Source organism: Panicum virgatum, chromosome 4N (assembly GCF_016808335.1).
Source record: "Panicum virgatum strain AP13 chromosome 4N, P.virgatum_v5, whole genome shotgun sequence".
Taxonomy (NCBI): Eukaryota; Viridiplantae; Streptophyta; class Magnoliopsida; order Poales; family Poaceae; genus Panicum; species Panicum virgatum.
Genome location: NC_053148.1, coordinates 49,519,152 through 49,587,521, shown reverse-complemented (window position 1 = coordinate 49,587,521; position 68,370 = coordinate 49,519,152). Strand labels below are relative to the sequence as shown.

Here is a 68,370-nt window from a genome sequence, read left to right as displayed (position 1 = left end):
GCTTCCTCCAGGGTGGACCGTCGAGTGGGCCCCGTCTTCCCCGTGAAGATTGGGCAGGTTGGCGTCACATCGGTGGGCAAGATGTGGAGCTCACCTTTTATCGTCGTCATAGTTATCGTATTGTATTTCGAACTCAGTTTTAAACTTCCGCTGTGTTTTAAACTCTGTCGGTTATATTTAAACCTTTTATGTAAAACCTGTGTTGTAAATTAATTTAAAGACTTCGGTGTGCTGGTATCACCTGTGCTCGTCTTCGTACGGGTCTAAGTGCAATTTGTGATCCTGGAGTACAGTAGTTTAATCGGGATTTTACCCGACAGCCTGTCAGGTTACACCGTTTTAAGTGCACAGTAACTTGATTAAGTATTAAGATGATGGTTAGTGCATTTAAGCCGGTTTAATTTGGACGGTGCCGCTACAGCCGAGGCACAAGCTGCCGAGCTGCAGCGCCTTCGGACGGCGCTCGAGGAGAGGGCTCGCGAGGCGGAGGTGCAGAGCGCTGAGCTGCAGCGCCTCAGCGCGACGCTCGAGCAGCAGAAGGCCGAGCTCCTCCATAAAGAGGTGGCTGTGGTCGCGCTCACCGGGACCCTCCGGGAAAAGGGCGAGGCCCTCGAGGGGAAGGAGGTGGCCCTCCAGAACATGGAGGCCACTCTTAGAGAAAAGGAAGCCTCCTTGTCCTCGCTCGAAGAGGCCGCCCGAACCCAGAGGGAGGAAGCGCAGAAGAACATGGCGGGTGAGTACCTTCGATTTTTCGTCGATTTGCTTTCTTTCGTGGCTAATGTCGATTTCCTTTGCTCAGAGCTGAGGCAAAAGGTGGCGGACGAGACCGCGGCGACGGAAGCGGTCCACACCGCGCTCACGGCGGCACAGATGGAGTTTGCTGAACTGGAGCAGACCGCCGTGAGCGTGTGTCAAGAGCTCGAGGGGGAGGGTGCCGTCTCGGGTAGTTCGGTGATCAGCCGCCTGCGCGCGCTGGGTGGTCGGATTGCCGAACATGCCAAGAGCACCTTCCGCCTCGGTGTCCTGCGGGCTCTCGCCGTGGCCTCGACGCATTACCTCATGGATCTCCAGAGGGTGTCGTCGGGGTACGTCGTTCCCGATGATGCAGATGCGGACGCCGCGTCGGTCATCGTGGATGAAGCTGACGCAGCCGCGGAGGAGTTCGCCACCGTTCTCGCTGAGAAGCTCGAGGCATACATCCCTCCCATCGCCGAATTCGACGCCCCTGAAGATCCGCAAGGGGGGATGGTAGCCTGTAGGAAAGTTGGGCCTCGAAGCCCATTGTAAGTAGATTAGTGTTTATATCATAGTCGTGCTTTGTAATCGCATTCTATGAGTATAAAAGATGTTTCGTAATTTGGATGTGTGGCCCGTCGAGGCCTTGCGTGTTCGAGTCTGTGTTCCTTTACTTTATTCCCGTGTTCTTGTATGCGATTTGGACGACGTCTGCGAGGGGGTTCGCGTTCATAAGCAACGTAGGCGTAGGGTGGTGAGGAGGGTGCCGTATCCCGGAGGCGTAGGTGGCCCCACGACTCGGCCGGCCCCGTACCGTAGTTGCTTATGCCTCGCGTGCGTTTTTTCCATGGATACGAGAAAGTTAGGGTGATGTTTGTGGAATGAGGCAATCGGCAGGGAGAGGCGTCGCAAGCTGGGAAGAGGATTGGGCTTGGGGGATGCGTGATGACAGATTTTGGGCCGTGTGAGAGTAGTTGGGGCGGTAGTGGGGAATTATAGTTCGGCTAAGACCAAGAATTATGGTGGGCTAAAAAATTGACTGAATATTGAGGTGGAGGAGAGAGAAGAGGAGAGAAAAAGAAAATGAGCTATTAGGTTACAGCCAGCTTCGATACAAGAATCAGAAAATTTTGTGAGATAGACAAATGGGCTATGTATTTATGGTGGAGAGATAAACTATTATACAAATAGGATGAGAGATGAGCTGCAAAGATTCTTGCAGCCAGCAATAGGCTAAATCATTTGCCTTGCTCTAATGAAAACTTTTTGGGCTAAAAAAGAGAGGTTGGCACTTTAATAGCACGTTTGGTTGAATACCTTTTAATTCAATGGGCCCCATCACAAATGCCAACGGGATAAGGTACAAGAAGACAACGACAAATCAATGCCTACAAGATAAGGAAATGGAAGATCTGAGCAAATAAAACAGAAAATAGATAAGGCAAATAAAAATACTAAGGTCATTTCTATCTCATGTGAGCTGTTCACGCTATTTTATCAAGAGTAAAATATACCGTGGGCACTTGAACTTGCAGCGCTGTGTCAAATAGATTCATAAACTCAGAAACCAAACATCTAGCCCCTCGAAGTTGTTAAGATGTTGATAAAACAGTATAAAGCCTCAACGTCTTTCGTGTACTTAATATGCTGCTTTATACTTTTTTATCGACATCTTAACAACTTCAAATGTAAAAACTCAAAACTATAAGAATCTATATCGTTAAAAGTGTTAAAATTTTGGTATACAAAGTGTCTTCATTTGACAACAAACAAAAAAATATATTAATTTTCTAATGCGACAAGCAAAAGTACGCGATTATTATGGTGCTGTAATTTTATATAATTTTTTTGATCACCTTAACATCGTCAAATGAAAAAATTCAAAACTAGAAAGTTGTAGATCTCGTCGAGGGCTACAATTTTCATATAAAAATCATCTTCGTCCCATGTCGTATCGAAGAGTTACGATTTTTCGAAGATTCAGCCGAAATAAATTAGAAAAGGGAAAAACAAAACCGTAGTTACTATAGCAAATCCGGGGTCACTGTAGCAAATCCCGGCCGCACAGTGCCGTACAAGCCATACAAAACCGGGCTGGACCTGGGGTGAACGGGTTCGCAAATTCGAGGGGCTAGATATTTGGTTTCTAAGTTTATTGACCTATTTGACACGACGCTGCAAGTTCAGGTGCGCACGGTGCATTTTACTCTTTTATTAACATTTGAGAGTATACACATACCCTCAATAACCAACTTTTAATGCTAATTTTATCTACAAATTGAAAAAATACAATTTAAAAATTAAATGAAAAAAAAATAAAATTTGTACTCAAAGCTTAAAAAACAAATTTACATTATTACAAAATAAAGAACGAAACCTTATAACAAATCTAGTCGCGCAAATGCACGAGTGGCCCACCTAATTAGATACAATAACTACTACAGTACTATGGTTACGGAGATGATTTTATAATTAGATTTTATTTAATATCTTTAATGAGTAGTCAAAGCTGCGAAAAATTTCACCAAATTTTTTTTCACCCCAAATCAAACACGCCCTTGTTTCGGGCCCGTCGCATCATTCAGATCCGAATTTATTGGCTCGGCGCAGCTGCAACGCATATGCAAGCGCGCGTGCGTAGCGTGGTGTCCAGCCAGATTCGGACATAATGATAATATATATGCTATCCTCATGGAGAAGAAGAACGCCATGAATGAATTATCTGACCTAACAGCCTAACCAATCCAGCCCACGGCGCCCTGTGTGTCGGCGCGCCAACCACAGCGCCGATCTGAGGCGAAACGTACAGCGGTACAGGGATCAAATCCTGCTTCCAGCCACGAGCTTTTGAGTGAAATCCGTCAAAGGGATGTCTAAATATCAGAACACTCGAGCCAGTGTTTCTGTTCATCGTCGTTGAATTTGCCAAACCCCGACGAAACGACGATACAATCGTATCACAAGAACCCAAGCACGGCAAAGACGTCTGTAAGTCCAAGAGCGATGATATACAAACTAGAAGTAATATATTACAGCAGATCGAAAAACAAGCCGGCCGGTCCAAGGGTTTTCCGTTTTCAGCAGCAGCAGACGAATATATTACATGATCAGGAGAGAACGTACGAGCGAGAGGAAGATATTATAGATCAAAAAAAGATGCAAGAAAAAAAGGTAGAACACGTACAAGCAGCAGCAGAAGCAAAAAAACAAAAACTCTCTATAAATTAAGGGTTCTATAGATGTCAGTCTCTTCCTCCTCCTCCAGCTCCTCTCCTCATCCTAGGCAGCAGTGTGACATCGACTCGCAGCAAGCAAGCATGCATCCATGATCCATCCATGGCGTCGGTGCGTCTAGAGCTTCCTCCTGCAGAGCGGGCAGGACCCGTGCTTGATCAGCCAGCCGTCGATGCACGGCACGTGGAACACGTGCCAGCAGTCCGGCAGGCTCCGCACCTTCTCCCCGACCTGGAAATCCTGCACAACCAAAACCATCCATGAGGGAAGAAATTTGTCATCAAATTTGCATCGTTCCATGCGTGCAGCAGTTTATTTTTTATTTCTGGATGTGATGATAAGGTAATGTGCTAGAGCATGCAGAGATGTTCAGAGTTCTACGGACCTGAAGACACACTGAGCAGCCGGAGAGGTCGCCGACGGCGTCGCGCTTGTACTCCTCGGTGATCCAGGACTCGGGGAGCTTGTCGATGGACGCCCGCGGCATGCCGTTGGTGGCCTCCACCTCGAACAGGTCCGGCGACTCCCTGAACGGCGACGAGTCCACCGCGTTCATCTGCAATGGCAGAGGCATGGAACGGAAGCATTGCATAACCTCATTGATTCAGCGAAGCACATGATGCATGGCGTGGTGTGGATCAACCGACCTGGCTCCGGACCACCCGCTGCACCGCCGGATCGACCTTCTCCCGGACGAGCCTGCCGGTCAGGAGGCTGTAGATCACGTTCAGCTGCATCACAAAGGCCAGCACATTTCTGTCAGAATCCAGGCATGATACCAATTCAACAGCACAAGAGATGTGCAGTTCAGAGATGATGCCTCAGGACCACGTTCATTTTTTTCATGAGCTATAGATCACACAACAAGGCTATGCTATAAAGAACTCAGAGACTGCTTTGCAACAAATATCTTACATTCCTATACTAGCTGCTAAGGTAGGAAAAGTTCAGCCTGACTCTTGGGCAGCAACACTATAGTAAATCCACAAGAATTTGGTGCAGGCAGGAATTGTTCCCAAACCCTCAAAAAAAATCCAAATGGATCTTGCAGGCTTGAAGACGTCATTAACCACTGGAAGAGGGCAACACCATCAACAAAATCCATGCATCATGTAAACTAACAACTAATCAGCAACACATGCCGACATGCACACAGGAACAAGCAAGCGCACGCAAGCAATCAGGTATGCAGTTACGAGTTGCTGTCCTACTCCCAGCTACTACATGCTTCTTGTGCTCGTGCCTGCCAGTAGTATCTTCAAAAAAAAAATGTCTTCAGATGAGACTGTCGTCAGCTAGCTAATCACCGATCCATACTCAGTGTTCAGTACTTGGGGCTCGGGTGCTTACCACATAGAGGATGCTCCAGATCCCGGAGCGGCGCGCCTGCCACAGCCGGATGGAGGAGTCGACGACCTCGATGGAGACGAGCGCGCCGGTGATGGCGCCGATGCCGGTGCCGCGGAACAGGCCGCTCTCCGTGGCCAGCCCGATCAGGCCGCCGGTCACCGCTCCCAGGAACAGACCAGCTGCATGCATGCATGCATCAAATGAGCTTACTTCTTCTTCAATTCAGTGGTTTCGAATTAATTTGCAGTATCAACATGCAGAAATGAAATTGCTAAGTAGTATAAAGAAGATAGATGATTGGTCTATGGAATTACTGCGCCAAATTAAGCATAATCACAGCCATCAATTCGTATGTTTCAGGCCAAAAATCTGACAGTTTCAGTAAATCAGTGTTCAGTGGTGGGGAAGAACATGGCTCTCAATGTGTTTCAGACAATGCTTATTGTGTACTAACAGTTGCTGTTTCAGGGATGAGAGGCAGTTTGTGGTGGTGTTAGCGAAAAGGAGGGTTTTTTTTAGCGTCGAAAGGGAGGTGGTTGTGAAGTTGGGAGATTGTAACCAATCCATTGATGTAGTGGTACTAACAGTTGAAAGTTGGCAGCGTGTTAAATCGTGAAGAAGGAAATTGGGGGGAAAATGACAGCCACAATCAACTAAAACTTCAGAGGCCGATGAATAAAAAGCCAAAAAAATTTGCACCGAATTAGGCTAGAAGATAAGATGGGACAGAAACCCCAAAAATCAAATAAAATCCAGAACTTTAGACAAGCAAGATGGCACACGCCCAAATCGGAGACCGAACTTGACGAGATCAGAGGAGGGCGGGCCTGGAATCCTGCAAAGTTGCTGGACCGAAGGAGCGAAGAGAAGAAGAGGGTGAGCCGGTAGGAGAGGCGAGGGCGTCGTAGCAGCAGCGTACCGATGGCGAAGATGAAGGTGATGACGCCGCGGCAGACCCTGCGCACCATCCTCCTGCCCCTGGTGGCGCCCCTCCCGCGTCCGGCGCTCCTGGCCAGCGACGACAGCGACACGTTGCTGGAGCTCCGGGGGAAGGAGAAGGAGCCCACCTGCGGCTGCGGCTGCAGGAATGCGCCCGACGGATCCATGGCTCAAGCCTCCTGCTCCTCCAGTCAGTCAGTGAATCCTTCCGGTCAGCAGGAGGCAACGCTGCGGCGGGAGCGGTTGGGAAGGCGAGGCCGGCGGGTGACGCTGACGAGTGACGACGCCGCAGCAGCAGCAGCAGCGGGTGAGGCGAGGCGAGAAGCAAAGGGGATGGGATGGAGAGTAGTAGTCGTCGCAAGCAAGTAGAGGGGGTGGTGGCTTTTATTTATGGCGCCAACTACCCCGTCGCCGCTGTATTTATGGCGCGACGAGACGCGAGAGCGGCAGGCACGCACACGCCGAAAACGCCAGACCAGACCAACGCGGCCTGCCTGCTTGGGTTGCCTTGCCTTGCCCTGCCCTCCTGCTCATCTGATCCCGGCCGACCCGATCGACCAAATCGACTCATCATCTCTGATCGTGTCCCTCCCTCTCGTCGGTCGTATTTGGTTACAACAGTAACCATTTCGCGAAAAGGGAATCTTGTCTGGTCTATTTGCAAAAAATTTCTAGAGATGGGCGTAGTTTTTCGCGACGAGTCTAATTATGGTAATTAATTCATGATTTACTACAGTAATGCTACAGTAATTATACTCTAATCACGCAATCAAAGACCTCATTAAATTCGTCTCGTGATTTACACGGGAGGTTGTGGAGATTATTTTATAATTAGAGTTAATTTAATACTCTAAATTAGTGATCAAATGTGCAAAAAGTTTGCGCGAAATTTTTTACACCCCGAAGCAAACACAGCCGTCGTCTACCTCTCGTCGCCACCGATCGATCGCCTCACCGTGCCCAATATCGCCTCAGGTCGGTGTGAATACTACACCTGCACTGGTGCGCTCGGCGTTCATGGCCGACCAACCTCACCTCACCTGCCGGCGGCCGGCTTTGCTTGCTACTGCCGCGTGCGTCGCCGCCGTAGTTAGGCTGGTTCCAACCGGGTCGGTACCGACCCCCGGCTACCGACTCGCGCCGGACGGTAACCGCGGAAATCGAGAGCGCGGGGCGGTAGCCCTACCGGCCGGGCGGCACCGATTGGTCAGTACCGACCCGGCCGGTCGGTACCGACCCTGCGTCCGGTCGGCTGTCACGCGGCGCTCTGTGATTGGCCAACGGCTGCCACGTCAGCGTCACGTCAGCTAGCCGTTGCAATTAGCCATTTTTGACCGTTTGGACTCTAAAAAATTCGAAAAAAACTCCAAAAAATCACAAATTTCGTCCCCAACTCACCTCGACGACGACGACGAGTAGATTTATGTAATTTTTATATTTTTATGTAATTTTCTTTATTTTAAATTGTCGTGTAATTTTTATTTCGAATTTTTATGTAATTTCTGAATTTTTAAATTTAATAAAGTGGTTTTGCTGTGTCAATTTAAATCATAGAGCAACGCGTTCTGAAATGGTTAAGTCTGGAATGGAGAAGCTGACGTGGCGCTGATGTGGCTGTGGGCTGAGGCTGCAGGCTGACTGATGGAGCGCTGGGGTCGAGTGGTCTGGCGAGAGCTGACGTGGTTGTGACTGTGGGCTGGGGCTGCAGACCCGTTGTTGGAACCAGGCTTAGGGATGGATATTTTTGGGCGGCACGCCGGCCGGGCGCGTGCACATGCGTGCGTGCAGTGCAAGCGCGGGGCCCACGGCACTAGGCCCCGTACTTCCACCGCACCGGAGTTACCTCTTGCCCAGGATGGCAGAGGAAGGAAGAGGACACCGGGTCCGTAAACAATTGGTTTGAACCCGTCAATTACGTCCCGCCGCGCGACACGCACGAATTTATGGCGCCAACCAGCTTGGGCCGTGTTTGGTTTAGAGGTGAAAAAGTTTTGATGAAATTTTTTTTGGTACTTTGACCACCAATTAAGGGTATTAAATAAAGTCTAATTACAAAATTACTTTCACAACTATGGTACTGTAGCAGTTACTCTAACTAATGAGGCATTTGACCGTACGATTAGTGAATAATTGAGCGCGGTCACTGCAGCATCACTGTAGCTAATCAAGACGGAACTTGAGTCATTAGATTCGTCTCGAAAAGTTACACTCATCCTGAAAAGGTTTTGCAAATAGACTTCATTTAGTACTCCATGCAGACATTCATTTTTTTTGTGAAATTGTGATGTGACTTGTAACCAAACATGGCGTTGACCTAAAGCTCACTGTGAAAGAAAGATTGTGTTTAATTCGTGAAAAAGTTGAGATGGAGGTAGGGTACCACATTTCGTTGTTATTTAATAATTAGTATTCAATTTGTGGATGTGGGAAATAGACGACTACAAAACTACTCGATTGTTCGTTTGTTGTGCGTTTGATCGGATATGGTCTAGCACGCAAAGACTCGAGGATTTAGACTGATTTAGGCCGAATGTGCCCTACGTCCAGTATGGAGGGTGGTGTTCTTGCTCTATTGCTCTCAAGTCCGGGTGCTCAAAGTTCAGAGGGGAGCTTACAAGTTGGTCAAGCAGTGTCGAAACTCAAGGAGTCCAACCCTTTCCTACGTGGGGGGTTTTTCTTTTTATAGTCCAAGGTTGGGCCCCCATTTATATATATCTAGGGTTGTGCCCTGACACCGTTGGGGTGTCCTTTGCTCTTGTTAGTCGTCGGGGCCCACTCGGTCGGTCAGGAGTGGGTAGGTTTGATCCTGGCGATCTTCTGGGACAAGGTTTGATCCTGGCGATCTTCTTGGGCAACGCATTCCCCTGGCGCTGTCCCATCCTGGCTCAGTCGGGGCGGCGCAACTACTCGGATGGTCGCTCAGGGGTCTCCTCCGGTCTTGTCCGCCGGAGCCTACGTCCCTTGTCTGCGGGGCCATCTCGCGTAGCTCCTGTCATCGGACGGCGCGCCCGGTAAGGGGTGTCTTACCGAGGTCTGCCCGGGGGTGTCCGGTCACGCTAGCTGGCGTAATGAAATGGTGTGCAGAGGCAACCATCATTACAGTGGGGCGAGGCAGCGTCTGTGGACACCCCCTCCGTTGTGTCGCGGGGCCGCGCTAGCGGCGCTGTCTCCTTGTCAGGGAGTCCAGCTGCCTAAGCCCTTGCTGCAAGACAAGGGTAGCTGGCGTCCCGGAGCCTATACGAGGCCTATCTTGGCCGGCACGCCTGTCAGGAGGCGCGTCGTTCTTGGAGCGCACGTCCCGGGTCATCGGCATGGCTCTGACCCAGGGCGCTAGGTCGGGGGTCCGCCACGTGTCCCGGGAGGTCGAGCTCCCGGACTCGTTGGCTTAGCAGCAAAGGCCGCTCCCCGCGCCGGTTAGCGGGCCATCCCGTTCTTGGCCCAGTAAGTTTACTGGGCCTCCCTTCACGAGTCGGGCCCGCTGGGGATCCCGGGTTTACACCTGTCATAATCTTACTATTACTAATTGGAGGCTCTTTTGAAGGCTTCACATGAAGCCAGCTAGATTCCTAGGTGGACACTCTAAAAAAATAGATAAATCCTAGAAATTATCACAAAAATTAGAAATATCTGGCCATCAATCCAACAACTCTGATAATAATAGTCGTTGGATCTGTTATCTTTCTAATAAATTACCCACCTCTACCATTATGGAAATAGACTAAAGTAACCATCTGAACATGTATCTAAATTACCAACCTCTACCATTTTTAAAAAAAATCTAAAGTGACCGTCTAATCTTCGTGTAAATTACCCACCCATGTCATTATAAAAATAATACAAATAACCCTCTAAATTTGCATATAAATTATCCAATTATGTTATATTAAAAGTTAAAGTAACCCTTAAATTTGAACCTAAATTATATAATTATAACAAAGTATTAAAATGCACCAATATAAATTCTAAATTAATAATTCTATCATTATTAATATATTATACTTATATATTATTTATATAAAAATACTACCCAGGATATGTGTCACCAAGTATTCATGTGTGGTAGAAGAGATAAGAATAACAATTCACAAATAAATAGTTTAATTAAATATATATCAAACACATATGACAGTGTGATATAAAATAAAATATATTGCAACAAGATATATGATTTAATTTTATATTAATTTTGATTAGTCCGTGCGGGAGCACGGGTTGATAGGCTAGTTATGAATTAATTAGGTTTAAAAAATTCTAAATTAATTAGGTTTAAAAAATTTATCTCGTACGAAATAGTTAAATTGTGTAATTAGTTTTTTTACCTGCATTTAATATTTTATGCATGTATCCAAAGATTCGATATAACAAATACTTAGAATTTTTTTGGGAACTAAATATGGTTAATTCGAATTATCTCTAACTGCAAAGCTGACACTGCAGAGAGAACATAACAGTCAAGCGAGGTGAGGTGATGACTGAAAAGTAAGGGGAAGTCCAGGTCAGAGATGGATGGATCGCTTCCCCTAACTGAAAGCTAGCTAATTCAATTGCCAGTGTTGAACAGAGTGTCATCAAAACTAAACTTGCTTCCTCTTGGTCTTCTTGGATAGGAGGGATTCATGCAGGTCCCCCGAGTCGTACTCAGTATCGCCACCCGGCTTCGAAAAGGACCTGACGCGATTCTAAATCAATCCAGGTATTCATCAGCGGCGAATAAATAATAGAATATTATACTAGAAAAACAAAAGATGTTTACACTTGGAAAAACTGAGGAACGTCTCTGAAACTTAAAAAACTGTTTGATAGATACTTTTGTCACTAAAATATGCTCATGTTTGGTATGGTGTTACTTTCACTTGTGGTAATAAGAAAGAAACCGGGACAAGAAACCTTACAGATTGAATAAATGGACCTGAATGAAACCTGCACAAATTAGTGATTTTTTGAAAAAGATGAAATAAGTAATATATCCTGGGTTTCTGGATAAGCACACTAGAAGCATAGTAGTATACGTCAATGAGGTTTAGAATTAGAATCTGTTTGATTTTGAACAAGTGCAGGCGTCGTGGAGGCCCACGGGGTACGTGCAGTGCATGCAAAACGCACACTTGCAGCAGGGGCAGCACACTGGATATCGGATCGGATCTCCAGCCAGCCACAGCTGTGTGGGCCATTTCTAGATTCAGATTCAGGTTAGTTCACTGCTCCAGCGTCAATAATGTAATGGCCTCAAGTCAATACTCCAGTGCATGCTTGATGCTTCACCTTGCATGCTGTTCTTGCTTTTCTAGTTAAGAAAACTCTAGAACCATCTGGCAGCAGCAGCTATCCTGAATTATGATTAGGTTGCAAAGTTAGCTATGGCCGTGTTTGGTTAGGGAGGAAATTTTTCGCGCACGTTTTTCGAGAAAAAAATCTCGTATGCATGGAGTACTAAATGAAGTCTATTTGCAAAACATTTTCAGGGACGGGTGTAACTTTTCGCGATGAATCTAATGATGGTAATTAATTGATGTTTTGCTACAGTGGTGCTACAGTAATCTTACTCTAATCGCGCGGTCAACGGCCTCATTAGATTCGTCTCATGATTTACACGGGGGTTATGGAGGTGATTTTGTAATTATACTTCATTTGATACTCTAAATTAGTGATCAAAAATGAAAAAAAAATTCCATCAAATCCAACCAAACACGGCCTATGATAGTAGCAAACTAGCAATAGTTAGAGAAAGGACGACGTACGTACGGCGCACCAAACTCTCACTTGTTCGTCGTCGTCCTTACTGGAGGATCTTTATAATAATATACTGGTTACTCCTCTAGATCTCTTGCTCCATTTATCATCAGTTAGCTAGCTATTCATCTCTTGTTCAATTTGTTTGGAAGGTGAATCAAAGCTCTACCTTCTCAGTTAAGTCAATGTACATGAGTCTCATGCAAGAGAGTGTACCTGCTAATTGTGTTGTCTGGAAGTTGAGAGTAACACTGAAAATTAAAAAAAAAATTGTGGTATCTCAAGAAAGGAGTAATCCTCACTAAAGATAACTTAATCAAAACAAAATGAAAAGGAGATAGAAAAGTAAAAAATGCTGTTCTGCAACTGTGATGAAATCATTCAACATTTATTTTTTGAATAGCAAAGTTTATGTGGCAAGCTGTTCATTACACTTTTAGTATTACTCCACCTTGTAGCATTACAAATTGGGGCCTTGGCTCAATAGATATCATGCGAAAGTAAAAAATGCTAGTTGGGGTTTCTGCTATATGCTGGGCTCTTTGGCTGTGTCGAAATGATGCTGTTGTTCAGAAATTGTATCCTAACTTGTTTTTACAGGTCACTTCGGAGGGATATATTGGGCGCGGCTCTGGTCGCAATTGTCTAAAGAGCAAGCAATGAAGTCGCTAAAAAATTTGTGCCAACGTTTGGAAGGAGTGATAATGGAGCTTTTCAACAGAGGCGGTTGGAATTTTTAGGAGCATAATTGAGATGTAATCTTTTGGTTTTGCTCTGATTTATTTTGATCCCGATCAGATGTCACGTCATTAGTTTGACCAGATGTCGGGAGGTATTTTTTGACACTAATTAAAAAACTAATTTCAGAACTGACTTGTAAACCACGAGACGAATCTTTTGAGGCCTTTGACCACATCATTAGCACATATGGATTACTGTAGCACTTATGGCTAATTATGCACTAATTAGGCTTAAAAGATTCGTCTCGTCGTGTATATCCAAACTGTGTAATTAGTTTTGTTATTTAATTATATTTATTGCTTCATACATGTGTTTAAATGGGAGGTGAAAATTTTTGGTAACTAAACGGCCCCATAGTATGTTTGGTTTGCTTCGAGATTGGAACTTGCTATGCTTTGATAGCATACGTGCTGTGCTACTGTCTTTTGGCTGTAGCCTATCAAGGTCAGAACTTTCCATATTCTAAATAAAAAAGCTAGCTATTCATTTCTTCAAAAGCTAGCTAGCTAGCTACTTTATTCGATCCGAACTCGATCCATATATATCTGAGGATTTTTTTGGCGGCATCGAAAAAGAAACGTATAATCAAATCACCTAGCTATAATTAATTAACACATGTCTGTCTGTCCTTTGATAACCCACCCTACTTGACTTTACGAATAAATGCTTCTCTTTTGTTGGATCAATGAGAAGCGTGAGCCGAAATAAAGCAGTCGCTTGTACCAGCGACGCGTGAGCTTGATCACTACTACTTATTAGGAAATTAATTAAGGAAATCACATGCTGTCTGCATGCTCGCGCAAAAGATAAAAACGAGAAATAATGTCACGTGCAATCTTTTGTGAATTTTTGGAAAATCAGACTCGATGTGTTCGTTTGGATGTGGCTGATGGTTGGTACTAATTTATTACTCCCTCCTTCCCCGTTTATAAGGCATGGTGGAACATGACACGGTCTTCTAAACAACACTTTGATCATTTATTTATCATATATTATATCACTTTTGATTATAAACTTATAATCATTGTAAAATATATTTGATTATGAATCCAATCATATGAAATTTGCATTATAAAAATAAAAATTTAATAGTCAAATTATTGGTCAAAGATGACAAGGTTTGAATCTTGATATACGTGTATGCCTTATAAACAGGGAAGGAGGGAGTATGAGAGAACAGCACTGCTGACTGGCTGGTGTCTGGTGGCTGGTGGTTGGTGCTGATTTAGTACGAGAGAACAGTATTGCTGGCTGGTTGACTGATAAGCAAGCGAACACGGTGACTATTTTTTTTCTTAACCTACTGTTACGTTATCTCATGGGTCATGAACAGTGGGGAGAAGGTAAAGAACAGAAGGGTTCCGCGTTCACTGTTGTCTCGGAGAAAAAAAAGCTAGGCTGTTTAGTTCCCAAATTTTTTTCAAGATTTTCCGTCACATCAAATTTTTAAACACATACATGGAACACTAAATTTAATTTAAAAAATAATCAATTGTACAATTTAACTGTAAATGATGAGATGAATCTTTTAAACCTAATTAATTCAAGATTGGACACTAATTATCAAATAAAAACAAAAAACAGTGCGGCAGCCGGCAGGAGGGCACAGTGCCAAATCCAAAATTTTCCAAAGTACTCCTACTTGCACTTCAAATTCTTGGATTGCACATAAACTGACGGAGGGAGTAGGAGTACTCCTACTACAACTGCGGCACAGCAGAGTTAATGGTGATGGGCCGTTGTCGGGACGCCGGGGCCCACCGCATTGATTTGGCCCCTTCAAGATTGGCTTCTGCCCCTGCTGAGAGCAAGTTTTATAAATATAGCCCGTGGCCGGCTGCAAGCGCGCGGGGAGGCGCGCACGAGGCTGCAATTAAATGCTGCAGCAGCACCGTCAGCCAATAGAAGGAAGCCACAGCGTGTCTGCGCACGTCTCAGCCGGCCGCAGCGGGCGTTTGCCGAACCGCCCGCTCGCAATCTCTCTCCTACTCCACGTCGGATTCAGCCACCTCCACGCCGACCATAATACCTGCTCTGATGCGTGATGATCATCGCCGTGGAAATCGGTGCCATGTCTTTGAATCGGTTCCATGACGCATGCGTTAGGGTCTGTTTAGATATTTACATGTAAATCCGTTAAACGTAAAAAAAATCACATCAATATTGGGACATATGCATGGAGTACTAAATGAAGTCTATTTACAAGACTTTTTGCTTGAATATGCTGTAAATCACGAGACAAATCTAATGAGCATACTTAATCTATGATTTGCAACAGTGATACTATAGTTTACAAGCTAATTATAGATTAATTAGCATCATTAGATTCGTCTCACGATTTACAACTCATCTATGCAAAAAGTTTTGTAAATAGACTTCATTTAGTACTTCAAATTAGTAAGACTCCAACACAAAAATTTTACATGTAAAAAATTAAACACGGCCTTAGTGTTAACAGTTTCCATTCACTGAGATTTTTGAGATGATAAACTCAGCTGTCAGCTCCGTTTGACAAATCGAGCAGCTGTGAAATGGCTTGTTAGACAAACGAGTGCTCGGGGGCAACAACTTTACAGCAACCAGTTTTAGTCCAGGAAATACTGATGGAGTATGATCTGATGTGATATCATGGAGTTTCTTGAGCTGTTGCTGTTCAGTCCAGGAAATGCAGACAGACATTCACAAGTCCATGTAATTTTGGCCCATTATGTTGTCAACAATATCAGCTCAATTTATAGGCCCAGCTACCCAAACGTTCGTTATCCCCTCCCTCGCTTTTTTTTATTTTTTTATTTTTCAAAATGGTTTTTTACATAAATATATTTTCGGTTTCATAATTTACAGATTTATACCCCTACCACCCGGCCGTGGGGCGGCCGGCCCCTGCCGCCCTCCTGTCGGGCGGTAATGTAAATAAAATTTATTTTTAATCGCATTTTGGCCCTTGGGGGAGGCTGCTGCCGGGCGGCAGGTACCCGCCGCCCGGTGGCGGGGCGGTAGGCCTACCCGCCGCCTGGTAGGGGGGCGGCAGGCCCCTCCCGCAAGTTAAACCTTGACCGTCAGTGCAGCAGTGCGGCATTAGATGTTGTTTTAAATATTTTGGATAGAAATAAAAACCGTTAGTAAAGTAGATGAATATGAAAAGTATAACTTAGCAATTCATACACATACGCAACTGAGAACGAAGTAGGTGATGCATGAGAACGAAATAAGTATAACATGACGACATGTTTATAACAAAAATACAGAAATAACTTTAGAATGGCAAAGTTGAGAAATATTGGTTACCTGCAGTTCGGATCTAAAATCCGACAGGGCTTCGCTGCTGCAACTCCCTCCCTCACCCCACGTCTCTCCTTTTTCTCTCTATGGATGTTGTTTGCTGCAAATGCAGGTGGATGGACCTCAGTTTTTATATTGGGGGGCCTTCCGGCCCCCCCTGTCGGGCGGTCGACCTGCCTGCCGCCCCTCCACCGGCTGGTACGGGCCTCTATGCGATAAAACTTAAATTTTAATTATATATAGGTCCTTACCGCCCGGCAGGAGGGCGGCAGGCCGGGCGGTAGATGTATAAAACTGTAAATTGTGAAACCAAAAATATATTTCGATAAAAAACGTTTTTAAAAAATATAAAAATATAAAAAACGCCCCCTCCCTCTGCCCTCTTCCACCTCCCCGCCAGCCCAATGGCAGCTGCGACGGCGGCGCCCCCGCCGGCGATCGCCGCCACCTTCTCGGCCCTCCTACGCCGCCAGGCCGCCCGTACATGCAGGTTTCGACCTTTCTACGCGAGATGCGTCGCCTCCAACGCGAGAGCCGAGGCGGCGGAGCCGGAGAGCCGGGGTGGAGGCCTCGGCGGGACCCGCCTGGAGGAGGCCGTGCCCGCCGGGGAGGGGCTCTCACGGATCGACGCCTGGATATCGGCGCGGTTGGGCGGCGGGGGCGTCAGCCGCGCGCGCGTGCAGGCCAGCATCCGCGCGGGACTCGTCGCCGTCAATGGCCGCCCGGTCTCCAAGGTGGCTTGCTTCTCTCTCTAACCGTATGCAAGATTTGATCGTTGAGTTAGTACAACAGTGAAGTAGTGATGCTTAAAATTAATAGCGTTGTAGCTTATAGTAGAACTTCTCTCTATTTTTTCCCCCGAGAAAAAGCAGAACTTCTTAATTCTTATTGGAGAGATTGGCATACTGAGTAACTCACAGGTCATATGATTACATGCAGCAGTAGTTGTATTAGCATCTTGGTAGTAGTACGAGCACATAAGCAACGCATTTAATAATTGCAATTACATGTTACTTTGTTATATGTCTATATGTCTATATGTAGTGTTTTAGCTGTGTCTTACTAGTTTGGTATGCTTCTCTTTGGGCATAGTAGGTTTCACATATGGTGAAGGGTGGGGATCTGGTCAGTTGCACGGTGTCGGAGCTACAGCCACTGAGGGCAGAGGCGGAGGACATCCCGCTAGACATTGTTTACGAAGATGACCATGTTCTTGTTGTGAACAAACCAGCTCATATGGTTGTTCACCCTGCGCCAGGAAATGCAAACGGCACCTTGGTCAATGCTATACTTCACCACTGCAGGATTTCCACGTTTACATGTTTAGCACGCAATTCAACTGGTGATGATTACCTAGATTCTTCGGATGACGATGTTGATGTATTTGATGTTGATCAATTTACTACGGAAGTTGTTAGTTCGGAAGTGCGGGATGCTCTTGGGCGCCCTGGCATTGTGCACAGGCTTGATAAGGGGACAAGAGGACTTCTTGTTGTTGCTAAGGTATTGAATTATCAATCCTGACACCAAAATGTTAAAAACAAAACTGATACTTGAAAAGGTTTTGTGGAACTTGGACATGCCCGTAATTTCTGCATGTTACTATGTTAAATTATTATTTTGAAGCTTATACTGAACTCTCCCTTTTTTGGACAGGATGAGCATTCCCATGCTCAATTAGCTGAACAGTTCAAGCTGCACACAATTCGTAGAGTGTACATCAGTCTTACTTGTGGCGTACCTCATCCAAATTCTGGCAGGATTGAGGCATCTATTGCACGTGATCCTAACAATAGGATTCGTATGGTTGCTATTGCTGGATCAGGCCACAGATATGCACGCAATGCTGCTAGTAGGTGATTCATGCGTGTTACTTATGCCCTTTTCTTTTGGTTCCATATATGATGTTGCCTCCCAAATGTTATTTCACTTCTCAATAGAAATAAACCTCCCTCTGGTATAATGATACTTTTGTAGCATAGATTTATTTGCTTTTTTCCCTGTTTGGTTATGCGCAAAATTCACTACATCCACTCTGTTTCAACTTATTCATTATCACCTGGAACTGGAAGTGCCCAGGTCAAAATAGTCTGTTTAGTTGAATCCAATCATAACAAATGAATTTATATTTGCACTGTCAAGTTGTCATGGCTGTGTGAAAGTTAATAGAAATTTAAGATTTTCATCTACAAAAATTAATAAGTTAAGCAAAAAAAACCCACAAATACAAAGTATTTTCCACAATTCAAAACCTGATTTAAGCTTCATGGCTTCATATGTAATTTGGCACACTTGGGAATGTCAAAAAATCCTACAGGTACAAAGTAAGAGAGGTCTTTGCTGGTGGTGGATCCGCACTAGTAGAGTGGAGACTGGAGACAGGACGCACTCACCAGGTAATAATATGTGTATATCATTTGGATTGCATGGAATAGCTTGGGAAATACACTCTTAAACATGGGCGTGTCACTTATTTTGATTGCTGATTTTGCACCTGTCGATTATCAGATCCGTGCGCATGCGAAGTATATAGGGATCCCACTTCTTGGTGATGAAACGTATGGCGGTACCAAAAGCATGGCACTGTCACTTTTGAGACCAAGAACCCCTTCAAAATATCATAGTGCACTTTCAGATCTGATATCTAAAGTAGACAGGCCATGCCTTCATGCTGCATTGCTTGGGTAGGTATTGTACTATATGTATCTTGTGTTTTTTCCGCAGTTTCGAATATGATTGTTGTTGTTTCCCGAGATTCAAGCATCCACATTCAGGAAAGATCCTTGAATTCTCATGCCCCCCACCAGATGATTTTACCGAGGTACTTGATGAATTGCAACGTGTAACATCTGGTGACTAAAATGGTGATGGTGTCGTGCGATAACAATTCTGTGCCAAGTGAGCTGGGGAGCGGTGTTTAGCCTGTAATGTCTTGTCTAAGGTCTGCTTTATCAGAGCTGTGTCGGCGGTGAGGCTGACAGTTAAACTGCAGAAGCCCACGAGCTTTTGAACTCCTCCAGGGCGGAGATGTAAGAAACAGTGGTGATGTTGAACAATAGCATGGAAATCTTGAACGTTTCTTTTTTTTTAAGACCTAGAAATAGAATTTTAGTTCTCTATATGTAATGTTTATTTTAAGTTTCTTATTTTATTTTTTTGCTGTGGCGGATAGTGGTAGCCAAGGATTAGCATATAACTTCTAAAGCCTTTAGCTGTGTGATCCTGTGTAATCTGTAGCTGTTGCTCACCATGATTGATTTCCATTATGTAAATTGTACAAAGTAAATAGTTACAGATTCGCGGCGTGGATTGAGTTTTTGTTTTCTCTCCTTCCAACCATGTGCTTGTTGCATACTTGCCTCGCTGATGTGGCTACAAGTCTGTTTGTCCAAAATAGGTGTTTCAGTGGTCTGTTTTTAAAATGCTTTATGATGCAATCATACTGCAGTTCTGAAATGTACAGGAAGACTACGATGGTGAATCTTCCAGAATATAGCAGGGATGATTTGCAGCGGCCACAATGTATGGACATGTACTCGGCATGGATAGCGAAAACATCTCAAATTTGTTCACAATTTCTTGTGCATAAGTTGCCACGCATCAAGCAAATGAACAGATGGAATGATAATTTGCAGTGTCTAGGTTTACAAAAATAATGTACATGAGCAACATTATCTGCACTTGTATAAGCAGCAATTACAACCCCAGCGGCCCAGCAGGATGTGCCTAACAATAGTCTGATATTTCTGTCTTCAGCAGTCCAACAGCAGGCACAACATGTTCTATCTTCAGCAGTCCAGCTGCAGAGGGACTACTGCTTGCCTGTTCAATTCAGGATGATCACTTCTCAGTTATCTTGGTTATCTACTCTTCTTTTTCTAGTCATGGTCAGCTCATGATTTTTTAACGGTGTGAAAACAACGCTACAAAAGAATTGCCAGTGCTTTCTTTAAACAACGAGCCTCCGTCTGGATGATTGGGACATTCCAGAGTCCAGACTTATACAGACAAGCCAGAAATCGTGCTGCTCCCATACCCTGTTCAGTTAGAATTTAGCAGAGTTCACAATCTGAACTTCTGTAATACAAATTGTACAGGGTATCAATTTTGCATCAATGGTCATACAATACAAGATCAACGCATCAAGGTCAATCCATCTTGCATCGGTTCATATAGAAGTTCATATAGAAGGGGGACCATCAAGATCGATCCATATGCATTATTGATATGTGCCATATTTTCTATGAAAATGCAGATGCCATAGTATGAGTGTGACAGAATTCAGACTTCAGAGTTGAGAATAGTATGGAGTTTCTACTGGCACACATTCTCGTGCTTCAGTTGCTACACATTTATGCAGCGCACGGACAAACGAGAAGGGGTACCGGCGCCATTGTCCAGTGCAAGAAAATATGAAAAGACAACAGAGAGAAGCAGAACTGCTGCTGAGTTGCATGACATGAGCACCAAGTTTTTACACCTGCAAGTTGTGCCTGACAACTATCCAATCTTACAAAAGCAAAATGTGCCAAACAATGATATGGTATTTCTCTGTCAAAAGCGTAGAGAAAGATACATTAGCTGTGCCTAGCAATGAATCAGATGAAGTCAGGATGATCACTTCTGCTTCTTAGATTTCTTTGGGGGGTTCTTGACAAGTGCTTCACCCTCGTCATCAGATTCACCCTCAACGGACTCATCAGGGACATCGTTTGGAGCATTGTGCTTGGTGATGTATTCCTTGAGAATCACCATGCCCTTCTCCTTCATCGTGGCCAGCTGCTCGGACAGACTACCTGACTCGGAGCTGATAGCAAATGATTCTGCTCCAAGAACCAGGTTAGCCTTCACCCTTGGACCAAGACTAGCCTTTGCTTGGCCTTCCATCACTACAGTTCTGCAGGCAAAAAATGGATAGCAAAGAGGTCAAAAACAATATTAGCTAGACAGATCAAAACCAATGGATGATAAATGACACAAGTGATCGAACAAAGCATAAGAGTATCATACTGCGTGAAGTACATGTCCAAACAAGTTAAACGTGAATTATACACTAGGCGGTGAAATGAAATAATCGAAGTTAAATAGTAGTGCTCGGAGACTTCTCCACGTGCTATGCATAGATGAAACTTAACAACTATACATGCTTCTCTTATTGATAACAGAACATTGCTGATGCAAAGAAATAAACTACTACATCCATTGAGTTGCTTAAAATGCGGCAAATCTCCCATCTTGTCAGCTACAGCCAATCTCCCGACTATCCGTTTCGAAAATTATACTGAATCGTGAGCAGCTATTAGTATGATGCCATGTTGACTAACCCCTTGTTTAGTTGCATAATTCAAAATTCCAAAAAAATTTCCGGCACCTACATGGAGACTTAAATCTAGACAAAATAAAAAATACATTGCACAGTTTGCCTGTAAATCGCGAGACGAATCTAATGAACCTAATTAGGCCGTAATTAGGCGCTAAATTGCTACAGTAATGCTACAGTAAACAACCTCTAATGACGGATTAACTAGGCTCATTAGATTCGTCTCGCGATTTACAGACGAGTTCTGTAATTAATTTTGTGATTAGTCTATATTTAGTACTTCAAATGTAAAAAGATCCTCTTTCAAAAACTTTACATCGTACAACTAAACAAGGCCTAAAGTATGATTCCGAATTCCCATCATCGACCACATGGCATCATCCAGCAACTTACATTGCAATTAGCCCTACATCAAGAGCTGAACACAGGGTAAAGCATATTTCGGGAAAATTGCCTCCATCTACCCAAAATCCAAGCAAAAACCACACCAATCCCAATCGATTACTAATGCAGAATCCAACCTGCAGACTGCACGGCACGGAGGAGAGAACTGCTGGGAGCAGGAGTTACAAACCTTAGGCGCAGGCCGCAGGGCGCTGCAGGAGGCGTTCGACGCAGGGGCAAGCCACCGGAGGGTCCGCGACGGAGGCACCGGCCACGCAGGCGGCCGGCGGCCGGCGGTGGGGAGGGTTTGGGGAACGGGGATGAGTGGCTGCGTGCTGGAGAGAGAGAGCAAGGTGGATGGGCCTTCCATTATTTGGGCCGAGTGGTGTTAACAGGCCGACAATTACTTCAGGATTTTTTTCATTTATATATTTAAAAAAAATTAAAATTTCAAAAATATATGGCGGTTTCGAAAAATTTCAAAACTATACCTCTATCGCCCCTTGCTGGGCGACAGGACCTAAATGTAAAAAAAAATTACATTTAGGTCCTGGCACCCGGGACGCATTAAACAGCGAACTTATAAAATCGATGTAAAATCGTAAAAAAATCGGAAAAATACAAACTCAACTGTTCTGGATTCTATGAAACAAGATCTACAACTTTTGTTATATAAAGTTTTTCATTTGATCAATGTATCTTGCTCTATTTTAAATACTAGTTTAATGCACTTTTATTTAAATCTCAAGATCCATCCTTTGGATGCATGTCATCTTTGGCCAGAGTGTTTCATATGGTAAGCATAGGCTTGTACAAAATTGGTAGGCCCAGAAAACATTTCTAGAATAAGTTTTTAAATTAAATCTTGCAATATGTCTAGTTTAAATGAGTTATTTATCTATGCTGCTATACTGAGTTTTAGAAGTCATAACTTTTACAGTACCATTATTTTATTTTCTAAGAGCTACAAAAAAGTTTGGTAAATTTTAGATAAGCGCAACTAGACCAAATGAATTATTTCAATTTTTTCTAGGTACAAGAACTATTTTTCTTGATTTAGTGCATTTACCTTAGTCATAATTCATTTGGTCTAGTTGTGCTTATCTAAAATTTACTAAACTTTTTTTATAGCTCTTAGAAAATAAAATAATGGTACTGTAAAAGTTATGGCTTCTAAAACTCAGTATAGCAGCATGGATAAATAACCCATTTAAACTAGACATATTGCAAGATTTAATTTAAAAACTTATTCTAAAAATGTTTTCTGGATCTACCAATTTTGTGCAAGCCTATGCTCACCATATACAACACTCTAGCCAAAGGTGACCTGCATCCAAAGGATGGATCTTGAGATTTAAATAAAAGTGCATTAAATTAGTATTTAAAATAGAGCAAGATACATTGATCAAATGAAAAACTTTATATGACAAAAGTTGTAGATCTTGTTTCATAGAATTCAGAACAGTTGAGTTTGTATTTTTCTGATTTTTTTACGATTTTATATCTATTTTACAAGTTCGCTGTTTAATGCGTCCCGGGCGCCAGGACTTAAATATAATTTTTTTTACATTTAGGTCCTGTCGCCCAGCCAGAGGGCGACAGGCCCCCTGTCGCCCAGGCAAGGGGCGACAGGGGTATAGTTTTGAAATTTTTCGAAACCGCCATATATTTTTGAAATTTTAATTTTTTTTAAATACAAAAATGAAAAAAATCCATTACTTCATGAGCTACTGGACACGAATGGGCTTTTTCTAGAGAATAATGGGCCGTGAAATATTCTATGGAGTTTGCTTTCGCTCTAGTTAAAATGATTTCCAACCCCTCAAAAAAAAAGTTAAAATGATTCCAACCCCTCAAAAAAATTCAAATGGTTTCCAGAAGATTTGAAAAGAAACTGAGTTAACAATGAGTTTGCTACTTGTTTTCCCCACTCGCCATGACCATGATTCGGTCCTCCGCTTGCTTTGGAACATGTTCGCGGCACTGCACAAACGCACTCTGAGTCCGATACTTGAGCTGAGCTCCCACAATGGATTCAGCCAGGGGCAGCCTAACAAAGCGAAAGTGGTGGCCAGGCAAGTGTGTGCTCACTCATCACTTCACTGAGTTTCAGCTGCATGCTGAATTGCTGATGCATCTATTCCCTCTCCCACCCATGTCCCACGCCGAATCGATCGGCCGGCCGGTCGGCCAGTTCCTCCTATTCCATGCATCCCCTTTCCCCTGCTAATCTGCTAATGCAATGGATGGACACCATTTTCTTGCGATTGTTAAGCAGGCTTTGGAGTCATTAGTGTGATTCGATTCTACCAGAACTGCATTTGTTTAGTGCTTGACTTGTCTGTTACTGGCCGATCCCAGAGACTTGAGGGCAACAAAAGGTGGCGAGCCTTTCATTTTCTGCAGATAAAAGCAGCTTGAGCTTTGCCCCTGCAGGCAGCGGCACATGGATAGCAATGCAATGAGCGTAGCCTTTTTCCTTTTCTCCATGGATGATCGCCGGTTAATCTATCGAGACATGCGCTTAGATGCTACTGAAAGAATATTAAGGCCATGTTTAGTTTCCAAAAAATTTCAAGATTCCCCGTCACATCGAATCTTCGAACACATGCATAGAGCATTAAATGCAGTCAAAAAAATAACCAACTACACAGTTCAACTGGAAATAACGAGATGAATCTTTTAAGTCTAATTAGTCTATAATTGGACATTAATTACTAAATAACAACTAAAGTGCTACAGTAACTAACCCAAAAATTTTCATGAACTAACCACAGCTAAATGGAGTACAAAGACAGGAGAGTGGTGATAATGGAGAGCAGGAAGCAGTGGGAGAGGAATGTTCTTGATGAGGATTTTTTTTAAAAAAAGTACAGTATCTTGGGGAGTAGCATTTCTTGCGTGAAGGTGCTCATTGCCATGATTAGACCTAACGTAACTGTGAAGCTGGTTGCTACATCTACTTTAAAATATTTAAATTTTGTTCGAAATCAAATTATCCAAATTTGACCAATTTTTTAAGAAAATAATCAAAAGTCAAAAGAAGTTTTACTTGGGATAAAATAAAACATTATTACATTTTGGAACCGATGAATCATTTGTGGTAAGGCTACTCTCGCATCCCATGGGTAAGTATGGACGCATTAGGCTTCTTCACCTTTTGAACGTTCAACTGCTAATACGCAGATGACACGCCGCATGGGTGTGGATTCGAATTCAGTCTGTTGGGTCCGACTCATTCCTCCACTGAATCGGACAAGAATCAAGACCATAGCATGCATGCATGGGGGCAAAGCCATTCTATAACTCCAGCAAAATCGCAAGATGAACCTAATAAACTTAATTATATAATAATTAGATAATGTCGTGCTAAAATAAACAACCACTAATAATGGAATGGTAACTAAACTAGCCCAAGACACGGAGTTTGGGATTGAACAAAAGATTCCCATGTTTAATTTCAAAAAAATTTCAAAATTCCCTGTCACATCGAATTTTTGAACACATACATGGAGCATTAAATGTAGTTTAAAAAATAACTAATTTACAGTTTAGCTGTAAATGATGAGATAAATCTTTTAAACCTAGTTAGTTCATAATTGGACACTAATTACCAAATAAAAACGAAAATGCTACATTAGCCGAACCTAAAAATTTTCGCGAATTAAAAACGCCCAGAACAATGACCATGGCTCATGTTTTTGGAAAAGATAGAAACAGTCCTGAGAGTCAACAGTGTGATAGCCACCAGGTGAAGAGGCTGGACTCTGGGCCCTCCACTGCGATGGTGGCAGGTCAACCCGTGCCGAACAGACGCCCCGGCCTTGCTCTGCTTTGCTTTGGCTTTACGCGCGACCGTCCATGATGCAGGCCCTCAGCTCAGAGGGCAGGCAAGTGCTCAACGCAGCTAGTAGGCCATGGGCCATAGCAGCCTGCTCAGCGATGGTGTAGCCGTGTAGGAACAGCGGGGAGTAGAGGTAGAGCCCTGCCGGCCGTAGCACACATGCATCCAAGGCGGCCGGGTACACTAGGCCTGGGCATTCGGTTCTAACCGAACCGATCGGTTCGGTTCTTCGGTTCTTAAAGAAGTTCGGTTCCTCAAAAACAGGAACCGTTCGGTTCTTTTCAAGATTAGGAACCGAAAAATTTCGGGTTCGGTTCTTTCGGTTCGGTTTCGGTTAAAACCGATGGAACCGAACTTAGTTGAGGACCCAGGAACGCGCATCGCCGCTCGCCGTCGGCGGCTTCCCTGCAGGGGACGGGTGCGCCACCACCGCCGCCTGGAGCCCTGGACTGCCGATGGGCGAGGACCACGGCTGCCCCGCCGTCGTGCGCCTGGCCTACCAGGGAGGCGCAACACCGTCGCGACCCGCGCGCCGGCTGGCCGCATGCCCCGCTGGAGGCCGCTGGGGAGGGCGGGGCCGCGGGCCCGCGGGCGGGAACGGGCCGCGGTGGCGGTCAGGGAGGTGCCGCGGCGGCGGGCGGGGAGGGCGAGGCGGGATCCGATTGTCGTCGCTGCCGCTGCGCCTGCCGGGGGGAGCCGCCGCCGCGCGCTGGTCGCACCTGCAGCCTGCACCGCGCAGGGGGATGGGGCTAGGGCCGGCGACCGGCGGCCATGGGGCAGGCAGGGACGGTGGCCAGGGGCGGGAGCCGAAGGGCGGCCGGCGCGTGCTCGGCTGCTCGCCAAGGGGTGGGGCTGAGGGCGGTGGCCGGCGGTGGGCGCGGGCGGGAAGCGAGGGGGCAGGGGGGTAGATGGTGCGCCTCCGTGCCGTGGTCGGGGTCGGGGCCTCGGGCTCGGTCCTCGGGCGGAGTGGAGGCGCCGGTGGCGGACCGGCGGTGGCGGGGCTGGTGGGATGCGGCCTTGCGGGAGTGGAGGCGGCGGGAGCACGGGGCTGGGGGATGAGGGAGTGGAGAGGCTGTCGGTGGAGGGCTGGAGGCTGAGGGGGTCTGCTAGAGCTAGGGTTCAAGATGGGCTGTTCTACATCTTGGGCTGCTATTGGGCTATTGGGCTTTTGGTTGGGCTTCGGTTAACCGAGCCCAAGAACCGAACTAACCGGTCTATTTCGGTTCCGCAGAATTAGGAACCGAACTAGGAACCGAAATTCTCGGTTTCGGTTCTTTCGGTTTCGGTTCTCGGTTCTTTCAGTTTCGGTTCTCGGTTTTTTCGGTTCGGTTTTCGATTTTCGGTTAAATTTGCCCAGCCCGAGGGTACACACCGTGCTGGTGGAGCACAGGGGGTACACACCGTGCTGGTGGAGCACAGGCTGCACCGCAGCAGGGAGCAGCGCCATGGGCCATGGCGCCTGCAGGAAGATCGGAAAAAGAAAACTTTTTTCTACCTTTCCTTTCGTCTATTACCCTGGGCCGGGACGGGCACGGTTATCTAGGCAGATCTGGATGGAATGGAACATGGAAGCAATGGGCGGAAGATGGAGAAGGCAGAGAAAGGGCTGCAGCTCCAGCATCCTCTTCGTGGGCAAGCTATTTAGCTATGCAGACACTCTCATGTGCCTGCTAATGTCCTCGGCAGCTTGGCAACAATGGACCGTGAATTCGTGATTGTGCAGTGATCCGTTTCTTCTTGCGGGCCCTGGTTAGTTTCTAAAAAAAATTGTACAGCACTCGTCACATCGAATCTTCGGACACATGCACAAAACATTAAATGCAGTTGAAAAAATAACTAATTACACCGTCTAACTGATTAGCACAATCTGATCTTTTAAAACTAATTAGTCCATAATTGAATATTATTTGTTAAGTAACAACGAAATGTACTACAGTAGTAAAATCTAATTTTTTTCACCAACTAAACACACCTCTGAATCACACCAGATGCGTGGCTGAACTCAGGAACCTAAACAATGGTTTCGGATTGATGAGAATTGGATGATCCTCCACCGCTGTTGAGGCGGGAGGGACGGACGTTACTTTGACTGCATAATGCAGAGTCCAGGGCCGTGTTTGGTTCATTTTCACGTTTTACTGTAGCACTTTTGACCAAAAATTTAAACTATCAAACGAAGTCTAATTACAAAACCACCTCCACAACCCCCCGTGTAAATCTCGAGATGAATCTAATGAGGCCTTTGACCGCGCGATTAGAGGATGGTTACTATAGCATAACTGTAGCAAATCATCAATTAATTACAACAATTAGATTCGTCTCGAAAAGTTACATCCGTCCCTAAAAAGGTTTTGCAAATAGACTTCATTTAGTACTCCATGCGTACGAGATTCTCTTCTCGAAAAACGTGCGCGAAAATTTTTTCATCTAACCAAACACGGCCCAGGAATAGGAGGCCCAGGGTGCAGCAGGAGCTTGGTCACGTTCAGTTCAGGGCAGGAGGCTTGTGGACGGACCAGAGCAAGCAGAGGAAGGCAGGGAGTGGGGGCAAGAAGGACAGTCCTTGGTGGCACACAAAGCCACACAGCTTTCTTTCTGTTGTGTTGTGATGTGTGTGCCACGCGAGGCAACTGAGAAAAGGCATCGCCAAGCACCCGAATCCGCAAAGGCACCGTTGAAACTTCCCCAGGGCCTGCCTGCCTACAGGAGCTCAGATCCTTTCTGAAGAAACCCCAGAATAAATGTGGTTCCAGTTGTGGGAAGAGCAGCAATGCTACAAAAGCTCTTCTGGGAATGGGAATCCACCTTCTTCCATTTCCAAACGTCAAGTGAACCTCGCTGATCGCGTGGTAAAATCACTTTAGACCTGTAGGAGATCTTGTGAATGCAGCTCCAATTTTACCATGAAGCCATGACTATGAGACGATCAGCAAAACCTGCTAGGTCTGATTAAGATTTCGTTTGGTTTTTCAAGTAGATGTCACAATGTTTGGATATAAATTTAATATAAAACTATTTTGCATAAGTTGCAATTAGAGCTTTAGACGAATCTATTAAATATAATTAATACATAATTAGCAGATGGTACTGTATCAAATTGTGATCAAATTATAAACTAATTAGATTTAACATATTCGTCTCGTGTAAATTATGATTTATAAAATTAGTTTTACAATAAATCTATATTTAACATTTTTTAATTAATATTTAAATATGCGATGCCACAAAACTTATAATTTAAATTAAATTAAGAAAACAAATAAGGTCTAGGCTAGGAGGATCAAAGATCTTAGGAAAGGGCGACAATGGCGCGCGTCCAAGCTCGAAGCTGGCAGTCTGTGCATCTGATGGAGGCTTCCCCCAAGGAGCGAGCCTACCAAGGTATGGTTTATAGATGTATAAAGTTAAAATACAATTTTTTTTAAATCACTTGCATAGTGTATTAAATGTAGTCGAAAAATAAATCGCATTACACAAATAGACTGTAAATCGCGAGACGAATCTAATGAGATTAATCAGGATGCGATTAGACACTAAATTGCTAAAGTAATACTATAGTAAAGATGTTCTAATAATAGATTAATTAGGCTCATTAGATTCGTCTAGTAGTTTACCGACGAGATCTGTAATTAATTTTGTAATTAATCTACATTTAATATTTTAAATATTATAAAATCTAAAAAAATCAAAATACAAAGTGAACTAAAAAAGTCCCAACACTGCGAACCCAGAGAACATAGAGCGGCGCGTCACGTTCCCTCCGGTCCGGCGCCGGATCTCCATATCCCCGTCCCGTCCCGTCCGCGCACAAAAACCAGACGCGCCGTCTCTCATAACGAGAGCACAGGGTCAGCCTGCGCCCTCTGACACCGCACGCGTCAGCCTGCCGTGCGCCGAGAGCACCATCCATCCGGGCCTTTGACCCGGCGTCGTCAAGCTCAAGCCTCAGCCTTTGCCAAGCCAAGCCCATCATCCATAGCACGCCACGCCGGCTGACAAGAGCTCGGCCGCCGGTGGGGTGGACGGCCGGATTCCATATGCTCATTCCCTCCTCCACCACCGCCTCCCACCTTTTATTCCCACGTCCCGCTCGCCGCCACCACGACGCACCCGCACCCGCCGCCACCATGCCTCCCCTCCACCCCGTCCTCCTCCTCCTCCTCTTCCTCCTCCCGCCCGCCGCCTCCGCCTCGCCGGAGCGGGACGCGTACGCGCTGGCCCGCCTCAAGGCGGCGCTAGTCCCCACCGCCTTCCACTCCAACTCCTCCCCCGCGCCGCTCGCCGACTGGGACCCGGCCGCGGTCCCGCCCGCGCACTGCGCTTTCTTGGGCGTCGCCTGCGACCCCGCCACGTCCCGCGTCGTCGCCATCAACCTCACGGCCGTGCCGCTCCACGGGGGCTCGCTCCCGCCCGAGCTCGCGCTGCTCGACGCGCTCGCCAACCTCACCGTCGCCGCCTGCTCGCTCCCCGGCGGCGTCCCGCCGGCGCTCGCGTCCATGCCCGCGCTGCGCCACCTCAACCTCTCCAACAACAACCTCACCGGCCCGTTCCCGCCGCCGCCCGCCGCCGGCGCCAGCGAGCCCTACTTCCCCGTGCTCGAGCTCGTCGACGTGTACAACAACAACCTCTCCGGCCCGCTGCCGCCGTTCGGGGCAAGCCACGCCCGCCTCCGCTTCCTCCACCTCGGCGGGAACTACTTCAACGGCTCCATCCCGGACTCCTTCGGCGACCTCGCCGCGCTCGAGTACCTCGGCCTCAACGGCAACTGGCTCTCCGGCCGCGTGCCGCCCGTGCTCGCGCGCCTCACCCGCCTGCGCGAGATGTACATCGGCTACTTCAACCAGTACACCGGCGGCGTCCCGCCCGAGTTCGGCGACCTCCGCTCGCTCGTCCGCCTCGACATGAGCAGCTGCAACCTCACGGGCCCCGTCCCGCCCGAGCTCGCGCGCCTCACCCAGCTCGACACGCTCTTCCTCTCCATCAACCAGCTCACCGGGGAGATACCGCCGCAGCTCGGCGGCCTCGCCAACCTCCAGTCGCTCGACCTCTCCATCAACGAACTCACCGGCGAGATACCCCCCAGCTTCGCCAACCTCGCCGGCAGCCTCAAGCTCCTCAACCTCTTCCGGAACCACCTCCGCGGCGAGATACCCGAGTTCCTCGGCGACTTCCCGCACCTCGAGGTGCTGCAGGTCTGGGACAACAACCTCACCGGCCACCTCCCGGCCGCGCTCGGGAGGAACGGCCGCCTCAAGAACCTGGACGTCACCGGCAACCACCTCACCGGCACCATACCGCCGGACCTCTGCCTAGGGCGGAAGCTGGAGATGCTCGTGCTCATGGAGAACGGCTTCTTCGGCCACATTCCCGAGGCGCTCGGCGACTGCAAGACGCTCAAGCGCGTTCGCCTTGGAAAGAACTTCCTCACGGGGCCCGTGCCGGCTGGGCTCTTTGACCTCCCCAAGGCGGACATGGTGGAGCTCTCCGACAACCTGCTCACCGGCGAGCTCCCGGACCTGATCGGCGGCGACAAGATAACCATGCTGATGCTGGGGAACAATGGGATCGGTGGCCGCATTCCTCCATCCATCGGCAACCTCCAAGCGCTGCAGACGCTGTCGCTGGAGTCGAACAACTTCTCCGGGCCCTTGCCGCCGGAGATCGGCAAGCTCAGGAACCTCACCAGGCTCAACGTCAGCGGCAACGCGCTCACCGGAGACATCCCGCAGGAGCTCACGGGCTGCGGCTCCCTCGGCGCCATCGACCTCAGCCGGAACGACCTCACCGGCGAGATACCGGACGCCATCACGTCGCTCAAGATCCTGTGCACGCTGAACGTGTCCAGGAACAGGCTGTCCGGCGAGCTCCCGCCGGCTATGCCCAACATGACGAGCCTCACCACGCTGGACGTGTCCTACAACCAGCTGTCCGGCCCCGTGCCGATGCAGGGCCAGTTCCTGGTGTTCAACGAGAGCTCGTTCGTCGGCAACCCCGGCCTGTGCGGCGCGCCTTTCGCCGCCGCCGCCTGCCCTCCTGCCGCCGGCCCGGGCTCGCCGTTCTCCCTGCGGCGGTGGGACCCCAAGAAGATGCTGGTGTGGCTCGTCGTCATGCTCGCCCTCCTGATCATGGCCTTCTTCGGCGCGAGGAAGGGGTGCGCGGCGTGGTGGGAGGCGGCGCGGCGGCGGTCGGGCGCGTGGAAGATGACGGCGTTCCAGAATCTGGACTTCTCGGCGGACGACGCGGTGGAGTGCCTCAAGGAGGACAACATCATCGGCAAGGGCGGCGCGGGGATCGTGTACCACGGCGTGACGCCCGGCGGCACGGAGCTGGCGATCAAGCGGCTCGTCGGGCGGGGCGGCGGCGACCACGACCGCGGGTTCACGGCGGAGGTGACCACGCTGGGGCGCATCCGGCACCGCAACATCGTGCGGCTGCTGGGCTTCGTCTCCAACAGGGAGACCAACCTGCTGCTGTACGAGTACATGCCCAACGGGTCACTCGGCGAGATGCTGCACGGCGGCAAGGGCGGCCACCTCGGGTGGGAGGCGAGGGCGCGCGTGGCGGCGGAGGCGGCGTGCGGCCTCTGCTACCTCCACCACGACTGCGCGCCGAGGATCATCCACCGCGACGTCAAGTCCAACAACATCCTGCTCGACTCCGCCTTCGAGGCGCACGTCGCCGACTTCGGCCTCGCCAAGTTCCTTGGCGGCGGCGGCGGCGGCGCCACCTCCGAGTGCATGTCTGCCATCGCCGGCTCCTACGGCTACATCGCGCCAGGTACAAACTCTTGCTTTGCTACCTGAGCTGTACTGCTTGCGCAGTGTTTGTACTAGCATTCTGTTGCCTTGAGCTGCATGCATAGTCAACTAGAGAGATGACAAAAGCAGCGTGCCTCGGATCAGAGAATCAAACGGTAACTTTTTGGTAGTCACATTTGCAATTGCAATGCATGGTCGTGTACTGTAGCACTGGTGTCTGGTGATAGACAGACAGTGATTAATATAATCGGCGTCAGGTTCTAGCTCTGCTTCTTTGGATTTTAGCTTGGATCCGGCATGTCCCTAGAAGCAGATCTTTGTTGTTATCTGAGAGGTCAATGGGGGACACTAAACTATAGGACAAACCCTGCCTTTGGACTAGAGGAATGGGCATTCTGGTGCAGTGCTTGTGCTGTTCATTTGTTTTGTTGTAGCCTTGTGGGGTCTCTAGGCAAATTGATCCGACAGGGATAAGGAGTCTCCTCTCTCCATTGCAGTGCAGCTCCATGCCTGCCTGGAGCAGATCTGCCCATGTCTTGACTTGTCAGATACCTCATACTCCATCCGTCCCAAAATATAAGTATTTGTTGACTTTTGCTAATTATGTTTGACTATTCGTCTTATTCAAAAAATTTGATAAAATATTATTTATTTTGTTATAACATGTTTTATCATCGTATATATTTGAAGTATACTTTAATTGTTTTTATTTTTTCTCAATTTTTTTGAATAAGACGAATGGTCAAACATGATCAGCAGAAGTCAACAAATGCTTATATTTTGGGACGGATGTAGTAAATCTGTGGCCTTCTGCTATTCCTTTTATGCAGCTACAGTAGATTCAGTCCTGCATACTACAGTAATAACTTTTTTCCCTCTTGCGACTGTAGCTTAAGTGATTCATTAATGTGCATGCATCTTAATGATGGCAGTGCTGATCCTTCCTACCAATCGTGTTTTTGGGTTTGCAGAGTACGCGTACACCCTCCGCGTGGACGAGAAGAGCGACGTGTACAGCTTCGGCGTGGTGCTGCTGGAGCTGATCACGGGGCGGCGCCCCGTGGGCAGCTTCGGCGACGGCGTGGACATCGTGCACTGGGTCCGGAAGGTGACCGCCGAGCTCCCGGCCCCGTCGGACGACGCCGCGGCGGTGCTGGCGGTGGCGGACCGCCGGCTGGCCCCGGAGCCGGTGCCGCTGCTGGTGGACCTGTACAAGGTGGCCATGGCGTGCGTGGAGGAGGCCAGCACGGCCCGGCCCACCATGCGCGAGGTCGTCCACATGCTCTCCAACTCCGCCGCGGCCCAGCCCAACGATCTCCAAGCCTTGTGAATTGTGGCCCATTTTGGCTGGTGCTTGTGATGGATGTGTAGAATAACAACCACCAGCAGATGAATGGCTGCCTACTCGTCCTACTCGTCCTGGAAGAAGGCGAAGGTTAGCGTTCTTGTCAGAATGGCATTGGTCATCGCATGGCTGAATGGATATGTGCATATAGTAAAGTTGAAGTTGAAATATCTCCTCCATGATCAAACATATGCCATGCATCTCTCTCTGTTTTCTTTTTCTTTTTCTTGCAATTTGATTCGTTGTCATCTTTTATCTTTTGCTCGTTTTACGTCAAACAAAACTTGAGGAGGCGGAATCTCGAAAGGTGAACGAATCTATCACCCTAGTTTTATACCAAACAAATCCGTGAGTGGATGGTTGCCAGGCCGTCATCCCTGCCTGCGGAATCGAATCCGGGATAGCAAAGAACCGGACGGGACTCGTCTTCCTTTATTCTCCCTTGTCTATCTCTTGCGTCTCGGTGCGCCGCTGCCCATGCAACTGACCTGGCATATATTCCTCCCTGCCGCTGCTTTGGTTAATTATTCGAGATGGCTTCTTGTAAAAGTTCTTTCATTTCCCTTCTGTTTTTTTTTGGCGGCACAAGGTGTTTGTTTTGCTAGTTTTTCTACGGGAAAAGGTTGCGATGTTGCGAAAGTTGGGAGTGATGGTGGATGCAAGGTGTAAGACTAGGAAGAATCAGAATGTTTTTTTTTCGCCCAAAAAGAAGGAAGAATAGAGGATCCGAGTGGAAATCCATCACCAAAACCAAACCCGCGGATAAATATACACATATTCACATGTATAAACAAGAGGCAATAAATAATATATATTTTCATGAGTCAACTTTCAATAAATTTAATAGTCTAAGTAAAAGAATTATCATTAACATATTATAAAATATGAGTTTTAATTTCAAATGATTTATTTCGGATATCCACGGGTGGAAACCAAAATCCGAAACCGAACCCGAAACCAAACCTAAACCCGAACCTGAAAACCGTAGGCGAAAAACTAACCCGAAACCCGAAAAACCGAAACCCGCGGATACCCGCACCGAACCCGATCCGATGCCATCTCTACTAGCTTGCGGCGCCTTCTCTCCCTGGTACGGGTGGCAAGGGACTATACATTTTTAGCTTAAATTTTTATAGAATTAGAATCCATTCTTTTTAGGGTTCGGTTCTTAAATTATCTGAGCCAAATTTTAAGACCTTTTATCACCTCTACTTCCTGATCCCTCTTCTCCATTCATCAATCCCGTCTTGAATCCCTCCCTAGATCGATCCCACAGCGGTGCTGGCCGCAAGTGCGCGGCAAGCACAATTTATTCCATTCAAAAAATTTTCGTTTTTAAGGGTATGATTGGATTCAACTTAACAAATTTTTATTCTTATTTCAATGATTTTTTTCCAATGCAATAATTTTGTTGCAATCATGAAGGAAGCTGCTGGTCGGCAACCCAAGAAAAATTTACGGCCCATCTTCCCTGCGCCCTTGTGCGACGGATCTACTCCCGTTTTGGACAAAGAAAAGAAAAGAAATATCTTGGGCTTTGGCCTCACCCATGGTGTAAAGAAGATGCTCTTGGGCCTTGCTTCCTGGTGGAGGAAAACCTCCCCATGGCCCACCGCCGACCAGAGCCAGGCGTTAGACTGCAACCATGGCCCACTCGTCAAACAGATGGAAACAGTCTACCCCTATTGGATTGGAGGACGTGATCTCCACGTGGGGCGGTCCTGCGGCGCACGCCTCCCAACTCTTGACGAAACTTACCGGCAACTACTCACCGACAGGTAGGCCCACCGCAACGCCGCAACCGCAGCGACAGCATACGCGACCCCACAAGTCAGACACAGCGGAGCGCTTCCTTCGCCCCAACCGCGGAACCGGGGCCCACCCTCCTCCACCGCGTGGACCCCACCGCTTCCCCCCCCCCCTCCTCCTCTTCCCCGTCGCCACGTACGCGGCCGGGGCGCCCCCTATCCTAGCGCCACGTCGCCGCCGACTCGCCGTCGCCGCGCTCCCCACGGCTCTTCCTCCTCCTCCGACGGCGAGCTACAAAATCCCTCCCGCCGACGCGATCCCATGGCGTCACCGCACGGCTTCCGCTCCCCCTCCTACTCCAACAACAGCAATAGCAATAACAACCCTTGGCCCGCCCCCTCCGCGCCGCCGCTGTACCCGACGCTCACCATGGCCGACCTCGCGCCCGTCGAGATAGGGCCCGTCTCGTCGCCGACCGCCGGCGAGGACGCCTGGCCCCCGCCGTCGGAGGACCTCCTCCTCCGGATCCCAGGCGCGCAGCTCCACCTCATCGACCGCAGCCGCAGCCACCCGCTCGCCGCCGGGAACCTCTCGCTCCTCCGCATCCGCTCCGGCGAGACCAGCCTCGCTGCCATCGCGCTGCTCGACCCCGTCCAGTGGCCGCTCGCTAGGGACGTCGCCGCGGTCAAGCTCGACCCCTGCCACTACTCCTTCTCCCTCACCGTGCCGCCCTCCGCCGACGACCCAAACCCCGACCCGCTCCACTACGGCCTCACGCTCAGCCACCCGGACCCGCGCCTCGACGGCCTCCTCGCGACCTACACCAGGTTCTCCGTCCATTCCGTGATTGGGACCAAGGAATTGGAGAACAGGGTGCGCGACGAGGTCGAGGCAGCCGCGTACTGGACGGCGGTGGCGCCGAATGTGGAGGAGTACGGCGGTAAGGTGGCGAGGGCCATCGCCACGGGCGCCGAGCACCTGGCCAAGGGGATACTGTGGTGCGGGGAGGTCACGGTGGACAGGCTTCATTGGGGAAACGAGGTCCTCAAGAAGAGAATGCAGCCTGGCGACGCCAACGCCGAGATCAGCCCCGAGATGCTCAGGCGGATTAAAAGGTAATGCCTGTCCCTGTTTTTCTTTTTCTTTTTTTCATTCATACTCAACGTCCTTCAGACATAGTTGTATAATATTCATGAAAAGTTTGTGTCAATTCCTAAATATTCCCAATGAAATAGCATGTCAATATGTAGTTTAGCATGGATTTTGCAAATGGACTAAACTGCTGGCCATCAATATATGTTAAAATGGTGCTGTTCATTAAGTGTTGTATCTAAACTTATAATGGCTTGGCAGACTAGTGTAGTGTTGAGACATTATTCAGAGGTGTTAGCATGATAAGTGTATGTGTACAGTATAGTATAGGAGTTAACACTTATTTTGTTTGCTGATTGTGCGGTATTGTCTCATTTCTGGATAACTTTACTACTTTGTTTGATTTACAATCTTTTATGTTATGTTCTGAAAAATTGGACACTAATAATGTGAGAATTATCTACCTGAGCTCTATGATTTCAGGCACATACAAATATTTAAGTTTCTTTCTCCCTAAAAATATTTATGCTTACAATTGCTTGCAGGGCTAAGAAGGTGACCCGAATATCTGAGAAAGTGGCAACTGGAATTTTGTCCGGCGTTGTGAAGGTCACTGGCTATTTCACAAGCTCATTGGCCAACTCAAAAGCTGGCAAGAAATTTTTCAACCTGTTGCCTGGAGAAATTGTTCTTGCTTCGCTTGAAGGATTTGGTATGTGTTGTTTACTATATCGATGGTATCTTTGTTAACATTTATGGTAAGATCATGTGTCTTTGTGGCACTACTGAATGTTATATGTAGATATGTACGTGGTGACATCAATGGGTAGTCCTAGCCTTCTGGATCACTTTCGAAATCCGGTTTGGTTCAATTAAAAATGAGATCTGAGTCAACCAAAAAAGCAAAACTTCCGACGCTAGTTCCATGGCAGTTACCACTAATTTCGTGACAATTTTATACTGATACAAAGACAGACACCTGCCTAGCCTAGCGTAAGTTAACAAACTGTCATTGTTCTGAACCAAACAATTGCCTATTTTACTTACAAAGCGTGTGTCTCATATGGCAATAGAAATTATTTACTACTTTCTTCTCGATAAGTTACAAAATAATTAAAAAAAAACTGTGTGCTCTTTAGCGATCTTCTCCAGGTCACACTGTGTTTTATGGAAAAAAAAGTCTCACTGTTTTGAATTGCACTAGTTGTAAGGAAAACCTGATTGTGGAGTCAGGTGGAGGTGGTGGTTCTTGTTGTCGTTGTTGGCTATTTTACTCTGAGTGCTCTGTATTCTCCTTGTCACCATGCTTCATTATAGGATAATAATAATAGTAACTTAGAATTCATGAAAAAATTGTTGATTCCATCCGATCTTTGTGTCTCATGAAGCTAAAAGATTGTTCGGGTTGTAACACAAAAAGTTGCAGCCATGGCGTCAGCTATGTAGTCCTGACTGAACCCATGGCGTCCTTGGTTTCATGCTCGTTTTGCTCTTCGGTGCTTTCTGTTCGCTGACATTTCTTGTGCTGCTGTCGAACAGGGAAGATCTGTGACGCCGTAGAAGTGTCTGGGAAGAACGTCCTGTCCACATCATCAACTGTGACTACTGGACTCGTATCTCACAAGTACTGTGCTGTTCTGTTACAGCAATGTTCTGCAATCCAGCATCGAACGCACATCTAAGAGTCTGAAACTGTGTTGTGCAGGTACGGGGACAAAGCTGCCGCTGCAACCAACGAAGGGCTGGACGCCGCCGGGCACGCCATCGGGGCGGCGTGGGCCGTGTTCAAGATCCGGCAGGCCTTGAACCCGAAGAGCGTCCTGAAACCCACGACGCTGGCCAAGTCCGCCATCAAGGGCAACGTTGCTGAACTCCGTGCCAAGCACAGCAAGTAGTCCACACATGGCGTTGCCATTGGTAGCTGTCTGATCCTGGGAAGCATGTTCATCGAGAGGAGATGGTGTTCCAGCAATCCAAGTTCCAAGCAAATTTTTCGAAGTGTCACGACTGTCGAACGCACTGCTATCATCAATAGCTGCGTTTGCTTGTAAATTTGTGTGCTGAAAACGGAAACCTGCCTGACAAGGGATGGTGTGCTTCTCTTGGCAATGCACTAAGCTTGCTGACGAACCGACGAACACTGGATTATTGAAGACACGTGCAAACTCGTTTTTGTCTGTCAGTTTGGTTTTGGTTCTGCACTGTGTTTATCATTAATAGGAATGTCATTGTCATGTGAAAACTCGAAGTGGACTGATATGCGGCAAGTCTCATATAATTTACATGATAAAAACACCACGAAATTCCAAAAAGATTTGCTCAATGTATTTTTTTCAACGAGAGAAGTCGACGGAAATCACAAGTTGGCAACTTGGCCATGTAACAATCACGACGTAGACTTGCATACATTACACGGCGAAACGCTCACCGAGCACGGCAAGTATTTAGCTAGGTGCGACGAACGGTGCCTGCTCGCCGTCGCCAAGAGAAGCTGTCGAAATCCCGGCTTGATTTTTCAGATGTTCTTGTTGCTTCGTCGCGACACGCGGATCAACTGCTGCCGGTAGCAGCGTTTTCTTTGTATATTTACGAGCTGAAAACGAGTGGCGGCGAAATTTCTCTCGGCAACCGATGGTGTCGCTTTCGTGACGATGCAAGAGACGGGACACTGGAGACGCTTGTTTCTCGTCTTCCAGACAGACCAGATGTTCATTTTGCTCCAATATTTAGAAATGTGCAGCACCTACCATGAGGCTCACACTGCTATTAAATTATTCTTTATGCAAACTTTTTCCAGCACCGTGAGCTTCTAGCAAGTTCGCATACTGCATAGTAAATAACTTTTTAACATTAGCTCGGAGTGCTTACTTTGGCTACCGGTGCTAGAAATTTCTAGCTTGGTGCCACCGCTCCAACGTTCGGCACTGGTACGGCTGCCTTCTCTCTTCTCGAATCACCTCTTTAGAACAGACGTTAAAACTGATCTTAGAGGTTTCAACACTCACCCCCTTGTTTAGTTGCGAAATTCAAAATTCCAAATCTATCACATCGAAAAAGAATTTTACATGCATGTAGTATTAAATCTAGATGAAATAAAAAAATAAATTGCATAGTTTGCTTGTAAATTGCGAGATGAATCTAATGAGTATAATTAGACTATGATTAGACACTAAATTGCTACAGTACATATGCTCTAATGATGGATTAATTAGACTCATTAGATTTGTCTCGTAGTTTACAGACGAGTTCTGTAATTAGTTTTATGATTAGTCTATGTTTAATACTTAGAATGTGTAAAAATTCCCTTTTTACAACTTTACAACGGCAACTAAACGTGGGCTCAGAATGCGTAAACCAATTTATGTTCATTGTAAGGACTCATCAAAGTCGCCATTATAAAAGAGTCATCAGAGAACCCATGTGGCGGGGGGCATCCAAAAACAAAGCTAAGATTTGACCTTTTCCACGTTGAGTGTCTCCGAGGTGATTATTTAAAGAAAGACGGCAGCGTTTAGTTCCCAAAAAAAAGTTTGCACGGTATTTGTCAAATCAAATTTTCGGACATATACATGGACCATTAAATACAGTTGAAAAATATAACTAATTACACAATTTAACTGATTAGGACAAGACGAATCTTTTAAGCCTAATTAATCCATAAAATAACAACAAAATGTGACACAGTATCCAAATCCAAACTTTTCACCAACTAAACACTCCCACACTATAAATGGTTAAAACACACACAACTTAAATTTCGTTTGGATCCTAATGCTAATGAATGAAAGTGTTAAACTTTAGCACTAACTCATCCAAACAAAAGTGCTAATATGATGAGCTAAACTATAGTATATATACGAGTGATAATTTGTGCTAAAATTTAGCACTCAACTTTAGCTCCTCCAAACAAGATCATAGCTTGAAAAATGTAAAATAGCATGATCTCAAGATTAGAGGCAAAAGCCAATTCTTTCTTGAAAACTTAAATCAACGGAGATGCGGTTGGGGACCATAAAAAACTAAATCGTGAACACAAACATAGCATACGACCACATATTCAACTGTGACTATATATCTGAGAAACAATAGCCTGGTGAATTGTAAGTTGGTAGGAGAATCTTAGATAGGTGAGAGAATTGACGGTTGGATGGAGATGGTGGAAGAAAAGTGAAATGCTAAGATAAACCATATGATCATATGTATAAGAGCAAACATTATAATATTATAAGACAACCTAAACAGGCTATATGAGGTGTCACATCATATTAATGCTGAGGTAAAGGAGAGAAAAGAAAAGAGAAGAAAGAGAGAGAGAGGAGAAGTGGGTTGCAAGTTTGCATACCCTGATTTCAAAGTACCTTGTGAGGGGATGAAATGGATCATATACTAATGATGGACTCTATATCAACAATGAATAATTATACATGTTCGCTGTTATGTGAACCGTAAGTGATGTAGCATAGAAGACCTTCTCCAGAGGCACTAACGAAATCATCAGCTGATGTGGCCGTAGGAAACAATATAAAAGAGAAAAATGTGTTTCTATGCTTCTCGATTTGAACGTTTGCTCACACAGCACATGGAAAGCACGCTAGGAGCTAGTGACGGAATACTCGCTAGCATAAAGTTTTTTATTGTTTTCTCTCATCAGCTTAGACTAAGATGATTTTTACTAGAGAAGATGGTATAAAATATCTACAACAGCTTAAATTATAAACCTTGCTCTAAGTTCATTTAGGAGTCCTAAAATTCAACGAGAGGTTTGAGGGAATCATGACTGCGGCCCTCCTAACCTAGCCGCATGTGCGGCCCACACGGGCACTCACCCACCCACCAACCGCGAAATCCAGGGAGCCACTCATCGTCGTCGGCTCCCGCAGAGGGAAAGGCCACCCCGCACCTCTATTTATTATATTAAATTTGTATTTTAGACCTTAGCGTATATTTTATTGTACTTTTTTTTTGAAGATTACTCTCTCCATCCAAATATGATAGATATATTTCCAAACTTCAAATATTAAAAAATAATAGCTATATTTGCTATTGGCATAAATTGTGGCAATAAATAGCACTAGAAATGAGAAGTTTCTAGTTAAAACATTGGAGGACTAACAAAAAATCTATGTTGCATTTATGAGATTGATAAGCACACTTGGTGCCCTTAATCTGCATTTATGAGATTGATAAGCACACTTGGTACCTTTAATCATTGCGCCATATGAAAATATATGGCTCATATTTGGATAGAGATAGTATTATTGTACTACTATTTCTAATTCCGTGAATTTGGTGCCATTGTGAGGCTCGAGCAGTCGAGCTCGGCTCATTCACAAGCCGCCCTCCCGCTCAGGGCCTCAGCCCTCAGGTTCATATCCTCCCCTCTGTTTCTCTTCTCAAAAAAAAAAACTTTCCTTTCTCTCGTAGAGAAACTTTCTCCTGATCTCCTCCCTTGCTCGAGATCTTCCTTCCCTGGCGTCGACGACTGGGCGAGCGGCGGCCCAGCCCTTTGCCGGCGACGAGCGCGTCCTCCAGGTATGCCGCGCCTGCCCCCCTTCTCTTTCCTTGTGCTGTGCGAAACGGAGCACCCCAAACCCTAACAAAACTATCTGTATTCGGATCTGAATCCTGTTACAATATATCGAGCTACCTACTAACTTGGATTTCGTTTCCAAGAACAAGAATTATCGGGTGTCCATGTCCTATGCTGGGTCCGCCCCTGCTTCAAAGCATACCACTGTTCTGTTTACTGCTGCCAAAGTTGCTTTGTTCCACAGAATCTGTTCGTTTGCTGCGAGTCCTGGAATCCAAATCTTTCTGCTTCAGTTTCCTGTGGAGTTCTGTTCTTTGCTGAGCGGCGGATTATGGAATCACTAAAATTTTCAAGCCCCCATGCCCCACGTTAGAATTCCCCTGCTTAGTTAATACAGATTGCTGGCCCGCCATGCCATGAGTGAATCATGGACGATTAGGACCTTGGTTTGTTTATTGTATACTTACTTTACTTATTGTGGCCATTGTTAGTGCTGAAGCATCTGATCCTTTTCTTACCAGGCTTGAACTCGACTGCTAGTCGCAACGATGGACGACGGGGACCTCGATTTCTCAAACCCAGACACGTTCTTGTGCCCTGCCATCGGCAACGATCCGCCCAGCAGCTGCTCTATGGACAGCTACTTCGATGACATCTTGAAGGATACAGAGCACCATGCTTGCACCCACACCCATACCTGCAACCCGCCAGTCCACGACAATTCACACACCCACACCTGTGTCCATGTCCACACCAAGATTGTCGCGGCTTCACCAGACGCCGCTGAGACTGAAGAATCGCCATCTGAGAACAACTCCAAGAAGCGCCCGTCCGGTAACCGAGCAGCGGTGAGGAAGTACCGGGAGAAGAAGAAGGCTCACACAGCATTGTTGGAGGAAGAGGTGGTCCACTTGAGGGCTTTGAACCAGCAACTCATGAAGAAACTCCAGAATCACGCCGCGCTTGAGGCAGAGGTAGCCAGGCTTCGCTGCCTGCTTGTTGATATCAGAGGGAGGATTGAGGGGGAGATTGGTGCTTTCCCTTATCAGAGGCCAGTCAAGAACATTGGTTTGCTGTCTAGTGTTGACCAGGGAAGCTTCCTTGGTGGTGCCCAGGTTACCAACTCCTGTGATTTCAGATGCAATGATCAGATGTATTGCAATCCTGGAATGCAGGAGGCTATGAGTGCTCAGGTCTTGGGGCAAGGTGCTTGCGATATCGCTAATATCCAGTGCATTGGAAGTGCAAAGTCTGGATCCACAAAGCTACCTGTCTGTGGGGGTGTGGACACAGTACCTACTGGCTGCTTGCCAAATGTTGAAAAGAAGTGAAGGTAATTCCTTGTGCTCAATTCAGTAATTATTTCAAGTGTCAGAACTACTCAAGTAATTAAACCAAATACCAACAACAAATGAAAATATCAAAAATATCACCCCCCCCTTGCACACGTGTGGGCCGGGGGTATTGGGAGGGGGTATTGTGCTATTGTTCCCTATTTTCTTTCGCTTGAGAAATAGCAGATTGACTGTTAAAAATGCGATTAGCAGTGCAATTCCTGTTTGTCTATATGTAGGGTTAACTATCATAAACGGGCGTAAGAATGGTCAAACTTTTTTTTTTGATGGATTTTGTGATAGTTTCATAATATCTGGTGAACCAAATGATACTGAACAACATTGAACAACCAAAGAATTATATTAAGATCTGTACTTGTTTGTGCTTATGAATTTAATACCTGTGGTTGCTTGTTTCAACATACTTCATCTTGCTAGATATTCTTTGTGCTACAATACTAATACCCTCTTTGTAGACATTCCAGCTGCCAACTTTGAACCAGATTATGTGCGGATTATGTTGCCAGCACATAGTAACTTGTGATCCAAGGTCGATGACCACAAAACAGTTGTTTTTGCATTAACATCTCCAAATTAATTTTGCTAATCATGAAGAAGAGCATAAGTTGACAGTTTTTTTTTCATAGTTGACAATTTATTTTGTGTTAGCAGGATGCTCTTTTCATAGTTCTTAATATCAATTTGATAGAAATCCATATATGTTCAGGAACTATTGTTCTAACACTAACGTTTTTGTTGCCTATAGCCCTAATTGAAGAAGAGCATAAGTTGACTTTTGGACCATTGAGCCATTATTTAGTGGTGTGTTCAATTTGCTGCGGTCTGATCAATTTAGTCACGCCTTATCAAGACTGAAGATGAGATTCTCTTCAGTTCTGATATTGCCAATCCATAGCTAGAGTTTTGGTGGTATATTTTCAGATGGATACCTGCTACCTTTGCAAACCTACATTAAGTACTTGTGGCTGGTTAAAAACCAGTTTCCCTTTTTTGTTATCTTATGCGCTTATTTAACTAGATTGAAGCACCAAAACTACTCAGATCTTTGAAACAAGTAGTTACAAGTTGGTCCTGTAGGAGTGCGATACTTTGTAAGGTTGTGCTTGGCCAGCATATCAAACTCTAGCCTTCATACTGGTCATACACTTCCATATATATCTTCTTCAATGCTACTTTTAATTGTTTCATGTTTGGTCAATCGAAACATACTGAGGTACGCTAAATTTTTTCTACACATGCCAGCTGCGACCTGTGGACCTTTCTATTAATGAGTTATGTTACCAGAAAAAGAAATCAGGACACTACATTGTGCATGTTTCAACAAATAAGAACGCAGCATTGTTTACTTTGAAAAAATATTAAAGACATATTGTAGACTTATCACATAGCAGTGTTGTATGCATCAATACCTCTGATGTTTGCTAAATTTGAAGAGTATTTTAGTTCACTGTGATTTAGGATTAGCATAAGTGTAAGCATAACTAGCTGTTGAAGATCATAGTAGTTTGTTTGTTTGGTGGCCTTTTTTATATAGTTGTGGCGCCTCCCTGTAAAATGTGCATTCACAGTTTTGAAGGTTGATGTTTTAAGTACTCCTATTTGTGTATCTTTAAGTGCACCAGACACAGGCTCTCCTGCTTTACTTTGTTTAGGCTGTTTTTGTCATCAATTTGAGTCCATTGCTTTCTGTGGTATGTCCATTTGATTCTTCAATTTCAGGGCTGTAGTGAAGCGTAGGCATATTTGTCATTGCATGTGGGCATGTGGCTACTGCTGTTCTCTCAACATGGAACTTATTCAAGTACAAATAGGAGATGGTATTAGTCTTCAAAGAGTCCTTATTTGTATCCATCTCGAAGTTGATATGTACCTTAGCACTTGATAGCTGTTTTTTTACTAATTTACAGCTAATAACCCGATACTAGGCATTTTATTCTTAGATACCATTCCTGCTGCTAGGAATTTTTCATGTTCTCAACTAAGTTACATGCGCTCTATTGATCTTTTTCAGGACTGCTGGTGGCATGGTCTCTCCTTTCAGAGACTACTGGGTCTCGGCGTTCTGCATCCAAGAAATGCTGTATAAACACTCTGGTGGTGGTGTTTATGGTCTCTCCGTTTTCACTGACTACTGGTTCTCAGCATTCTGCATCCAAGAAAATGCTGTATAAACTGCTAGCTTCTATATTTAGGGCCACATCTTGTTCAAACTGTTATGTGTCTGAGTTGGTTGCCGATGATGCTTCTATGGTGCCTGAGGCGATTCAAGTTTGTTAGCTCTGAAGCTGACAGGACATCTTCGTTCTTTTACTTAGTTGCCAGATGCTCTCTGATGAAGTTCAGAACTGAAGCAGATCTGAAGGAGTTGAACTGGCTAAATTGTGCCATCTGTGCTTGATCTCAAGTTTGATGTGAATCTATCCGAAATCATTTGTCTATTGTAGGTGATATGTCTCTTTGTTGCTGTGCCCGTGATTCCAAGTACATGGATTCGATTATTATTTGAATATTTCACCATTCAATTCATTAGTAAATAATGTATTGCATTGATTGAAACTTGCACAGGAAGTCTGTAGCTCTAGCTCTAGTCATATTGTGATGCACCAGTAATCCCACCATATCGTACCCTTGTGATGCCTGTGGCCACGGACCAGACAGTAACTCGTTCGGTGCAGGGCCTTTTTCAGTTTAAGAACTTGCTCTCGGGGGTTGGAAGATTATCCCGTTATTCCAAATTATAAGTCATTTGATTTTTGAGATATATAGTTTAGCATACATTTAGCTATAATATATATATCTAGGTGCATAATAAAAGCTACAACAAAATGATATATAATTTGAGATGGAGGAAATATTGTTCGTATTCCAGCTTCGACAATCGACACCATTCACCTTCAGCACGGTATTCAGATATTGGACACAGCCATTGTACTCTTCACGATTATTGCGGACAGTCAAATGAGTTCAGAAGAAAATCTCGTATGGAAGAGGGTTTCACGCAGCCTTCGTAGGATTTCGAGATTCCTCGTACTAGAATTTTACCATCAAGGTTCAAATCTTAAACTTTGCGCACATGTTCATAACTTGTCTTCTCGCCAAAGGAATATTGTTACTATTTACAAGTTGATTCCATTACACAAATTTTTATTCAAGCTTAAATATTGCATGTAAATATACTCCATATTTTAGTTGAAATTGTTTATGAAAGTGGTGTGTTTTCACAGGAGCACTATAACTACTGTGATCAGCGGACTGATAAGATAGCATCATGGCTGAATCAACGAAAGGCCCAGCACAAGAGCGTTCTAAGCACGGCCATTGACGGGTCACCCCCGTTGACTGACCTGCGGGCCTGACCAACACTCCACGCTCCTGGCCCACCTTCCTGAACTAATTATCCACAGAGCACGTCCGCTCCGAACTTTCTAGCACATCGACGTGGATGACCCCGCCCCCGACCAATCACGACGCTCCACGTGCCCACCATTAAAGGCACGCACGAGATCTCAGCCCTTCAAACACGCAGATCTGCCCATCGGACGGCAGCGGCCTCCCCTCGCGCGCGCGCTCCACGTCAAGTCCGCCGCACTGCCCAGTGACAGCACGCCACGTGGACCTGCTCCAATCGGCGCCGTCCGTTTGTCCACGTGGTAGGATCCCGCCTTCGTGGACCGGGTGCACGGGTCTCCGGGTGCGGGCCATTTAAAAAGCGCGCCGAACTCATCACTGGTTTTGCTAGTAGTGAGGCGACGATGCGGAAGTGGGCGCTCTCCTCCGCGCTGCTCCTCCTCTTCCTCCTCACGACCCTCCCCGGTCCAGGCATGTGCCCGCCACTTGAAGTTTTCCCAGATTTTTAGTGAATTTTCGTGTGATTTTTGCCTTAGTTCAGCAGACCTAGGTGGCGGTTCATCGACCCCGCGGTTTTGAATGCGATTACTAACGGATTCCATCTCACCCGGTTGCTAATCGGGCCCTCAGATCACTGTTTTGATTTGTTTGTGCGCCGTTTATCTGCTTAAGCACCCTATGTGATGGATCAGCCGGTGATTTCCGCCAGAAAAGGAGTGGCCCGTAGCTGCTAGATTCGTTGAAACAGACGATTGTGCCGCTAGGTGCGATCTATGTCTGACATTTTTATTGCAATTTGCTGCTAGATCTCGCGTTTAGAATTTTTCGCTATGTGGCGGTGCGAGCTCCTGGCCTTTTCGATCTCTAATGTAATGGTGTTTCGAGTTGGAGATTGCTGTCTAGTTCTTAGATCCGTCACGAGGCGCTTCACAATTTTGTGGTTATTGACATTGTTTATTCCATCTTGGGGTTTAATAGGGTTTAAACCTGTAACTTCATCCATTTTTAGTTTTTCGCCTACCCGGTCCTTATTTTGGTTAAATCTACTGCTCACTGTGGCCGATCTAGTGTTCTATCATACTATTCTTAGTAATTTTGAGACTTCTACCTTGTCTCTATTACACTATTGTTGGTCAATTTAAAGGACTGTCTAGTCTATTCTCTGCTCTGGTAACCTTGTGCTGTTGTAGTACCTGCATACGAAGAACCTAAGTCAAATTGGTTTTATCTTGGTCTGACCCTGCCTATCTATATACTGCAGCTAAGAAGCTACAAGTGAATGCCGAGGAGAGCAGTGATGACTTGGCCAACCCACCAAAAGTAGAGGAGAAGATTGGTGCTGTTCCTCATGGCCTGTCAACTGACTCTGAGGTTGCCCAGAGGTGGGCACGACCTTCTGATCAGTGCTAATTGTTACTACCTTGTCATGTTATTGGCATTTTTCACCAACAATTTACATTTTCTGTGTGCAGGGAAGCCGAGTCAATCTCTAGGAAGACTCTCAGGAGCTCGGCAGAGAAGTTTGAGTTCCAAACTGAGGTGTCCAGACTCATGGACATCATCATCAACTCACTCTACAGCAACAAGGACATTCTCCTGAGGGAGCTCATATCCAATGCCTCTGATGTATGTATTGCATTTGACCCCTGCCTATGCTGCATTGTGGATGCTCGAAATTGACTGGTGCTCTGCATGTTTGTAGGCCTTGGATAAGATTAGATTCCTTTCCCTCACTGATAAGGAGGTTCTGGGCGAAGGTGACACTGCTAAGCTTGAAATCCAGGTACAGTGTACTGCAACTTTGAAAGCCATTTGTGTTGTATCATATCTTGCTGTAGAATTCGTTATTAAGGCATCTGGTCTGTACGCGTGCAGATTAAGTTGGACAAAGAAAAGAAGATCCTCTCCATTCGGGATAGGGGTATTGGTATGATCAAGGAAGATCTGATTAAGAACCTTGGAACCATAGCTAAATCTGGGACTTCAGGTACTACTCTTTCGTCTATTCTACTGATTACTGCACTCCAAGTCTTGATAAATATACTTGGATTGTGCTCTCAAATAATGTTAATTTCTTTCCCATAGAGAAAAACAATGTTAATTGCTTGCAACTTTTGCAGCTTTTGTGGAAAAGATGCAGTCTGGAGGTGACCTCAATCTGATTGGACAGTTTGGTGTCGGTTTCTATTCTGTGTACTTGGTTGCTGACTATGTCGAAGTGGTCAGCAAGCACAATGATGATAAACAATATGTCGTGTTGTATATTGTTCTTGGTACATCTCCTTGTTTCTTTCTGCAATTTTCTTACTTCTGTTATTGTGTTGTATTCCTAGGTATGTGTGGGAGTCGAAGGCTGATGGATCATTTGCTATATCTGAGGATACATGGAATGAACCTCTTGGCCGTGGAACTGAGATAAGACTCCATCTGCGAGATGAGGCCAAGGAGTACTTGGAAGAGGATAAGCTAAAGGTATTACCATATTATTACTGTGTCTATTAGTGAGGTTAATTGGCTTCTGCTGCAAATATATTATGTGCATCAAGTTTGCTGTAGCTGTAGCTGTATCTGTATTTCAACTTATAAGTCCAACAGTCTATGAATCAGTATCCTTTAATAGACTTAGACATGAATGATGTGGTATACATTTAATGGGTTAGTATTTTTATTTATCAGAAACCGACAATACTAACTAGGAATTTCAGAAACACATTTTGCAAATTCATGGTTTCACAGTGGTCAGTTCGTTTCGTCTTTATAGCAAACTGAAGTGCATTCATCAATCAGAGGATACTTTTCATGTTACTGTGTGAGGGCATGAAACATAGTTCGTCCTGTCAACTAATTGGGCTGGATGCACATCTGTTATAAACCTTATAAGGCAAATGTATCATTTTTTTTGCATCTTTTGTCATAAGTGTTTAACTTAAATACTCTGTTTTGCAGGATTTGGTGAAGAAGTACTCTGAGTTCATCAACTTCCCCATTTATTTGTGGTCGACCAAGGAGGTTGATGTTGAAGTGCCAGCTGACGAGGAGGAAACAAGTGAGGAAGAGGATTCGAGTAAGTCTTTAATCAGTGATATTTTTTTTTCTTAGATGGTAGCCATGATGTGGGTAAGTGCTAACACTTCTTGTGTTACTTAACAGACCCAGAAACCACCAAGGAGGAAGAAACAGAAGAAAGTGAAGAGAAAAAGGCCAAGACAAAGATAATAAAGGAGACTACTTCTGAGTGGGAGCTTCTGAATGATGTGAAGGCTGTATGGCTTCGTAGCCCAAAGGAGGTTACTGATGAAGAGTACTCAAAGTTTTACCACTCGCTAGCTAAGGTAAAGACAGTGACGATGAGTTTATATGTTCACACAAAATTCCAAAGAAAGCTCTGTGTTTGTGCCTTGCTGAGGAAACCTTGTCTAAATTCCACTTTTTTTTTCAGGACTTCGGTGATGACAAGCCAATGGCTTGGAGCCACTTCACTGCTGAGGGAGATGTTGAGTTCAAAGCTTTGCTCTTTGTTCCCCCGAAGGCTCCACATGATCTTTATGAGAGTTACTACAACAATAACAAGTCAAATCTCAAGTTGTATGTCAGAAGAGTTTTTATCTCTGATGAATTCGATGACCTTCTTCCAAAGTATCTCAGCTTTTTGAAGGTACTGGATTACTGGCCTTGTTTGGTTTGGCAACAAAACTAGTGCGCACGTTTCCCGAGAAGAGAATCTCGCATGCATGAAGTACTAAATGAAGTTTATTTGCAAAACCTTTTTAGGGATAGGTGTAACTTTTCGCGACGAATCTAATAACAGTAAGTAATCGATGATTAGCTACAGTGATGCTACAATAACATCCTCTAATCGCGCGGTCAAAGACCTCATTAGATTCTTCAGGGTCACTAGCGCGGGGGTTCTGAAGTTGGTTTTGTAAACTGACTTTGTTTGACACCGTAATTAGTGGTCAAAGTTGTTACTATTCCTAGCGCGCTACAATTGTAGCGCGAACCAAACAAGGCCACTATATCAAGAATGCCTATATCATTCAATTTACTAACATATATGTCGCAGACTAAATCTTATTCCGCTTTTCTCTCCAGGGTATTGTTGACTCGGACACACTACCCCTGAATGTTTCACGAGAAATGCTTCAACAACATAGCAGTCTGAAGACCATCAAGAAGAAGCTGATCCGCAAAGCTCTTGACATGATTAGGAAAATTGCTGAAAAAGATCCTGAAGAGTACATCAACAAAGATAAGACAGGTAATGGTTTGTGTTGTAATAAATAAATGGCCATGCCACATACTCTATATTTACAATTGTAGGAGTAGTAGTACTTACAAAATGTTCTGTAATCAGATGAAGAGAAAAGTGAAATGGCGGAGAAGAAGGGTCAGTATGCCAAGTTCTGGAATGAGTTTGGCAAATCAATCAAGCTGGGCATCATTGAAGATGCAACTAACAGGAACCGCCTTGCTAAGCTTTGAAAGGTTCATCCTTCACTACTGTTATCCATTCATTGTGAGTTTAATTATATGTTAGTAGACAAAACAAAGCTGATCTTGTATTTGTTTATTTGTTTCAGTACCAAGTCAGATGGCAAACTTGCCTCTCTTGACGAGTACATTTCAAGGATGAAGCCTGGGCAGAAAGACATCTTCCACATCACAGGAAGTAGCAAAGAACAGCTGGAGAAATCTCCGTTCCTTGAGAGGCTTACCAAGAAAAACTATGAGGTATGTTGCTGATCTGTATGTAAAATAATCACCCATTCAGGAATCAGGGCCAGGGCCCTGGCCCCTGGGTCATATGCTTTATTCGTTTTAGCTTGCTTTTCAAATCGACTTTAGTCTGGGATCTGGATACAGTTTGTGAATTAACATTACACTTGCTTCTGTTTCACAGGTTATCTTCTTCACTGACCCAGTGGACGAGTACCTGATGCAATACTTGATGGACTACGAGGACAAGAAGTTCCAGAACGTGTCTAAGGAGGGCCTGAAGCTGGGCAAGGACTCGAAGCTCAAGGACCTCAAGGAGTCATTCAAGGAGCTGACTGACTGGTGGAAGAAGGCCCTGGAGAGCGAGAACGTGGACTCGGTGAAGATCAGCAACCGGCTGCACAACACCCCCTGCGTTGTTGTGACCTCCATGTACGGGTGTAGCGCCAACATGGAGAAGATCATGCAGGCGCAGACCCTGTCGGACTCAAGCAAGCAGGCGTACATGCGTTGCAAGAGGGTGCTGGAGATCAACCCCAGGCACCCCCATCATCAAGGAGCTCTGCGACAAGGTCGCCCAGGACAGCGAGGTAATAAAAACTCCTTCCAAATGCTTTGCAGATCCACAAACTATGTCAGGAAACCATGGGGACTGACGTGTTTACATTGATGCAACAGAGCGAGGGCTTGAAGCAGACGGCGAGGCTGGTGTACCAGACTGCCCTGATGGAGAGTGGGTTCAACCTCCCTGACCCCAAGGAGTTCGCATCCAGCATCTACAAGTCGGTGCAGAAGAGCCTGGACCTTAGCCCCGATGCGACGGTTGAGGAGGAAGACGAGGCGGAGGAGCAGCCCGAGGTGGAAGAGAAGGAATCGGCCAAGGAGGAGTCGGAGCCGTCCTACGACAAGGACGAGCTGTAGGGGGTGTTCGGAAATGTTGTTTAGCCCTCCGTTTAGGTGAAGGGGATCTCCACTCGCTGCCTGCCTGGTGTTAGGAATGTGTTGGTTCTTGGAGACGTCCATTTTTCCCATGCGAACGTGATACGGGATTTTTGCCTGTCTGTCTGTCTTTGTACCTATACAAACTTTAGTTCAATCTAATTAGTGGGGTTGCACACGTCTTTACTAGCGTGGCTTGAGAGACCACGACTGAACTGAATCATCATGTTCAGAGTCCACGGTTGAACTACTGGATCATCATGTTCATGTGTACTGGTAACTTGATAGCTATTTGACGGCAGTAAGGTAAAAATGTGCCAAATTTAATTCTCTTAAGGAATCAGTTATCTGATAAATAATACTGTAGTAAATACAGTAAAAGACAACAGGGTAAACCTACCATAGATGTCGTTCAGTACAGCTCTGACTAGTGTTGAAAGCTCTGAAACTACAATTGCGAACTCTTGGAAGGAAATCATGTCTATTTCATTTCTCCTGCCGGTGGGGAAAATTAAAAGGAAAACAAAATGAAGTTATCTAGCTCTTCAGTTCTTGCTAAGGTTTAAGTATCACGTTTTGCATGAGAATGAGATCAGCAGCGCCGCGTCGATGTCAGCGAGAAGATGGCCAGGAGGAGGGCAACCACGGCGATCCTGCTCGTCCCAAGGCTGCTGCCTCCCGCATCTCCGGAGAACTCCATCGTTGGGTTGGAGGGTGGCAGGCCTGCCGCCTCGGGATTCCCGCCAGATTTTAGGCTGCATCAATCAGGTCGCAAGCATTACACATAATAAGCTAACTAATAATTGATGAGTATCTTGCTACACTAGTACCCCCCCCCCCCCCCCCCCCCCCCCCCCAAAAAAAAACTCAACATGTCAACAATTGTTGCAGCTAAACCAGTGCGAACAATTTTTTTCCCCCTAACATCAGGATCATGCTGCCAATGGCGTGTAAACGCATGCTGGCCTGGTGATGATGTCCAGATGGTGCGCCCTTTCCTTATCGATTGAAATTGAAACAGAAGCTTCCAAATGGTTCAACCGTGAAAACTATCAACAACTTGCGATGCCACCCGCAAATCAGATGAGCACGGTAAACATCACGCATTGTTCAGAACCAGACTGCATCTCAATCTGTCGTTCCAAACAATGGAAAAAAAGTTGCAGATTTGAGCCACTTGGTTGACTTTGCTTCATCATCTTGCGATTTGGCTCCTGATGAATCATGCCATCCCATAAACTAATGAACCATGTCATCCCATAAACTAATGATGACAAGGCCAGCTTGTCCACATGCACGTCCGGAAAATTAAACGGAGCAAGTAAGATGCCAAATGGACGCAGCAACGACGTGCGGGTCGCACAACCCGAGCCGAGCAAGAAACGGACCTGGACGTGCCGGGGCAGAACACGACGTCGTAGCCGCCGCCGGCCGCCGCGCAGGTGAACGTCGACGTCGCGTCGTCGTACGCGTAGCTGTAGGCGGCCGGGCACGCGCCCTTGAAGAACCGCGAGTACGCCGTGGGCGCGCACGCCGCGGGGGACCCGTACGCGCCGCTGCAGCAGTACTCGGCCTCCGCGAACGCCTCGCACGCGCTCCGGCACGCCACCGCCGCCGTCCCAGGCGGCGGCGCAGCCACGCGCAGCTCCGCGGGGCACGCCCTGTTCACGTCCGCGGGGCACCCCGTGGCCTGGCAGCTCCCGTTGCCCGACGCCGGCGCCGGCGCCTGCGGCGCGACGACCATGGGCACGTTGAAGCCGTCCACGAGGCTGACGTCGTAGAAGTCGTCCCCGCCGGTGCCGCCGGCGAGCGTGAACTCCGCCAGGGTGGCCGGCGGCGCGGCCCCGCGGCCGGAGCACTCGACGGCGCCCGTGCCGCAGTCGGCGGTGGCGCATGAGAAGGTGCCGGAGGAGTCCGTGGAGCAGAGCGTCCGGCCCCAGATGCGGCCGGACCACGCGGACGCGACGGTGACCGCGACGGTCTGGCCCGGGGGCAGCGCGAAGCCGGTCGTCGACGGCGGCGGGGCGCCGGCGTTGGAGAGGATGCCCGGCCACACCGTGTAGTCGCAGCTGTTGGTTATGGTGAACGTCGCCGGCGCTGCTGCTGGTGATTGCAATGCACCGTGCTTCGGTTAACAGTAAGAAGACAATCTGAAGTCTCGACAACTCCGAATAAAAGCATTCGATTTGGCATGAGAGGAAGAAACAAATTGGATGTTATGCACATATATGAACTCTACTGTATATGCTACTGCAGCACTGCTATGCAAATTAACGCATCATCAATTTGGCAGCAATATGAAGTTTATTGGTCACCTTGGAGAAGAAAGGTGAGGCAGCAGAGCAGGAAGAGGAGAGGGAGAAGTCCTCCCATGGAGGACAACCAAGGGGTGAAGCAGACAGATGCAGAACTTTGGGTTGTTGATGCATGACGAGGTATTAAACTAAGAGGAGGTTCACAAGAATCATTCAAGGAAGGTTCATACTCCAGTTTGCTGCACATGGAAATTAATTTTTATTGCCAATACGGCTGCTTGCATTGCAGGAGCTGATCGAGAAGGACAAGCAAACATGGCACTTCTGGCTGGCCTCTGCGAACAGGGTTTAATTAACCGACCGGTCCGGTCAAACCGGCGGGGTCCGATACCGGTATACCGGACCGGTTTGGCCGAAAACCGATAGAAACCGGTCAAATTCAAATTTGAATTCAAAAAACTCAGTTCAACCGGTTCGTACCGGTATGACCGGTTTGAATTCAAATTCAAATTTAAAATCGCATGTGTAACCGGTTTGGAACGGTATACCGGCCGGTTTGACCGGTTTACCAAGTGGGCCTTAATGGGCCGTCTCATTTTTTTCCTTTTCTTTTTTGGTTTAACTTTAAATGCCCGAAAAGTATGTTAAACGAATGAATTTTTGAGAAAATTTGACACCATTAGATTCGTCGCACCTTGAAGTATTTTTAGGAATTTTTTTGGGAATTTTTCATTTTTTTGAATTCAAATTTGAATTTTGAATTTGGGCCGGTTAGCGTACCGGACCGGTTCCCACCGGTTTTGTAAACTCTGTCTGGGAAACTGGGGAGTTGCAAGTAGGTGAGCAAATCACCAGGCCTGTTCTTTTTTTTTCTTAAGCATGGTGGATCTAGGTGACAGAGCTAATTGTATTCAGGTGAGGTCAGCTGTTTGCGGAGGACCGTTCATCGGACTTCCCCTAGCTCGCTACCTGCTGGGCAAGCTTATATACGGTTCAGCCAACTGCCAGGAACCAAATTGTAAGGTCCCTGGCTGCAACGTGGGAACTCGACCGTATGTTGCGTGTTCCAAACAGTTTGGGCTCAATTTTTGTGGTGGTTATCAGCTGACTGCAGGCAGTCAGGCAGGCACTATGTGGTTGACACTCGAAACCTTGAAAGGATCTGTCGCTGAACAAGATCAGCGCCAGTCTTTCAGCAGCCGAACCAGCAGGCTGTTATGCTTCATAGTTCAGATAAACAAACAGGGGCGGAGCTAGGTGTAACCATCTGTGTCAGCTGACATCGTCGACTTGATGCAAAATCAATAGAAAATCATTGTGTTATACTGATCATCTAAGGAGCTGACACTGATGTTCAATAGAGCTGACACCGGTGGTTCCATCGGCTGGCTCCGCTTCTTTTTCTATGAAACAGGAGGGGAAGCCCCCTATTGATTATATTATATTAAGAAAATAACCAATAAAAGGGTATTACATAGTACAGTTTCATGAAACAAAGGAGATGAAAAAAATCTGAAAGATTACACAAAGGCTCCTAGCCATTTGGACATAGCAATTTTGTACTTTGATTTTGCTTGTAGGATAACTAGAGCAAACTCCTTAAAGTTTTGGAGACAGTTCAAAGCGGATGGCATAATTCCCGTGAAAATGAAGTCGTTCCGTTGCATCCAAATACAAAGCTATGCTTTAAAAAAAAATGAATTCCAAGCATCCTTGTATCTTCCTGCAGCCGCGGGGTTCGGCGTCAGCTCCGGCGCCCTCATGCTCTGTGACACTGCTGGCCTCTTAGACGGGTTGGACAGCAGCAGTCGCTGTAGCTCATGGCGACGAACCGCGCCGACGACGTGCGCGCGATAATGGCGACGCCGACGAACCGCGCGAGTGCGCAGGAGCCATCACCTGATCGCCGGGGCGCCTGGACCGCGACGTCGAGCTCTTCTTCCTGGTGATGTGACGAGGAACAAAGGCCGCCGCCCGGGGCAGAGCACCTGAGCACGACGTCCTCAGCGAGTCCGCTGCCACCCGGGCGGCGCCTGGGAACGGCGGTCTCGCGCGGCGCACCAGCTGCCAGCAAGGCAGCAACTAGTCGGTCAGGGTGATCTTAGCCGCACGAGGCCGATCCAATGACCAGGAGGGGCTAAAGGGTGGACGGTATTTCATTTACCGTCCACCCCGGACGGTGAATGAAACACCGTCCACCCCCGCGTCCGGGGCAATCCTCGCCGCGTGTGGCTCCGCCCGGGAGCGCCTGTTCCCGTTGTGCGCGCCCGCCGACCGGACCTGCACGTTCCCGAAGCCGCTCGAGCGCTGCGTGCCGGTGGCGCCGCTGATGGGATCCCCTGCCCGCCTAACGGGTCCATGCCGCCCGGCATGGCCGCATGGCACGGGAAGCTCGAGCTCTGCGACGGGAGGGAGGCGCTCTTCGGTGAGGCCGCCGCAAGAGCAGCGGTCGTGGCCGTCCGGCGCAGGGTGTCGCGCGCGCGAGGATGGGTGCCGAGGTGATGACCCCCCCCCCCCCCACCCCCCTGCGGTAATGCCAGGATGGGCTCGCAGGACGATCGGCGGCTGACCGACGAGGACACACGACTGTCCACCTCTCCGATTTCTGCTGCTTTTATTTAAAAAAAATGCACATCTTGTGGTTCAGATTGTTCTTGGTCTTGAAAGGGGCATCCTGGAGGGATGGAGAGAGACATCCCTCTGACGAGGAATGAGAGAGGTATCCCGAGGGGATGGATAGTGGCACATGGAGGGATGATTGCTATTAATAGGAATTTCTCCCTTATGGTTGGTTAATAGCCGTTATCCCCGGGGACGATTGCGGATAGGTTCTTATAAGTTTGCACGGTTTGCACAACCCTTGATGAATAGCAGCAGCAATTTGTTTTATTCATCTTCAGTTGGAACGTCCGGGGACTGAATTCCGTTACTCGCCGAGAGGAAGTTTGCAGGCTCATCCATTCATGTGGTGGGGCAGCAAATCAGAAGTTCACAAGAGACAAAACCCCATCTGATTGATCAACCATTAGCAACTGAATTTTTTGGGGCAGCGACTCCTGCCTTGTGAGAGAACTTGTGGTGGTGTTCTGCTAGCTTGGGACCCTTGTCATGTCACAGCTACTGAACTCTCGAGTGAGCGCGAGCGAGCAACAAGTGTGCAGAGCCACGAGAGCAAGAACATGACTGCTAAACAGGCAGGATTAGCATTGGTTGACTTGCCTGTCTTTAACCAAAATCCTCACAATCACTTTTGAAACCCTTGGAAATATTACCGTTTCTTGCCTACTTGGATAGTTTACCGTCCAAGACGAGAATTTATATTCACACAGATTATCCATATTTACAAGGTGATCAAGTAAGTACACAAGAGATGTTATAAAAATGCCTCTCTTCGTGTAACAGGGGGGGACAAGCTACGAAGAGAGAGGAGCTCCCCTGCTCCCTGGGCCCATCCTCCGCCCTGGTCAGGTCAGTGCAGTGACCTCCGCCGCCGCGCCGCCGCGTCGTCCCCGATCCAACTCGTGGGCCGGGGGCTGATCGCGGATCGGCCCAGTGGGTCGCGGAGAATAGTCGCGACCCGCTGTCGAAGTGGGCCACGTGGGCCCTTCCCCTTTCCTCCACCAACATGATGGGATGGGCCGGCCGGCCGGCGACTTCACCGCCGGCCACGGATGGAGCGGCGGAGGTGGGTGGCAGCGTAGGTCGCGGCGCAACGGGCAGGCGCAGCTGTGTCCCTACCAGCACTGGTCGGTCTCCCACCTCCGCGGCCGGAACCCCGCCGGCGCCGCCCCGCGGGCCGCGGGCCGCGCCACCGAGCGGTCGTACCGCGCGCGCTCGTCGGGGTCCGCGAGCGTGGCGTAGGCGGCGTGCAGCTGGATGAAGCCCTCGTCGCCGCCGCAGCCGCCGGCGTCCGGGTGCACCTCCCTGGCCAGGCGCCGGTACGCCGCCTTGATCTCGCCCCTGCTCGCCCCGGCCCCGACCCCGAGCACCTCGTAGTGCGTCCTCGCCGTCCCCGGCGCCATCGCCACCGCGGACGCGCGGGCCCCGCACCGGCCGCCGCGCCGGGCCCCGGCGCCGCAGCTCGGAACGGCTGCCGTCGATGCGAACCAAGCCATTGCGTTGCTGCCTGCTGCTTTCTTCTTCAAGTGTTTCGTGATTCGTCGTCGCCGAGGGTGGAGTGCCGGAGCTGCGTGGCGGGGTCGTCGGATTTTATAGGTGGCTGCGGGCGGGGGGAGCTTGTGGTGGCACTTGCGCGTCCAGCTCTTGATCTTATCCTCGGGAGGATGGAGATGGAGATTCTATCGGAGGATGACGAGGAGTCCGTGCTGACTCACCATCCACCGCTCTGTCTGTCCTCCGTCCTCCTCCCCCGCCTCTGTTGTTCCGGCTGCTGTTGCTTTCACAGTTGGGAGCAGCAGGCAAGAGGATATCCGTTTTTTTTAGAAGATGGTACTTCTTGCATCAATCTGCTCTTCAATGCTGTGTCCACTCATAATTCTAGTTTTCACACATTGGTAGGCACGGTTCAGAACATTTCTTTCCAGCTTGCAGAATTTTTGTGTATGCAAAAGCAAAAGCGCACATGTTCTGAACCAGCAAATGCAATTAACTTTGCTCGGCTGGTTGTGGCTGGTGATTAGTGTTAATTTATTGTAAGAGGAAAATACTATTAGCTAGCTGATGTTGATTTAATGTGAGAAAAAAATAACATCAGTGTGAGAGAAAAATACTGGTTAGCTGACGATCCAGCCGACAAGATTCTCACGGCACTGAGCAGACCAGGTAGGGTAGACGTTGCCGTCTACTAGCTCCGTTTCACACGCCATTACAACTTGATCCGGCAGCGTCAGTGACGCTTAGCTTACGGCTTCTCTTTTTCCCGCTGTATGATCCACAGGGAAGCCAAGCTGCGGGCGAATTAATGCGCCGACCACTCGCACGGCGACGGCGACGGGAAGCCGGTGCGGTGCACCGCGCGCATGCGGGTCCCTTTTGCGGCGGACAGTTGGGTGGTGGAGGGGGCAGCGCCGGACTTGGACGCCGCCGGCAATCTAATTATCTAACAGTGCTCGATTGGATTAGCATAGGATTACAGAGATTTTTCAAGATACTATATATCTGTGGATAGACATTTTTCTCTTGACTAGGTGTGTACCCGTTGCTAGGGGGCAAAAGTTTTTGAGTCCAATTAAAATTAGAAGCATCAACTTTTTCTATTGTAACTAGAATTTTATTTCAAGTAATATAAATACAAAAAATATCATAATCCGTCATAACATTGTCGTTCCAAAACGTATTGAGATAAATCAAACCCATAGATTCACCATTGTCACCAATATCAACTAAATATTTAAGCAAATATACAATACATTCTAATTTATATTCTTGCTTGTGATGCGGCTAAGATATTCGCAGGAAGTAAGTTTTCAATAAGCATTCAAATCTGCCGCCAACACATCGATGATGAAGTTCTCCCGCATGGTACGGGCATTCTGTGAACAATTCGGGGCCTGTTTGGCTCCAGGACTTTTTCCAAAAGTCCCTATCACATCAAAAGGAATCTTACTATTTTATATTATTAAATAAAATCTGTTTATAAATGTTTTTTGACAGCTGAGTGCTTTTTCGCGAGACGAATCTAATGAGCCTAATTAATCGATGATTGGCTACAGTGATGCTACAGTAACCATTCGCTAATCATAGATTAAGATACATCATTAGATTCGTCTCGCAGTTTAGCCCCAGGGTTCTGCAGTTAGTTTATAATTAATATTTATTTAATACTTCTAAATACTAAAAAGTCCCTGGGACTTTTTTGAAGTCCCTGTTCCTAAACACCCCCTCGGATACTTCAATTGTATTGATGGATGAATCCTAATACCATACTTTTCTTCATCCATCGGTATAATCAGAGACATCTTTCATGGTCCGTGTAGTTAGATCATTACAGATCCCTGTACCATAAAAAATGGTGTTTTAAGACTCCATTCAAATTCTGAAGAGTGAAGAATAAATGCAGCACAAAACAATTAATCAAATAGACAGGAATCCAGCTTTCATGAACTGCCATAGCAAGCATAAATTACTGACCAGTCACTTGTGTGGCATCAGCCCACACCTCAAACAAAAAACTAAGGATCAACGGCAGTAAAATTTTGAAGCATCCTACCTTTGTATTATCAAAATATTATAGTGTTTAGCAAATAAAAGTGGCTTCTTTACTAAATCTAACTGATAGCCAGTAACCAAAGTGGGGGCAGCCTCAGTACTACAACCACCATAACAGAAACAGCAACCAAAGTGCCGAGTTTTTGAATGCTAGCGGTGCTAGGAGTATCTGAGTTGTGATAAATCAATACCCTTGTTGGGGGAGATACTGTTGATCTTATGGTTGATGTAAACGGTTGCCGTGTTTGTGCTGCTGTCTTTCACTTTTGCGGTTTTATGCACTTGTTTGTGTGTGGCGATTGTTTTTGGGCTTCGGCTGCTGGGCTTTCGGTCTTGAAAAAACGTCTCCCCCGAAGGTTCATGGTGGTTAAGGCTGGATGAAGGTTGTGTAGGCTTCGTGACCGCGTGCTTTAGACAGCATGGGCAAATTTTGTTTTTGAAAAAAACGTCTCCCCCACCTTGCACATGCTGGTTGAAGCTGCGCTAAGGTTTTTGGGGCTTCGACCTTGTATGAGTGGCCGCGTGCTTTAAGTGGCATGGGCAGATTGTTTTTGAGAAAAATGTCTCCCCCACCTTGCACATGCTGGTTGAAGCTGTGCGAAGGTTTTTGGGACTTCGATTTTGTATGAGTGGCCGCGTGCTTTAAGTGGCATGGGCAGATTGTTTTTGAGAAAAACGTCTCCCCCACCTTGCACATGCTGGTTGAAGCTGCGCGAAGGTTTTTGGGGCTTCGATTTTGTATGAGTGGCCGCGTGCTTTAAGTGGCATGGGTAGATTATTTTTGAGAAAAACATCTCCACCGCCTTGCACATGCTAGTTGAAGCTGCGCGAAGGTTTTTGGGGCTTCGATTTTTTAGGGCGAAGGTGTTTGCGGCTTTGACGCTTGGTCGTCAGCACCTTGCTTTTTAGTGCTTATTGCACTTTGATTCTTAGGGCGAAGTTGTTTTGGCTTCGACTCTAGGTCGACAGCTCCTTGTCGTTTAGTGCTTATTGCACATTAGTTTTTAGGGCGAAGGTATTTTGGCTTCGACTCTGGGTCGACAGCCCCTTGCCTTTTAGTGCTTATTGCACACTAGTTTTTAGGGTGAAGGTGTTTTGGCTTCGACTCTGGGTCGACAGCCCCTTGACTTTTAGTGCTTATTGCACATTAGTTTTTAGGGCGAAGGTGTTTTGGCTTCGACTCTGAGTCGACAGCCCATTGCCTTTTAATGCTTATTGCACATTAGTTTTTAGGGTGAAGGTGTTTTGGCTTCGACTCTGGGTCGACATCCTCTTGCCTTTTAGTGCTTATTGCACATTAGTTTTTAGGGCGAAGGTGTTTTGGCTTCGACTCTGAGTCGACAGCCCCTTGCCTTTTAGTGCTTATTGCACATTAGTTTTTAGGGTGAATGTGTTTTGGCTTCGACTCTGGGTCGACAGCCCCTTGTCTTTTAGTGCTTATTGCACACTAGTTTTTAGGGCGAATGTGTTTTTCTATTTTTAGCGACATGGGTAGTTTTTAAGAAAAAACGTCTCCCCCTACCCTGCCCATGTTGCTAAAAGTGAAGGTTTTGGGCCCCTTTGGATAAGTATGCTGGGCTCGAGGGGAAGCGAGCCTAGCTAACTTAGTTTTATAATTCACATCGAGCGGCGGTCGAAGTTTGCAGCTTTAATGTTGATTTGACCGTCGAGAGCTTCGGAGATAGGGGAAAATATTTTCATTCATAGTGATGAAATTTACAAAGGGTCCGCCTCGTTAAAAACCTCACCTTCTGAATGGAGTCCCCTTTGTGAGGAAAAGAGTACGGCCCGAATGTTTGGAAATGTAAGAAAAAATGAAAAAAGCTTCTAATGGGTCTGGACATGCTTATAGATTCGCAGTCCAACCCTTTTTACATTTGTTTAGATGTAGTATTTTTTGAGGCTGTCACCATTCCATGAATGCGACAGCTCGTTGCCTTCGAAGTCGGCCAGGTGGTATGACCCGGGCCTTTTGCCGGAGATGACGAGGTATAGGCCGTCCTATTTTGGCTCCATTTTTCCTGTGTTTTTTGCGTTTGGCTTGCGCTTGAGGACCCAGTCTCCCACGAAGATGTTCTTCTTGACCACCTTCTTGTCCCTCCATTTGGTCGTTTCTTTCTGATATTTACTCAGATTAGAGGCTGCTTGTAAGATGTCGAGCTCTATTAGATCTGAGTCGTCCGGAGGTTCATTGCCTTCGGGTGTAGAGGTTGCCCTTAGACTTTTGTTTTTTAGCTCTTCTGGGCTCATGGCTTCGGCGCCGTATAGTAGTCTGAATGGAGTGAATTTGGTGGTTCTCGTTTCGGACGTGTTGTGTGACCAAACGACCTTCGGGAGTTCATCAACCCATTTACCCTTTTTCTGATCAAAGAGACATTTTTTGATGCCTGTGAAGATGATGCCATTGGCGCGCTCCACAACCCCGTTGGATTGGGGGGAGACCAAAGCGAAGATGAGTTTGGTTCCGATGCTTCGGCAGAATTCTTTGAATGGCTTCGAGTCAAACTGTTTGTCATTATCTACCGTGAGTTCCTTCGGTACCCCGAACCTGCATATGATGTTTTGCCAAAAGAATTTCCGAACTGCTTCGGAGGTGATGTTTATCAGGGGCTTAGCTTCGACCTATTTGGTGAAGTACTCCACGGCCACCACTGCATATTTGTAATTTTCTTGGGCAGTAGGTAGGGGGCCTACGAGGTCCATTCCCCACAGTTGGAGAGGCCAGGCAGGGGCTATCAGTTGCAATGGTTCCGAAGGTTTGTTGGATTTTGGGCCCAGCTTTTGGCAAGCTCCGCATGTTTTGACCACTTTCTCTGCATCTTTTAGTGCTGATGGCCAGAAAAAGCCCTGCCTGAAAGCTTTTGCTGCGAGGGGTCTGATGCCTATGTGGGATCCGCAGATGCCGGAGTGGATCTCGTTAAGAAGTTCGATGCCCTAGGAAACTGGGATACATTTGAGCCAGGGGGTTACTACCCCTAACTTGTATAGTTCACCTTGCGAAATCACGTAGCCTCTTGCTCTTTGAGAGAGCTTTTTCTCTTCTGCTTCATCAGAAGGTTCGTAGTGTCCCCGAAGGTACGCCATTATTGGCGTCCTCCAATCTTCGCTGAAGATTGCATTGATTCTGCTCTCTTTCTTTGGCCTGGCCGAAGGTGTGGTAATTTCTTCAAAGAAAACATATGGTGGGAGTTGCTGCTTTCTAGCAGCTGCTTTTGCGAGCCTGTCGGCTTCGTCATTTTGAGCACGAGGGATATGGATGATTGTGAAGCCTCTGAAATGTTTTTCCATTGCCCTTATCGTTTCTAGGTATCGGATAAGTTCGGGTTTCTTGGCTTCGGATTTTTTTTCTATATGGTCTGCTATGACCTTCGAGTCTATCTTGATGATACAATTTTGGTGCCCGAGTGCCTTCATTTTGAGAAGCCCAAGTAAGAGAGCTTCGTATTCTGTTGTATTGTTTGTCGATGGTGCTGATTGGTCAAAGTTAAGATGAGCAGCGTATCTTATTTTAGCTCCTGAAGGTGATTCTAGGATTGCTGCAATACCGACACCTTCGTTCTGCCAAGCTCTGTCACAGTGAATTGTCCATGTTTTTGTGGGTTCTTCTTCCTGAGCTTCGGGGGATGTCCAGTCTACTATGAAATCTGCCAAGACCTGGGATTTGATTATTGTTCGCTTTTCGAAGTCAACCACCAGTTCTGATAATTCTAAAGCCCATTTTGCTATTCTTGGCGAGGCTTCTCTGTTGTGTAACAGGTCATGCAGAGGTTGATCTGAAATGGCTATGATTCTGTGAGTTTCGAAGTAGTGGCGAAGCTTGCGGGAGGCCATGATGACCGCATAGGCTATTTTTTTCAAGTTCTGAGTAGTGCAACTTGGATCCAGCAAGAGCTTCGGATGCGAAGTAAACTGGGAATTGTTTGCGGGTGCCGTCCGTCTCTCTCTCAACAACTAATGAAGCGCTAACAGCTTTTTGAGAGGCAGAAGTGTATAACAGGAGTGTCTCCTTCGAGTCTGGAGGGGTTAGTTTGGCCATATTTTGGAGGTATTCTTTGAGGGAGTTGAAGGCTTCCCTTTGTTGTTCGCCCCATTCAAACTTTCGAGAGCTTCGGAGCACCTTGAAGAACGGCAGGCTTCGATCTGTCGAGCGAGGGATGAATCTGTTCAGAGCGGCGATTCTGCCCATGAGCTTTTGGACATCCCTAATTGACTCCGGTTCTTCCATGTTACAGAGGGCTGCAATTTTGTCTGGGTTGGCTTCGATGCCTTTTGTTGAGACTAGGCATCCTAGGACCTTCCCCTTGTGCACCCCAAAGACACATTTTTTGGGGTTGAGGCTCAGGTTTGCTTTTCGAAGGTTTGCGAAGGTTTCTGCCAGATCTGAGATATGGTCTTGTCGTGCTGTGCTGATGACGACGATGTCGTCGACATAGGCTAGGATGTTTCTTTTTAGCTGTGGCTCCAGGACTTTGGAGGTCATCCTTGAAAATGACTGGCCGGCATTTTTCAGACCTTCGAGCATTCTTACAAAGCAGTAAGTGCCGAAGGGGGTTATAAAACTTGTTTTCTCTTCATCTTCAGTTCTCATCCAAATCTGGTGATATCCAGAGAAGCAATCCAAGAGTGACATCAGCTAACTGTTTGCAGCGTCGTCAACGATTTTGTCAATTCGTGGGAGAGGGAAGTCATCTTTCGGGTAAGTTTTGTTCAAGTCTGTGAAGTCTATGCACATTCTCCATTTGCCTTTCTTCTTCTTGACGGGCACTGTGTTTGCGAGCCCAGTTGGATACTTGACTTCGTGGATAACCTTCGCGTCCAGCAAGCGCTGTACCTCCGCCTTGACTGCGGCGGCCTTTTCATCGGACATCTTTCGGGGTTTATGCTTTTTTGGCTTGGCGCCAGATCTGACGTCGAGGCGATGTTCAGCTATGTCTCTGCTGACTCCCCGAAGGTCGCTTGCTGACCATGCCAACACGTCTTTGTTTTTGTTTAGGAAGTCGAGTAGTTCTTTTTCTTCTTTTTCGGATAGTGTTGCACTTATCGTTACAACCTTATCCGGTAGATGCTTGTTAAGGGGTACTCTTTTGACTTCGCACCATTCGTCGAAGGTTACTTTCTCTTTGCTGATCTTTCCGGAGGTTGCTGTCTTTTGAGCTTCGAGGACGTGTACGTTTCTCTGCCCCGGGGCTACCCCTCGCTCAATGTCTCTGGCGAGCTGCTGATTGCCACGCACGGTGATGATGCCCCTTGATGCCGGCATTTTTATGCACAGGTACAGTTGGTGGACGACTGCTTTGAATTTATTAATTAGTCCTCGGCTGAAGATGGCGAGGTAGGGGTAGTTCATTTCGACAACATTGAAGGTAATATGTTCTGTTCTTGGGTTGGTGGTGTCACCGATGGATACAGGGAGTGAAATTTTTCCGAGGGCCTTGACCCTTTTCCCTCCGAATCCAATTAAGGGGATTTCGGCTGGTTGGAGGAGGTTTCTATCTATGTTCATTCTGTCGAAGGTGCTTGAGAAGATGATGTCTGTGGAGCTGCCAATGTCAACTAGTATTTTCCCGATGGCCCAACCTTGAATGTTAGCTTCGATGACCATTGCATCAGTGTGCGGGTAGCTGTTGAGGCTCATGTCCTCCACTGAGAAGGTTATTGGCATGTGAGACCAAGGTGTTTTCTTTGCCGGGCCGTCAACTAGGATGTTGTTGACTTGTCTGAAGTAGTCTCTGCGCTGCCGCTTGTTTTGGAATTCGAGGGTGGAACCTCCGGATATGGGCATGATCATGCCGAAGGATGGCAGTGCAGATGTTTGTGAGGTTTGGGAGCTTTGTGGCTCTTGCTTTGGGGGTGGGCCTGGAAGAGGTGGAGGTAGTTCTTCCTGAGCCTGCTGCTGGCTCGGGGGTGGGGGTAGTGAGAGTGGTTTGGGATAAGTTGGTGGCTGAGGTGGCCAATTATTTGGGTATGGGTTGTAGGTGAAGGCGGGTGTAGGTTGGAAGGTTGGATTGTATAGTGCCGGTGCTGGCGGGAACGGCGGCGCCGAAGGTCCTGACCACGCAGTGTGGTTGACCAATTTTGCTTTTTTCTATTCTTCCATTCGCTCAAGTGTTCTCTTTTTCTCTGGGCAGAAGTTAGTTGTATGGTCCGACTCATTGCCATGGAAATGACAGAAGAACTTTTTTGGTCCGTGCGAAGGTCCGCGACCTTTTCCACGACCGCGCCCACGGCCTCGGCCTCTGTGTCTTGGATGACTGTGGTCTTGGTTGTTATGTTGACCCTTGGGAGACTTATTTGGGGGAGTCATAAATGGGTTCTGATCTTGTTCGGGACTGGTTTCTTGCGAAGATTCCACGGGGAACACGAACTGTGGGTTTTTGTTCTGATAGTTCCAATTTTGTTTTTCAGCTTTCCTCATTATCCTTCGTTGTTCGACCCTCCGTCTGTGGTCTGCATCTGACCTGGCGTACTTTTCTGCTTCCGCATATAGATCGCTGAGTGTTCTGGGTGGCTCCCTGGACAGATGCGAGGCTAGCTGTCCAGGTAGTAAGCCGACGATGCACTTGGCGATTGCATCTTTTTTCGGGAGCTTTCTTCTGGACGAATCTCCGAAAGTAATCATAGATGAGTTCTTTGTCTCCTTGGAGACACTGGAAGTTTTCTATGGTGTTCGAGTCGAGTCGCCCGAAGCCTTGGAAATCTTGCCTGAGCCTCGCTTTTAGCTGAGACCAGCTTGTGATGGAGCCCGAGGGTTGGTGAGAGTACTAGTTTGTTACTGGACCTTCGCAGGTCATGATGAAGGATTTTGTCATGATAGGGCCATCGCTGCTAGCCGAAGCTATGGTAGCTTCGTAGGTCATGATGAATTGAGTTGGGTCTTCCGAGCCGTTGTATCTGGGGAGCTGCGTTGGCTTGTAGCCCAGCGGCCATGGTGTATGTTGCAAGGCTGCAGAGAGTGGCGAGTTGGGGTCATATGTGCCAGCCGAAGGTGGGACGTAGTGGTCTTGGAGGGTATAGTTGGTTCGGATGTTGTGGATCTCATTCTGATGGGGGCGTCCATCGGAGGTTGCTGTTCTTGATTGGTCTGAGCACTTGCGCATTCTTGCTGCATTCTGTCAATTTCTGCTTGCATGGCTTCCACTTTGCGCTTGGCCTCAGCCAGTTGGTTTGCTCGATTCAGCGTGTTTTGCTGGGTAGCCAGCTGCTTGGCGAGGATATCTTTCTGCTTTTCCAAGGCCTGAAGCTGGAGGCTCATGACGGTGAGCTCATCTTGGTTGGACCCCGAAGGATCTGTAACTTCGGGAGTTCCGTTGGGTGGGTGGTTGCCTTGTGGTGGGGGTTGTGTGGAAAGGTGTTCTTGGGAGGTTCGGGAATCATTTTGGGTGTCGTCCGGGGGGGTCTATGGTTTTCCTCTTTGTTTGTGCCATCGAGGGTTGGTTTTTGAGCTGGGAACATGGTGGGCGCCCTTTTTGGGTTCTCGGCTTCCTTACAACCCAATCAAAATGCATACACGAAGGTTATACAAAGTAAAGCGGCAGAGTTTCGCCCTCATATATGCA

General features: G+C 46.9%; 8 protein-coding genes and 1 pseudogene across 11 annotated transcripts; 5 read left to right on the top strand and 4 right to left on the bottom strand.

Moving 5' to 3' along the window:
* Positions 1–3,739: 3,739 nt before the first annotated feature.
* On the bottom strand, positions 3,740–6,650 carry LOC120668844 (NEP1-interacting protein-like 1). The gene is made up of 5 exons (XM_039948640.1): positions 6,239–6,650; positions 5,320–5,498; positions 4,617–4,700; positions 4,355–4,525; positions 3,740–4,209 (listed from the first exon to the last, which is right to left on the bottom strand). Exons 1-5 carry the CDS (start codon positions 6,423–6,425, stop codon positions 4,087–4,089), a joined length of 744 nt encoding a protein of 247 aa, XP_039804574.1. The 5' UTR covers positions 6,426–6,650; the 3' UTR covers positions 3,740–4,086.
* A 9,730-nt stretch (positions 6,651–16,380) lies between these two features.
* On the top strand, positions 16,381–19,330 carry LOC120668839 (RNA pseudouridine synthase 2, chloroplastic-like). Its single transcript, XM_039948635.1, has 6 exons — positions 16,381–16,745; positions 17,107–17,514; positions 17,668–17,867; positions 18,329–18,407; positions 18,520–18,695; positions 18,766–19,330. Exons 1-6 carry the CDS (start codon positions 16,416–16,418, stop codon positions 18,869–18,871), a joined length of 1,299 nt encoding a protein of 432 aa, XP_039804569.1. The 5' UTR covers positions 16,381–16,415; the 3' UTR covers positions 18,872–19,330.
* A 975-nt stretch (positions 19,331–20,305) lies between these two features.
* Positions 20,306–22,073, bottom strand: LOC120668840. Its single transcript, XM_039948636.1, has 2 exons — positions 21,906–22,073; positions 20,306–20,908 (listed from the first exon to the last, which is right to left on the bottom strand). Exon 2 carries the CDS (start codon positions 20,896–20,898, stop codon positions 20,629–20,631), a length of 270 nt encoding a protein of 89 aa, XP_039804570.1. The 5' UTR covers positions 20,899–20,908; positions 21,906–22,073; the 3' UTR covers positions 20,306–20,628.
* Positions 22,074–29,434: 7,361 nt separating this feature from the next.
* LOC120668837 (leucine-rich repeat receptor-like kinase protein THICK TASSEL DWARF1) lies at positions 29,435–33,870 on the top strand. Its single transcript, XM_039948634.1, has 2 exons — positions 29,435–32,336; positions 33,289–33,870. The coding sequence occupies exons 1-2, from the start codon at positions 29,597–29,599 to the stop codon at positions 33,645–33,647; spliced, it is 3,099 nt and encodes a 1,032-aa protein (XP_039804568.1). The 5' UTR covers positions 29,435–29,596; the 3' UTR covers positions 33,648–33,870.
* A 1,738-nt stretch (positions 33,871–35,608) lies between these two features.
* LOC120668836 (protein EARLY-RESPONSIVE TO DEHYDRATION 7, chloroplastic-like) lies at positions 35,609–38,694 on the top strand. Its single transcript, XM_039948633.1, has 4 exons — positions 35,609–36,526; positions 37,049–37,215; positions 38,043–38,127; positions 38,209–38,694. The coding sequence occupies exons 1-4, from the start codon at positions 35,733–35,735 to the stop codon at positions 38,396–38,398; spliced, it is 1,236 nt and encodes a 411-aa protein (XP_039804567.1). The 5' UTR covers positions 35,609–35,732; the 3' UTR covers positions 38,399–38,694.
* Positions 38,695–41,787: 3,093 nt separating this feature from the next.
* LOC120668835 (basic leucine zipper 23-like) lies at positions 41,788–45,946 on the top strand. 3 transcript variants are annotated; one of them, XR_005672597.1, is made up of 4 exons: positions 41,788–42,035; positions 42,555–43,366; positions 45,108–45,205; positions 45,400–45,946. XR_005672597.1 is itself a non-coding variant. In XM_039948631.1 (3 exons), the coding sequence occupies exon 2, from the start codon at positions 42,582–42,584 to the stop codon at positions 43,362–43,364; it is 783 nt and encodes a 260-aa protein (XP_039804565.1). In that variant the 5' UTR covers positions 41,788–42,035; positions 42,555–42,581; the 3' UTR covers positions 43,365–43,366; positions 45,400–45,946. The 3 variants fall into 3 exon arrangements, 2 of the variants coding, with proteins under 2 accessions (XP_039804565.1, XP_039804566.1); XM_039948631.1 differs by lacking the exon at positions 45,108–45,205; XM_039948632.1 differs by lacking the exon at positions 45,108–45,205 and having other exon boundaries at positions 41,850–41,868.
* Positions 45,947–47,074: 1,128 nt separating this feature from the next.
* On the top strand, positions 47,075–52,630 carry LOC120668834 (annotated as a pseudogene). Its single transcript, XR_005672596.1, has 15 exons — positions 47,075–47,207; positions 47,998–48,118; positions 48,209–48,362; positions 48,439–48,519; positions 48,612–48,723; positions 48,857–48,983; positions 49,070–49,208; positions 49,683–49,800; positions 49,887–50,068; positions 50,176–50,391; positions 50,829–50,994; positions 51,091–51,238; positions 51,317–51,467; positions 51,637–52,042; positions 52,131–52,630. The product of XR_005672596.1 is annotated as an endoplasmin homolog (transcript).
* Positions 52,631–52,859: 229 nt separating this feature from the next.
* LOC120669504 (thaumatin-like protein 1b) lies at positions 52,860–57,018 on the bottom strand. Its single transcript, XM_039949243.1, has 4 exons — positions 56,962–57,018; positions 56,546–56,710; positions 53,780–54,516; positions 52,860–53,146 (listed from the first exon to the last, which is right to left on the bottom strand). Exons 1-4 carry the CDS (start codon positions 57,016–57,018, stop codon positions 52,984–52,986), a joined length of 1,122 nt encoding a protein of 373 aa, XP_039805177.1. The 3' UTR covers positions 52,860–52,983.
* An 812-nt stretch (positions 57,019–57,830) lies between these two features.
* On the bottom strand, positions 57,831–58,928 carry LOC120668833 (chaperone protein dnaJ 11, chloroplastic-like). Its single transcript, XM_039948630.1, has one exon. The coding sequence runs from the start codon at positions 58,759–58,761 to the stop codon at positions 58,381–58,383; it is 381 nt and encodes a 126-aa protein (XP_039804564.1). The 5' UTR covers positions 58,762–58,928; the 3' UTR covers positions 57,831–58,380.
* Positions 58,929–68,370: the final 9,442 nt, after the last annotated feature.

Coding starts and splice junctions, on each gene's coding strand:
- LOC120668839 (XM_039948635.1), top strand. CDS start 16,416: ATGGCAGCTGCGACGGCGGCGCCCCCGCCGGCGATCGCCGCCACCTTC. Junction 17,868..18,328: donor GCACGCAATGCTGCTAGTAG/GTGATTCATGCG, acceptor AAAATCCTACAG/GTACAAAGTAAGAGAGGTCT. Junction 18,408..18,519: donor AGACAGGACGCACTCACCAG/GTAATAATATGT, acceptor GTCGATTATCAG/ATCCGTGCGCATGCGAAGTA.
- LOC120668835 (XM_039948631.1), top strand. CDS start 42,582: ATGGACGACGGGGACCTCGATTTCTCAAACCCAGACACGTTCTTGTGC.
- LOC120668840 (XM_039948636.1), bottom strand. CDS start 20,898: ATGGAAGGCCAAGCAAAGGCTAGTCTTGGTCCAAGGGTGAAGGCTAAC.
- LOC120668844 (XM_039948640.1), bottom strand. CDS start 6,425: ATGGATCCGTCGGGCGCATTCCTGCAGCCGCAGCCGCAGGTGGGCTCC. Junction 4,701..5,319: donor TCTGGAGCATCCTCTATGTG/GTAAGCACCCGA, acceptor TTTGTGATGCAG/CTGAACGTGATCTACAGCCT. Junction 4,526..4,616: donor AGCGGGTGGTCCGGAGCCAG/GTCGGTTGATCC, acceptor CTGCCATTGCAG/ATGAACGCGGTGGACTCGTC.
- LOC120668833 (XM_039948630.1), bottom strand. CDS start 58,761: ATGGCTTGGTTCGCATCGACGGCAGCCGTTCCGAGCTGCGGCGCCGGG.
- LOC120669504 (XM_039949243.1), bottom strand. CDS start 57,018: ATGCCGGGCGGCATGGACCCGTTAGGCGGGCAGGGGATCCCATCAGCG. Junction 56,711..56,961: donor TCCCATCAGCGGCGCCACCG/GCACGCAGCGCT, acceptor CCTTGCTGGCAG/CTGGTGCGCCGCGCGAGACC. Junction 53,147..53,779: donor TTCTGCCCCGGCACGTCCAG/GTCCGTTTCTTG, acceptor TGATTGATGCAG/CCTAAAATCTGGCGGGAATC.
- LOC120668837 (XM_039948634.1), top strand. CDS start 29,597: ATGCTCATTCCCTCCTCCACCACCGCCTCCCACCTTTTATTCCCACGT. Junction 32,337..33,288: donor CTACGGCTACATCGCGCCAG/GTACAAACTCTT, acceptor TTGGGTTTGCAG/AGTACGCGTACACCCTCCGC.
- LOC120668836 (XM_039948633.1), top strand. CDS start 35,733: ATGGCGTCACCGCACGGCTTCCGCTCCCCCTCCTACTCCAACAACAGC. Junction 36,527..37,048: donor ATGCTCAGGCGGATTAAAAG/GTAATGCCTGTC, acceptor AATTGCTTGCAG/GGCTAAGAAGGTGACCCGAA. Junction 38,128..38,208: donor ACTGGACTCGTATCTCACAA/GTACTGTGCTGT, acceptor TGTGTTGTGCAG/GTACGGGGACAAAGCTGCCG.